Source organism: Aegilops tauschii, chromosome 2 (genome assembly GCF_002575655.3).
Source record: "Aegilops tauschii subsp. strangulata cultivar AL8/78 chromosome 2, Aet v6.0, whole genome shotgun sequence".
NCBI lineage: Eukaryota > Viridiplantae > Streptophyta > Magnoliopsida > Poales > Poaceae > Aegilops > Aegilops tauschii.
Window position 1 is genome coordinate 141,851,732 of NC_053036.3, and position 72,089 is coordinate 141,923,820.

Here is a 72,089-nt window from a genome sequence, read left to right on the forward strand (position 1 = left end):
CATAATTGTGGAAATCCATCTTTTGGAAATCTCAATGGAATGTCGCTGACTCCATCAGCCACCTCCTAACCCTCTCCTTGGTTTAATGATGAACTCTTGTTTCGGAACTTGCTTTCATAGTTCATTTCCCGAGAATCTTACAATGTCATCCCATCAATTTGTGTTGCACCTTTCTTCTCAGACATCCTGAGTCTGAGGTATCCTGACACCAATCAGATCTGAATCTCGGTCAGATATGATGGTTGGAACATATTTACAAGAGTTATAACGTTGGTCTTTATATGACCCGGTAAGGTGGTGTCATACCTAGCCCTCCGGCCCTATTGTTATAGTTTTCATTTTTAGCAAGGTTATCCATTCTTTCCATGAGGAAATTGTAAGACTTACTCTATAAGTTGTTCCTGATGGATCCTTTGTGTATCCATAGCCTGATCTTACCTAATGACCATGTCAATGCTATCTCGAAGCATGTCTATGGTACTCCGATTTTCAACAAGAACATTTGAACCCCAATGCTAAATGTTTCTTGCTCAATTATCCAAACACCGTTGTATGGGTAATGTCATGAAATTTCTCTCCCCTACCTAAAGAGTTTTCTACATTATATCCTAAGATGGATATCATGCTATGTTTGTCCTTGGGAAGGATATACCCCTGAATAATGTGTTTAAACACATTTTTCCTTTCCATTGTTCTGTTTAACCTGATGATCACATTTTCCTTCCCATTGGTTTGTTTGACCTTTCTTGTGATCTATATAATCTAAGCAGAAATAATTCACTGCTTATGTAAGCACCTCGGTGTACAACTCTGTCAGTAAGACCCTGTTACTATTGTTGGTGACATTCCGGTAACCACCGATGGACGAGAACTTTGCCTATTGGTCCGCCTCGTTTCAACGAGCAGGGAAATGGTTCTCTTCGTCCCTCGCCCTTGGTACCGACGATGTTGCTGACATATAACTGACAGGCTACCCTCTGACATGCCTTGCTATCATGATCATGCAAGATGTCACCGCCCTTCCTACTTTAACCACATGGTGGGCCCATAACCCACAGTTCCACAGGATCAAAACCTGACTCTCCTGTGCACCCCCTGTTCCCAAATTTATTCATCGTGCGTGGCCTCGTATGTGATTCACGGACCACCGTCCTACTGATCTATACTGGCATCAGACATAATACTTATTCCGATTGCTTTGAACCCCTTTCAAACTTTGTTTCAGGCTTCGAACGATTGCCTACCCGTTTGAAACTTCTCATGGTACTTTCTTACTTGCTCTCGGCTTTTTCTTAAGATTTAGTTCGAGAGTTACTTTCCGCCCCCTTCCCCGATGATATTGACCAGATAGTCAACCTTGCAGAGGTCCATTCTTCCAGAATACCCCCTTACTCTGTCGTCAGTACGATGGAGATCCCGAAGAAAGGATGACGACTTGATCATGGTGACTTGAAGCAGAGTAATGAAGACATCAACGAAAGGGCAGCCAAGACCGACAAGACTCGTTAGGTTTTCGCTACCAGCATTTTCCCCCCTTACTCCACCGCTTAAATCTCGGGACGAGATTTCTTGTAGTGGAGGAGATTTGTAACACCCCCGGTGTCATGCTACAGTAACCCTATGTGATTAAGCTAATCACTTGGCTAAGCAGTGCTTGATCACCTTTGATTCACATATCATTTGAAATCCCACTTTGGAATCAAATCCAATTTGCAAGTGAAATATGAAGTTGCACAAAAGTTGCTGCAAAATAGTTCATCATTTAGCCAAAATTCCATACCAAATGATTGTTAAGGAAAACAACATCACTTCCAAGCCAAGATGGACTATAGCAATTAAGACAGTGCCATTCCAGCATTTTAAAATGCTATTCCAATTATGAAAAGTCCAAATGGATTCAAATAAATCCCAAGCTTATGGTGGCAGTGCACCACTGACCCTAGTATTTGTTTTCACCAGTGGCACATTTTTGCGAAAGATGATTAGTGCAAAAGAAAATGCAAAAGGCTATTGTTAAAAGAAAACAGAAAATAAATAAATAAATAAAAAGCAAAGGAAAGGCCAAACTGCTACTGTGCTTATGGCCCAGCCGCGTGCAGTAGGCAGCCCAGCCCACTAGGGGGCCTTTCCCCTACCTCCTACTGCTCACCGCACGCGGTGGCCGCCGGGCGTGCGTCCGTGGCCGCGGATGACCACGCGGCAGCCATCCGACCTCTCCCTGCCGTCTACAAGGTCGTCGTCGACCCCCCCCCCCCCCCCGCTAACCCTAGCTCGAACGGCCCCTCTCGCTCATTCTCTCGCCCGTTCTCCTGCACCACCGAATGCGACTGTCGCTGCTCGCCGTCGCAGTCGTGGCTACCGACCTCGCCTTGCCTCGCCGACCTCTCCAGCAGCTCCGCCGTCGTCGACTGCCTCGTCCCCGTCCACAAGCGCAAGCCGGGGAGCACCGCAGGCCGTGGATCGAGCCGCCCCCTTCTGCCTCGGTCGCCGGCGATCTTCCTCCTCTCCGGCGACTCCTGCTGCTACTAAGCCTATCACCGGCCTCCGTGTGCCGCTCGGTGAGATTCTCCGTCTCCTGCTCCCCTCCGTCAGCCTCTACGCGTGCCGTAGCTAGCTGCCGCCGCGTCCGTGCTCTGCTCGCCGCCGACGAGCTTGTGGCCGTCGCTGTGGTCGACGTCACCGCCGCCTGAGGCCACGGTCGAACTCCTGGTGCTCCCAGGAGCCCAACGAGCACGAGCCCGTGCTTCCCCATGCCCCCTAGCTCTGGATCCGTCGACGCCCAAACTCCGGTGTCCGCTCCGCCGCTCGCCACCGCCATCTTCGGCCGTTTTCGGCCAAGCCACCCCCATAGTTCGACGCGCAAGCGTGCGCCCGCTCGAACGCGGGTAGCCGCGCGCGAAACAACCCCATGTGGCGATTTTCTGAACGACTCCGGCGACGCGCCACCGCGGATTTGGTCGCTGAAGCTCTCTCCGGCGCCGACGCCGACGTGGCTCGATGGGCCCCGCCCCTGGGTCGCTGACCAGTGGGTCCTGGGGGCCCCGTTGACTGGGTTGACCCAGTCAACGTGCTGACTGGGCAGCCCCAGCCACTGACATGCGGGCCCGCGTTGTTTAAAACATTTTTGTAAATAGATAAATTGCTAATTAATTAAATTAGTTAATTAAATCCCAAATCTCCCACTGACTACTAGGCCCCACCCGCTAATTAACCCATTTAGTTAGTCTAAACCCCCTATTAGTGCACCTGTCAATGACATGTGGGTCCCACTGGACCCACAAGTCAGTGTTGACTCTAGTCAACCGCACTGTTGACTGCTGACATCACACATACGTCATGATGACGTCATCCCATACTGTTCTGGATAATGTTGGATTTAAATAAATAATTAAAATCAGAAAATGATTAAAACTTTAGAAAATCATATAAAATAATCCGTAACTCGGATGAAAATACTTTCTACATGAAAGTTGCTCAGAACGACGAGACGAATCCCGATACGCAAACCTGTTCGTCCGCCACACATCCCTAGCATAGCGAACATGCAACAATCCACCTCTGTTCCATCTCTCCGAAAACGTCAAACACCGGGAATACTTTCCCGGATGTTTCCCCCATTGCCGATATCACCTACTACCGCGTTAGGGCACATCTAACACCGCGTTTGTCATGTTATGCTTTTGTGATGCTTTGATTGCTCTGTTATTTATTGTGTTCCCCCTCCGTTACTTCTTTCCGGTAGACCCTGAGATCGATGCCGGTACCCCTGTGATCGACTACATCGACGACGAACCCTTCTTGCCAGAGCAACCAGGCAAGCCCCCCCCCCTGATCACCAAATATCGCCTATTATTCTCTATACTGCTTGCATTAGAGTAGTATAGCATGTTACTGCTTTCGGTTAGTCCTATTCTGTTGCATAGCCTCTCATTGTTGCTACAGTTGTTACCCTTACCTGCTATCGTACTGCTTAGTATAGGATGCTAGTGTTCCATCAGTGGCCCTACACTCTTGTCCGTCTGCCATGCTATACTACTGGGCCGTGATCACTTCGGGAGGTGAACACGGGTATATACTATATACTTTATATACATGACACATGTGGTGACTAAAGTCGGGTCGGCTCGTTGAGTACCCGCAAGTGATTCTGATGAGGGGGCTGAAAGGATAGGTGGCTCCATACCGGTAGAGGTGGGCCTGGGTTCCTGACGGCCCCCGACTGTTACTTTGTGGCGGAGCGACAGGGCAGGTTGAGACCACCTAGGAGAGAGGTGGGCCTGGCCCTGGTCGGCGTTCGCGGATACTTAACACGCTTAACGAGATCTTGGTATTTGATCTGAGTCTGGCCATTTGGTCTATACGCACTAACCAACTACGCGGGAACAGTTATGGGCACCCGACGTCGTGGTATCAGCCGAAGCCTTCGTGACGTCAGCGACTGAGTGGCGCGCGCCGGATTGGACTGGAACGCCTGCTAGGCTAGGTCTGCTTCCGGCCGCGTTCGCAACGTGCAGGTGTGCAATGGGCGATGGGTCCAGACCCCTGCGCCATAGGATTTAGACCGGCGTGCTGACCGCTCTGTTGTGCCTAGGTGGGGCTGCGACGTTTTGATCTTCCGAGGCCGGGCATGACCCAGGAAAGTGTGTCCGACCAAATGGGATCAAGCGTGTTGGGTTATGTGGTGCACCCCTGCAGGGAAGTTTATCTATTCGAATAGCCGTGTCCCTCGGTAAAAGGACGACCCTGAGTTGTACCTTGACCTTATGACAACTAGAACTGGATACTTAATAAAACACACCCTTCCAAGTGCCAGCTATAACCCGGTGATCGCTCTCTAACAGGGCGACGAGGAGGGGATCGCCAAGTAGGATTATGCTATACGATGCTACTTGGTGAACTTACCATCTACTCTCTCCTACATGCTGCAAGATGGAGGCTGCCAGAAGCGTAGTCTTCGACAGGATTAGCTATCCCCCTCTTATTCTGGCATTCTGCAGTTCAGTCCACCGATATGGCCCTTTACACATATACCCATGCATATGTAGTGTAGATCCTTGCTTGCGAGTACTTTGGATGAGTACTCACGGTTGCTTTTTCCTTCTTTTCCCCCTTTCCATTCTACCTGGTTGTCGCAACCAGATGCTTGAGCCCAGGAGCTTGACGCCATCGTCGACGACGACTCCTACTACACCGGAGGTGCCTACTACTACGTGCAGGCCGCTGACGACGACCATGAGTAGTTTAGGAGGATCCCAGGCAGGAGGCCTGCGCCTCTTTCGATCTGTATCCCAGTTTGTGCTAGCCTTCTTAAGGAAAACTTGTTTAACTAATGTCTGTACTCAGATATTGTTGCTTCCGCTGACTCGTCTATGATCGAGCACGTGTATTCAAGCCCTCGAGGCCCCTGGCTTGTATTATGATGCTTGTATGACTTATTTATGTTGTAGAGTTGTGTTATGATATCTTCCCGTGAGTCCCTGATCTTGATCGTACGCATTTGCGTGCATGATTAGTGTACGATTGATTCGGGGGCGTCACAGGTTCCATGGTGTGGGTACAGTGTCCTAACCTCTGCAAAGTGTGTTTAATCTATCGATAGCCGCATCCTCGCTCATGGACACAAGTTCATATTAGGTCACACCGTGGATCAACATAAATATTAAACTTTCACACTAAATGTATACGTGTGGCACTGGTTATGTTGGTGAAGTTGTTGAGACCATCGAGATGGTTTTGTTTGTGATCCGGAGGTGATCACCTTGGTATGATGACGTTCAGGGTTATGAGGTAACCGAGATGGTAAGCGGGTCTGAAAGGCCCTGTTATGAGCACTTTCACTTCATGCGAGCATGCTAGTTCTTGAATTTAACTTGCTTAAACATCATGTTGTTGTTTGCCATTGTTGCTCTATTTGTTTGAGCTTGCGAGTACATTCAAAGTACTTACCTAGCATGTCATGCCAGTTTCAGGAGAAGTTCTACCGGGGTTGGAGTTGCATCATTGCATCGCAGTCTAGATCGTGTCCACATCAGTGTCCCTGTGAGATGGAGTCCTTCTACGGCGTCTTTCCGCTACCGTGTAGTTTTGTCCTGATGTCGAGGCCCCTGTTCATGTCTACCAAATAATGTACATATGTTCAGCAGCACCTGGTGTGCCTCTTGGCGTCGCTACTTGATGTAATATCGATTCTACGCTTCAATAAAGCTGTTGTCTTTCTGGACCAAGTTGTTATGTGTTGTCAGAAGACTTGATCTCTGGGCTGGCAATGCAAGGTAAACCGGTCACTCTGAGCCGGGGTGCCACACTCGATTCTTTCTATTTGTTCATAAATTTTACAATGATCACTATTTACTTAAAAAATATTAGCAGTGTACTTTTTTTATTTAATTGTTTAAATGCGCATCGAATTTGTATTGTGTACACATTGAAATTTGTTGTATACAGGTTGAACTTACTAAAAATACATGTTAAACATTTTACTTGGATATGTGTTGAACTTCTTTAAATACATAGTGAACATTTTTCTAACAAACGTTGAACATTTTCAAAATAATTCGTGAACACCATGAACATTTTTTGGAAACATGTGATAATTGTGAGAATATATTTTCAAACTGCACAATTCTTTTTCGTATGATATGAACATTTTTCTAAAATTGTGTGTACGATTTGTTACAATTCATGAACATTTAGGAAAATTGTGATGGTTAAATTTCTAAATGTGTGAATATTTTGTAATGCCACGAGCAACTTTCTAAATAGTAAGAACATTTTTTCAGAAATTTCAAACAAATTACATGAACATTTTTCAAATCTCATGAACATTTTTTACAAATTATATTAAGAATTTTGTGCATTTTATCAAACACTTTTTGAAAATTTGTTATTGGGACTCTTGAAATGTGTGAACAACTTTATAAATGGTATGTTTTAATAGAAATTTCCAGTACAAATTTTCACATTTCATGAATATTTTTTAATAAGCGCTAAATGTTTTTTAGTAAGCACTGAATATATGGAAGAAAGAATTGCTGAAACTACGAGTTCATTAGATAAGAAAAGATGAGAGGAAGAGCAAAGAACAAAAGAAGTTTTAGAGACTCATTTTCTTCTTTTGTGTGCTTATAAATTTTTAAATAAAAAATAAAGTGGAGAACTTAAAACTTTTCTAAAAGAAAAGTGAAAGTGAGAAAGATGAGCATCTAGGAAGTGGGGGCTAGCCTTGAACTTTGTTCATGCCCATGAAAACTTTGTGAACCTTGAAACACAAAAACTTCTCAAAAAAATAATTATCCCCTTGTAAAAATCACTGTACGGTAAAAATAATGTTCCAAGATTTGCCTTTAGGATGTTTAAATTGCATGTTTGATATGTTTTGTGCAGAAACAGAAACTTTTGTTATAGTATTTGAATTTTCATATTTTACCGGAACGTGCAAATTTCCTGAACTTTTTACACAATACTTCTATACAATTTTTATTACATCCTAATTTTCAGAATTATTGAGTTACTTTATTGTATGTTACATATGCATCTTTACAAACTGTCATGTTTTCATAGATTATTGTTATAGTCTGTTTAACTGCTTATGTTTGCAATTTTGTTGAAGCCCCATTGATGTGGTAGTGTTAGAATTGTGTTAGCATACAATAGGTAATGTTGGTTTATAATTATGCAATAATGTTACAACGCATGATGAGATTTGATGTTATTTGTACTAACCACTCTAATAAAAGTTCTGTTGAGTTTTGTGTGGACGAAGTTTTTAAGAGCGAGGGGAGACATCGATATGAGAGGAATAAGAAGAGGCAAGAGTTTAAGCTTGGGGATGCCCAAGGCACCCCAAGTAAATATGTAAGGAGACTCAAGCGTCCAAGCTTAGGGATGCCCCGGAAGGCATCCCCTCTTTGTTCCTCGACAATTATCGATATCTCTGGTTGGGCCTATATTTTTATTTGTTCACATAATATGCGTAAATTCTTGGAGAGTCGTATCTTTTTCTTTTTCTTTTTATTTTAGTTATTCCCCATGCCAGTGTGGGATAGTCCTTGGTTGATTTATAGAATAATCTTTACACTTCATGTATATCTTTTGGATATGCTTTTATAGAATGCTTTGTGTGCTTCACTTATATCTTTTAAAGTTTGGATGTTTGTTTCTCTACACTTGAAGTACTATTATTTGTAGAATGCTCTTGTGCTTCACTTATATTCGCCAGAGCTTGGCTGAGTCTTTTGTAGGAAGGATTAGAACACTCTTGCTTCACTTATATCTTCTTGGGGAGTTGAATAGGGTTTGGTCATCCGCATGGTTAGTCATATGTATATATTGGTGCTATATGTAAAAACTTGCATAAAACTTGTAAATGATTGAACATGATAAGTTTGATTCTTTGCAATAGTTTTGCCATATTGAGGTACTAATATATGATTATGTGGGTAAATGGTTAACCTTTAGTATGAATATCGGTGTTAAGGTTCGTGAGGTCGTATTCATGAAAGGGTAGCCGCTGGTATTAGTGAAGAAGTCCGAGTGTGCGATGTCTTAAAGTGGCACTCATGTGTGTATTGACCGGTGGCGCGCGATAGTTAACTCGTACCAACCTACCCCTAGGGGCACGAGGGTTGTGCTTGCTTAGAGATGGGCTACTAGACTTTCGCAGTGAGCTATTTTATGACTAATGTGAGTTTTCCGGTCTTTTGTGCACTTCCACCTATCCATATTTTGCTAGCCTCTTCGGTACCGTGCATTGGAAACTCTCACCTCAAGACATCACTAGTACAACAAGGTGCTATACAAATGGTTTTTAACCCCTTTCCGCGATGGCGTTCTGAACCATCACCTAGTGAGTGACTACGATATGGGGTCCTTCCCACACGACCCAGAAACTGTCGGGGATATGCCCTCCTGGCACACACGCTCGGCAAAATGAGGTCGTGTGCGACCAGCGAGCGATCAAATACGGTTATACGTACAGTAGTACTAAAAAAATACAATTATATAGGCGAAATCGTTTCCAGTCGTACGTACATCCCACACAGCCAGTCCCCGCTAAACGTTTCCATTCATATATACATCACACACAGTCGCTCTAAGGAAAATGTTTCCGTTCGTAGGTATATCACACACAATTTCCCCGTTAAATCGTTTGTGATAGCGTTGCCATTGCACACGATATTAACAATTTTATCATTTGCATTATTGAATGCATCACACACGGTGCGTAGAAGAAACTGTGTGGCAAAGACTGTCCATCACACATAGTTCTTATGTGGTAAACGTTTGCGCAAGGTGGCCTAATGCAATCAGTTTTTAAGAGAATGCCGTGTGTGATTGTTCATTGATCCATCACGGTTTATTCCTAGAAACTGTGTGCATTGCTTGAGGTCATCGCCATGGTGTTTTCTCAATAACCGTTTGCAATAGAAAAACTCAATTAGTAGGCTAATTGTCCTATTATTAATAATCCATTTATTAATCTAATTGACATTCATATTAAGCACATAATATATTTCATTTCCTTATTAAGGAAGCAGGATTTCATAATTGAAATACATCAGAGTACAACATGATATACCTTCAACACTCAGCTACCCCACTACACAACTGCACCAGCACCATGTTTCACATGCAACATCTAGAACCTTTTGAAATTAGCATCATAGACGGTACATAGACAGATGCATCTTATCTGGAAAACTGCTGAAGCAGAAGGCGAATATTGAGACTTCATTCATGTTGAAGGTCTTTGCAACTTTAGGCCAGTGCCTGTCGATGATTGACCATCCATCCTTCGTCCTCTTCAGGAACACTTCAATATTGAACCGTGGGTGTTGTATGAAAACCTTCCTCGCCTCCTGACCATAGAGGTGGTTTGAGAGGTAATCATTAGTGAACTATTTTGGAAAGGCTTGAAAAGAAGGATGTGCATAAATATCTTCTCTATATTGGAAATGGGGCAAAGGAATAAAAAAAGGAAAGGTATAATAGTTAGTGCCATCTGGTAGTGAACTGATGTCTTCTTCATTGTGCAGACAAAGATCTTGTTGTTTTTTATCGCTAATTTTTTTATCCTAACAATCTTTCTGAGTTTCTTGACTTGATTGATATTCATGGACAACTCATTTCCCCATATGCAAAAAGGGTCGAACAGTGGGTCAAAACCTCTGACAGCAGGACCTACATGTGCAAGACCAAATTGTTGAAAACCTAAATATTAGAATGGTTCTTGCAATTGCACAATAATGTGCTATTAGACAACGGACCATGCACGTGCTAACCTCGATTGTAAACCTCAGTGCTTCCCATTGTTTCTCCGCAACACATATAAGGTAGTTAGTCATCAGGTTAAGTAAGGGTTCGCATCCTATCAGTAAAATATGTTGATGAAAAATAAGCACATTGCAGATTCATCAGATTAATTCAAGCCACATGGAAAACCCATTTATCCAAACCAAGCATGATTAAGAACTAGGAAATATAGCACTTGTATATGTTTCTCATGTATTAAGTGCAGCCAAATTTGATTTATTCCTCACATGCACAACAATATAAAATTCTACCCACGACAATTGGACATCGCATTACAGAATTGAACCAAGCAGTTAACTAAAGACCACAACAAATGAACCAAACATTAACTAAGCACCACATTGCACAATATAACATACTCCTAATAGAAGATCAGACAGTTAACCAAACCAAGCATGCTTAACAACTTGGAAATATAACAATTGTATTTGTTTCTCATGTATTCAGTACAACCAAATTCAATTTATTCCTCAAATGGTATACAATAACAGAATGCACCCACAACAATTGAACATTGCATTGCAGAATTGAACCAAACAGTTAACTAAACACCACAACAAATGAACCAAACGTTAACTGAGCACCACATTGCACAATATAACATACTCATAATAGAAGATCAGACAGTTAACAAAACCAAGCATGCTTAACAACTTGGAAATATAGCAATTGTATTTGTTTCTCATGTATTTAGTACAGCCAAATTCGATTTACTTCTCACATGGTATACAATAACAGAATGCACCCACAGCTATTGAACATCGCATTGCAGAATTGAACCAAACTGTTAACTAAACACCACAACAAATGAACCAAACGTTAACTGAGCACCACATTGCACAATATATAACAAAACCAAGCATGCTTGACAACTTGGAAATATAGCAATTGTATTCGTTTCTCATGTATTTTGTAAAGATAATTTCGATTTATTTCTCACATGGAAGACAATACAAAATTGTAGCCTGAAGAATTGAACATCACACTTGCATAACTGAAACAAATAGTTAACTAAAGACGACAACTAATTAACCAAACAGTTAATAAGTGAGCACCACACTGCACGACATATAGAACATATACACTAAAGCAACAGATTGCATGGTAAAATTAGATAGCACAATTCACTAGAATTTGTTAAGGAAAGGTAGGAGCAGCACACGCAATGGGTAAACTGAGCATGCTTAACCGGCGTAGCTAGCAAATGGCAAGGTGCTCCTCCAAGATCTGGGGTCGGCACGAATGGCATCCATCACGATCTCATCCGCGCGTGCATTCACGATTTGCTTCTCCGCTCCCAAATGCTCCTTGATCTCCTGGCTATACTACATGCACCATGGCTTAGGGCGGCGCTTATTTGGTGGAGGGGTCGGTGATTTTGGTGGAAGGTGTCGCGCCGGCGGACGGGGCATGTGGGATGTGGAAGGAGGAGGAGGATGGGGGTCGGGTGTGGATTACCTGCCTGGATAGACGAGGCCGAGCAGCGTGAAGGAGGGTCGCCGGCGAGGAGGCGGCGCTGCAAGCAAGGAGTGAAGGTTTCAACTTGGAAAGGAAGGCGGAAACAGGGAAAATGCGGCTTTTGGTAAGGGGGAGGGGGCAGGGAGGTAGAAATTTCCGCGGAAGCCAAAAATTTTGAATCGGTTCAGCAAAAAAACTGGCGCGCAAAGTGTCATCAAACACGGTCCCTTATTCAAAACTGTGTATGATATGTGAACATCACAAACGATTCAGATAGCTTAACCCGTGTGTGATGAGTTTGAACGTCAAAAATTTTGGTTCAAATTTCCCTGGTTATAGTTGTCATCCACGTCATTGCATAATTTGGGTACACAAAGGAGCCTACAGCACACCCACACTTCTTAATCGAGCAAGTTCAACAATTGAACAGAGCTAGTTTACCTAAACATTACTCTAACAAATTAAAGACCGGCGCTCTTAATTAAACTGTGTGGGATCTACTTGATTTTTCATCTTGATTTGAATTACATAATGGGGTCACAGCGGCAATGGACAATGTTTGAATTGTTAGCACTTTTATCTGCAGTGAACATGCAACTATATGTGTGTCGTAAAAGAATTGGAATTATTCAGGGTTCGTTTGGACATTTTATACATTAAATTGGTTTTCTAGCCATTTTAGGTGCACAATTCAAAATTAAACTACATGCACATGCTTCGGTGCACCAACATGGGTTGTAAAATCATATATATGTCCATGGGTTTATGCTTATGTCCCATGCAAGAAATGGGGATGAATTTCAAACACCACGGCACCGTGGCTCTCTGGCAAACATTGAGGTACTTGCTTTTGTAATTCTAGTAAATCCAAAACCCGTCTGAAATTCATGACCCTTGGCATGCTATCATGGAATGGATGGCATCAACATTGCTGGGGTAGAAAATATTGTCCCATTTGGGGCAGGTTATGGTATAAGCTTCTCACAAACCAAAGCTTCTCAGAAGAAGGCTCATGGTTCTGTTAGGGAAACGTGTCACATTTGTGGACAAAACAATATTCGTCGCCTCTTCTTCCTTTCAAATTTTTTCCTGTTGTCAACATAGAACAACAAGAGTGTCGTGTTAAATTTTGGATTTTTTCGGGGATCGTTTGGACATTTTTATACGTTAATTGAGTTTTGTAGGCATTTATGTGCATAATTCAAAATTGAACTACATGCACATGCTCCAGTCCATAAAAACGGCTTGCAAAATCAAATGTTTGTCCTTGGTTGCAAGCTTAGGTCACATGCAAGAAATGAGAATGAATGTCAAACACCTTGACACTGTCGCTCGGCCGCTAACATATGGTTTTAAAATTCTAGTAAATCGAAAACTCATCTGAAATTCATGAAACTTGACATGATATCATGGAACGGCATCGACATGATGTGGTAAAAATATTGTCCCATTTGGGATAGGTTTGGGTATAAGCTTCTCGCAAACCAGAGCTTCTCTCACAACAAGCCTAATGGTTTCGGTAGGGAACGTGCCACCTTGGGGGACGAAACGATATCAGTTGCCTCTTCTTACTTTCAATTTTTTTCGTGCCAACATAGAACAACACGAGTGTTGTGTCAATTTTTGGGACTTTTCAGGGTTCGCTTGGACATTTTTATACATTAACTGAGTTTTCTATGCATTCATGTGCATAATTCAAATTTGAACTACATGCACATGATCCAGTGCATATAAATTGGTTCAAAATTGGAATGTGTGGCCTTGGTTACATGCTTAAGTCCCATGCAAGAAATGAGAATGAATGTCAAACACCTTGCCACCGTCGCTCAGCCGCTAACATTGAGATACATGGTTTTTAAATTATAGTAAAGCAAAAACGCGTCTGAAATTTATAAAACTTGACATGCTTGCATGGAACGGCATCAACATGCAGTGGTAAAAATATTGTCCCATTTGGGGCAGGTTGGGGTATATAAGTTTCTCACAAACCAGAGCTTCTCACAACAAGCCTCATGGTTATGGTAGGGAACGTTTCACCTTTCTGGACGAAACGATATCCGTTGCCTCTTCTTGATTTCAATTTTTTTCTAGTGTCAACATAGAACAACATGAGTGTTGTGTTAATTTTAGGAAAATTTCGGGGTTCGTTTGGACATTTTTATATATTAACTGAGTTTTCTATGCATTTATGTACATAATTCAAATTTGAACTACAGGCATAGGCTCTGATGCATATAAATTGGTTGAAAATTCAAATATGTGACCTTTGTTTCATGCTTAGGTCCCATGCAAGAAATGGGAATGAATGTCAAACACCCTCCCACCGTCACTCGGCCGTAAACATTGAGATACTTGGTTTTTAAATTCTAGTAAATCCAAAACTCGTCTGAAATTCATGAAACTGGGCATGCTATCATGGAGCAGCATTAACATGCCGTGGTAATTGTTTTGTCCCATTTGGGGCAGGTTTGGGTATAAGCTTCTCACAAACCGGAGCTTCTCACAACAAGCTTGATGATTTTGGTAGGGAACGTCCCACCTTTGGGGACGAAACAATATCCGTTGCCTCTTATTGCTTTCAAAAAAATTCTAGTGTCAACATAGAACAACATGAGTGTTGTGTTAAATTTTGGAATTTTTCGGGGTTCGTTTGGACATTTTTATACATTAACTGGGTTTTCTAGGCATTTTATGTGCATAATTCACATTTGAACTACATGCACATGCTTCAGTGCATATAAATTGGTTGAAAAATCAAATCTGTGTCCTTGGGTGCATGCTCAGGTCCCATGCAAGAAATAGGAATGAATTTCAAACACCAGGGCACTGTTGATTGACGGCAAAACGTTGATATACTTTGTTTTTAAATTCTAGTAAACCCAAAACTCGTGTGAAATTCATGAAACTTGGCATGCTATCATGGAACATCACCCAACATGCTGTGGTATTTTTTGTGTCCATTTTGAGAGAAGGCGCACTCGAATAACAGCCAACAAAGGCATTTTGAAAAATAGCTGCCACTTTAATATCTCAAACTTTTGTATAATTCAAATCGTGTGCGTTCTGTTAACCATTCACGTGACGCCATGTGTCTTGATTTTAATGGCTATAGGAGGTGCCGTGCGGAATCTACTTGACTGAACGGGAAGCGTGCGAGCGCAGTCCGATGCGCAGGCTAACCGAGAGGCGTGCAAGTTGTCCTCCAATGCGCAGGCTCACCGGGAAGCGTGCGAGCTATACGCTGCGCATGCTCATTGGGAAGCGAGCCCTTTGACTTCCATGGCCGCCCGCCTTCCTCTCCATTAATGGCGCCCGAGCCGCTGTTTAATATGGGTGGCTGATGTCTACTACACAACTTGTTCTTGTAGACTTGTGTTGGGCCTCCAAGCGCAGAGTTTTGTAGGACAATAGAAATTTTCCCTCAAGTGGATGACCTAAGGTTTATCAATCCGTGGGAGGTCTAGGATGAAGATGGTCTCTCTCAAACAACCCTCAACCAAATAATAAAAAGTCTCCTGTGTCCCAACACACCAAATACAATGGTAATTTGTATAGGTGCACTAGTTCGGCGAAGAGATGGTGATACAAGTGTAGTAATGGTAGTAGATATTGATTTTTGTAATCGTAACAATAAAAACCAGCAAGGTAGCAAGTAACAAAAGTGAGCACAAACGGCAATGCAATGCTTGAAAATGAGGCCTAGGGTCCATACTTTCGCTAGTGCAATCTCTCAACAATGCTAATATAATTGGATCATAACCATCCCTCAAAGTGCGATGAAGAATCACTCCAAAGTTCCTATCTAGCGGAGAACATAAGACGAAATTGTTTGTAAGGTACGAAACCACCTCAAAGCTATTCTTTCCGTTCGTTCTATTCAAGAGTTCGTACTAAAATAACACAAAGCTATTCTTTCCATTTGATCTATCCTAGAGTTCGTACTAAAATAATATACTCAGTCCAACACAAAGAACCTCAAAGAGTGCCCCAAGATTTGCACTGGATAAACAAAGACGAGAATGTGCATCAACCCCTATGCATAGATTACCCCAATGTCACCTCGGGAATCCGCGAGTTGAGTGCCAAAACACATATCAAGTGAATCAATATGATACCCCATTGTCACCACGAGTATTCATATGCAAGACATATATCAAGTGCTCTCAAATCCATAAAAATATTCAATCAGATAAAACGAAATCTCAAAGGAAAAACTCAATTCATCACAACAAGATAGAGAGGGGGAAACACCATATGATCCGACTATATTAACAAAGCCCGCGATACATCAGGATCGTGACCTCTCAAGAACACGAGAGAGACATTAAACACATAGCTACTAGTACAAGCCCTCAGCCCCGAAGGTGGACTACTCCCTCCTCATCATGATGGCCGCCGGGATGATGAATATGGCCACCGGTGATGATTTCCCCCTCCAGCAGAGTGCCGAAATGGGGTCTATATTGGTTTCACGTGGCTACAGAGGCTTGTGATGGCGGAACTTTTGATCTAGGGTCTCCGCGAGGGTTTTTGGAGTATTTGACAATTTATAGGACAAAGAGGGGGTGCCGGAGGCCATCGAGGTGGGCACGACCCACCTGGGCGTGCCTGGGCCCCCAGGCATGCCCTGGTGGGTTGTGCCCCCCTCGGGGCACCCCCAGGTGCTTCTCTGGCCCACTAGATGTCTTCTGGTTCATAAAAAATCCACAAAGAGTTTCACGGTGTTTGGACTCCGTTTGATATTGATTTCCTGCGATGTAAAAAAAAGCAAAAAACAGCAACTGGCACTTGGCACTGGGTTAATAGGTTAGTCCCAAAAACTGATATAAAGTTGCTATAAAATGATTGTAAAACATCCAAGAATGATAATATAACAACATGAATACTTCATAAATTATAGATACGTTGAAGACATATCAGCATCCTCAAGTTTAATTCCTACTCGTCCCCAAGTAGGTAAATAATAAAAGAAATAATTTATGAAGTGTGAATGCTAGAAAAGTGCACAAGTTTGATCAATGATAATTTCAATCACTTTTCTTAGCATCATAATAGCAATTCTTTCTCATAAAACTTCTCATAATAAAGTAGCAACCAATTCACATGTTAAGGTTCAAACAATGAATTCTCTTAAAACTCAACAAACTATGTTCTCAGTCACCAAGCAGTTGCAATTCAACTTATTCAAGAGAGTCTAAGTAAGAGCTCCACATACTCAACCATCATATAGTCTTCTATGATTGCTAACACTCACTGCATGCACATGAGCAAAACGTTTCAACCGAACACATAAAAAGATAGGGGCTTATAATTTCGCTTCCCAACGTATTCACCTCAAGGGTCATGACAACAATAATAACTCATGCTACCCATATCCAACTGGATATATGTGCCTAGATCTTTCCTCACCACATGATGCTTGCCAAAAGAGAAAAATAAAAAGGAATAGAGAGAAAAACTTTGACTCTTGCGTAAAAGTAAATGCTGAAAAGTAAAAGATAGGCCCTTCGCACAGGAAAGCAGAGGTTACCATGCGCTTTTTGTTTGTATGCTCAGTCCCTTTGGTGCAAAAGAATGTCACATTATATTGCAACTTATGATGGAAGCGCACTTTTGGCTCCGGGCGGCGCGCGCCCGTTGTATCTGGACGGCGGCTGTTAGCTTTAAGATCTGTTGCTAGTGTAGTGAATTTTTTTTTAAAAGCGGGGAAAACTACAGTCTGGCCAATACAAGTTGTATACGATGTTGGGTGCAGGAACGATGACATTTCAGTGCAGGTAAGAACAACACTTTCGGCCGATCGAAATAAATTGTGTTGGCAGGGATAATCAATACGGGTGGTGAATGCATCGCGTCCTGTTTTTGTACGAGGATAGCGAACTCCTTTGAGTAGACGGTGCTGCTGTTCTTACCCAAAACAAACGAACCACTACTCTCCGGCGAGAAGACGGTGGCGGAGTTCTTCCACCACCAACCACCACCGCGCGATGTCGTCCTGGAATCGAGCTCAACAACAGAATGGAATTTAGAGCGGAATGATTGCATCTCTAATGAGCAGGTATGTTGTTCATCCCAACTGAAAATACATCGATCTGGATCTGGGGGCTGTCAGATCTCTGGTTACCTTGCTGACTGTACAATTTCTGTATTGTAGCGAACTGGTTAACAGTTCAGAACGGCCGATTCAGCTGCCAGCACTTGACGAAGTCGTAGAGAGCCAGGAGCTTGATGACTCTCCAAGCGAAGAGACCCAGATCGATCTTGTGCGTGATGTTTCCGAAGAAGACAACTCTGTTTCAACTAGATCTGTAGGAGGGTGGATCAGAAGGTATGTCATTCTAGCACAACAAGGATCGATTTCAAAAAAATTACACCGCAGACTATACTGAAAAATCTTGGCTATAGCAATGCATAGGACTGTTCGATTTGTAATAATTATGACAAAAGAAACGGAAAATTTTGAAAGTAGACAACGTTTATTCAGCTCTCAAACGTTGTATACAGTTTTGAAGCGGAATGCCATGTTTATTTTCCTGATGTTTTTTCAAACTGCATATTATGTTTAAATGTAAATACTAACATTAAGTCTGCATGTTGTTATTGTCCAAGTGAAACAATTAATTTATTAAACTATTTTTTTCATTTAGACCGAGGCATGGGGTCATGCCAGATGAAAGGAAGACTAAACCAGATAGAGTTGCACCTCTGGAGCAGGCTTTGAGAGGGTTTGCTACCAGGAAAACAGATGCAGTGGTTTCACCTTCGGTTGGTCTGGTTTTCGATTCTTTGGGTGAAGCTTATGATTTCTACAACCTATATTCTTGGGAGCTAGGATTTGGCATCAGATGCGGCAAAAGCAGAACCAACGTTAGGGGCACAAAATGCATGCAAGAACTTCTCTGTGGTTGTTCTGTAAGTTTTTTCTGACAATAATTTATATTCATTTACCGAAGAGTTATAGTGCAGCTAACTTTGAATTTTATAAATAGGGGAAACCAAAGAAAACTAATACCACTTCCTGCCGTTCTGAATGCCCCGCCATGTTACGCCTTCTAAGAACAGAAGATCAAGGATGGTTTATCTGTGAGTATAGGAATGTGCACAATCACGCTATGCTAGCAAATTGTGCAGCGAAGTTGCATTTCCCGTCACATCGTCATATTGAAAAATACACTAGAGAGCTTGTGTCTCAGCTTCGTGAGAATAACATAAATCTAAGCAAAGTTTACAGTATAATTGGCACGTTTTTTGGTAGAATAGAGAATGTACCTTTCACTAAAAGGTGCCTTAGGATGCTATGTGGAAAAATAAGCAAGGAACAGGCGGATGACGATGTTAGGAAAACTATGGATTTGTTTTCAGATTTGAAAGAAAGAGACAGTGAGTTCCAGTATACAGTTCAAGTAGACACCGAGAGTAGGATAAGAAAAATTTTGTGGACTAATGGACGTAGCAAGCTCCAGTACCATCATTTTGGCGATGTGGTTACATTCGATACAACATATAAGACCAACCTGTACGATATGCCTTTCGGATTGTTTGTTGGAGTAAACAATCACTTCCAGAGTGTGCTTTATGCCGGCGTCTTGATGCGTGATGAGAAAGTAGAGAGTTTTGAATGGGTTTTTAGCGAATTTGTAAAGATGATGGGAGGGAAGAAACCAGTTACAATTTTAATAGGTAACACTACAGCAGCACTAATGATTCTGTTTCAAATTTTTAACTAACAAAAAATCAATGATGATCTAAAATGAATCTTATTGATATAACAGATCAAGCTAGGGCTATGGAGGTTGCGATTATGAATGTATTCCCTGGGACGACTCACCAATGGTGCAAGTGGCATGTGTTAAAAAAGCTAAGGAGTCACTAGGGAGCAATTATACAAACAAGTCAGACTTCAGGACAGAGTTTCACCGTCTTTGTGACGAAATGCTGACTATAGAAGAATTTGAAAACGGGTGGTCCAATTTAACTGTGAAGTACGGGTTGGCGAGTAACACATTCCTAGCTCAAGTTTACGAGGTTAGGGAGAAATGGGCCAAACCATATTTCAGTGGTAAATTCTGTGCAAAAATGACAAGAACACAACGGAGTGAGAGTGCGAACCACATGCTTAAAAATTATGTGCCACCAGCATGTCCAATGAACGTTTTCGTTAAGCAGTATGGCAAGCTACAATATGACAGAGAGCAGGAGGAAGGATTTCAAGACAAAAGGACAAGGCTGGTATGTTTGATAGAATTATACTTACATATTTAGTATGTAACTTGAACTGACACTTTTCACTTTAAACTGCAGGGGGGGCTGTTATAAAATCTAATCTCCCAATTGAGCGTCACGCAAGCAAGATATATACCAGAACAATGTTTGAGATGTTTGGAAGGGTTCTTTATGTAGCTAGTTACTATGATGTTGAAGAGATAGAACCAAGAAGGAAATATGCAGCCATACACGGTAACCCTGAGCAGAGAGATCCCTGGTTCAAGACTAGGTATGAGGTTGTTATATCTGAAGATCAAACAAAGTACACTTGTGAGTGTGGAAGATATGAACACATGGGAATGATTTGCTGTCATATACTTAAGGTATTTTCTGACTTTTTTTAAATCAGACTAATGATTATGTATACATTTTAACTGATGGTCTTTTCGTCTCTAGGTAATGATCATACTAGACGTTAAGAAAATCCCGAAAGCACACATAATGAAGAGATGGACAGTAGATGCTCGTGATGTTTTGCCTGATCATATAAAGCATTACCAGAGAGACATGGGTCCACCAGATGCAATGACATTCAGGCATTCTGCGATGTACATAACTGCATTGGAGATTGTTCATCTTGGGGACAATAATCCAAAGGCTTTCGAGTCTGTTATGAGTGGGCTGTGTGATTTGAAGCAGAGAGCAATGGCATTGAGCCTGGAAAAAGATGGACTAAGCGTGGCTGAGAGGTCTAAGGCATCTAGCATGACCAACTCGGTTGGTTCTAGGGCTTCTTGCAAAACACTAAAAACAAAGCGACCAAGTGTTTCTAAAGAAACAATTTCTAAATCGTCTCATATCAATCCTGTGGAACAGAGCTGCAATGTTAATGTTGAGGTCTCTTCAAGAGAGGTCATGTTAGCACCGGAAAGGCGTCTGTCAACGCTGCTATCCCAATGGCTGCACTTGTGCCTGTTGATGTTGAGAGTATGAACTGTGATGCAGAGTTGGCACTAGCACCAAACGGTCCTACTGAACCTGATATTCCTGAATTTGTTCTTCATCCTAGTGTTGGTAGAATCCCTAAAACAGGTCACAGTGTTCTAAAAAGTTCATTTGCACCTAAGGATATTGCTATAGCTGTAGCAAAGTGGGGTGAGAGTCCAAAAAAACAGACCAGAGAGATGGGCCTGGGTGGGTTGCTACATGTAGATCATTTTACTCACTTTAGCAGGAACCATTCTCTTTTCTGTCTGCAGTCTATAGACACTAGGAGGAAAAGGCTTGTTCTAGGGAAAAATAAATTTGCTCAGATCAGTGAGAGATCGATGTCTGCCATATTAGGTACAAGAGAAGGTGGTGGTGTAGAGATTCAGAGAGTCAGAGAAGGTCCTACGACAAAAGAAATTTTTATGGTCAGAAAAATGCTAGACCTTGATCTAAACCATCAAGAAGTGAAAACACCGGATCTTTTGAAAGTTTTGTGTGAAGACCATCCTGAGGAGTTCACCAAAACAAGGGCGATAAGATTGAAACTTGCCTTGGCAATGTTAGTTCTGTCAGTTTTCTACAGCCCCAGAGACAAGAGAGGATATGTCCCAAAGGATGCATATCTACTGGCATATGCTCCTGAAAATTTGGACAAGTTAAACTGGACCAAATACGGAGTTGCTGAGCTTCTTGATGCTGCTGCTAGAGTTCAGCAGTATGTCAATGCAAACCCAGGACCTGGACTCACTATCTTTGGTTGCCACTACTATCTTCAGGTATTAGTTTTCCTTTTTTTGGTTCTGTTGTTGCTATTTCGGTCTGCATTTTACTCACATAAGCCATTGTGTTGATTTTTATAGGTGTTGTATTTCGATTCTGTGGATGCTGGAGATCAGAATGTCGATCCTACTGTTTGGCCTAGGATATGTGTCTACAATGCTCCAAAACTTTTTGCTCTTATTGAGAGGGACACCATGAATTATATATCAATGAGGGTTTACGGCATGCTGAGAGTGAGTGAGATAAACCTGGTCTAATAATATTATTGTTGTAAGTCAGTGGTAGTGCTAACATTTAAATTTGTCCAGCCTGATGTGAAGGAACAGGTGGCCAATCTGAAGAGGCAGAAGCGAACGGCAAGCGGGTCACAACTTAGAACCGTTCTCAATGAGCAGGCGGCTGTCATTCTAACTCATGTTGATGAAGTAATGTTAGCGCTTCCAGACAACAATGTTGCATCCAAAAATGCGGGGAGGTGCATGCCTGAACAATTTGGGGAATGTAGCGGTGGATTTCATGGCTCAAGATTTGGTGACATGCCAAAAACAAGACTCTCTGGGATGGAAAGCTAGAGGAGATTAAGAATATAGTTAATCAAGTGAGTGGTAAATCTTTGCACATTATGGTCTTACTACTTGCCCCCTATATATAAACTTATAGAAAAGTATTTGATCATATTTTTTAATAGGCGGAGGTTTGGCTCCGAAACGCAATTGCAAGTATGGAGCTAAATTGTAAGCTAGCTGATGACAAGTTCTCAGAAGAAGTAAAGAGGCGAACAACCATGTTTGATGGTTCAATAAACACAATGGTTGCAAACCATAGAGAAATTCAGAAGACAACAAAACTTCTTACCTTGCAATACTTACACAACCGCCTCATTGATCATGGTGTTGGAAAGCACATGCCAGGCTTAGAAAAACACCTCAACATGATAAATGTCCTACTTTCAGGTTTGCATCATCATCTTTATATTAGAAGAAGTTATGCACTAAAATTCTGAACTAAGAAAAGAATGTATTCTGAAATGCAGGTGGCACTGTAGGTGGAGCGCAAGGGGCTAGTTCAAGTTCAGCGCCGTTGATTCCAAGAGTGCTTGATGGTAAGTCGAGCATCAAACCTAGTTTAGTTTAATAAGCCATGGAACAATTGTAAATCAAATGGTTTGCTTTTTTAATAGGATTACTTGGAACTAAATCATCATTTGGTGGCCCTAACTGGAATGGTGTCGAGCATAATATTAGAGCACACCATTAAAGCACACTGGTGCTCAATCCAGTGCCTTTACGGTCAGCACCAGTTAACTTGAATGGAGCACGAGTAGAACCAATAGAAGTGCAAGTTTGCGGATCAACTATACGGCAAAGCAATGGAAGTGCTTTCTCAAATTATGGAGGTAAGATCATATGTTAATAGTGTACTTAGAACCAAATGGTATAGACTAATGAAGGGTTGTCTTAGTTGTTAGATGGGCATGAAAATCCTAAGAGGGCGACACTGCAAGTCTAAGCGCTGTTGTGGCCCAGGAAAAGAGACCTCGAGATGATTCTGCGGAACATGTTTATGGGAAAGACATTACTGGAGATGATGGTCAAAACAATGTCTCTGTGGTGCGAAAAAATGGAGGTAAACCAAAAAAGGAACATACATTACTTAAATGGTAACATCGGGTAGTCCTCGATACTAATCTTTTGCTCCCCTTATTAATTGGTGTTATTCAATATGCAGATGTCAGTGCTGGTTGCAGTGTTAGCGGGGTGAGTGCTTCTCCGAAGCGAGCACGAGGTGATTTAGGACATGAGTCTCGAGGCAAAGAGCCCCGTGTTCATATTGGCGTCAGTGCTTCTCCAACGCAAAAATGAACCGATATTGCACATGAATCTGGAGGCAAAGAGCTAATCGAGTACACAGCAATGCGTAGTGAGTTGCTTTTTTGCTCTTTACCATAATTTATGATGCATTTCAAATTGCTCTCTTACATCCAGTAACAAAAAATTCAGGTAGAAGGGCTAGATTAGAACCAAACTACTTGATGATGGAGAAACATGTGTACTCAGATCTACCTCCAGCAGAAAACCCTTTCCACTACAACAAGAGGATAGTGTTTCCTACGCGTGATACAGCTAAAGATTTATATGATAGACTGTTATTCTCTGACTATGCCACAACAAAGAAGTAAGCACGAAAATATATTCTGTTAGTGGCATTGCTGCTATGGAAAAGTTTCATCTCTATTGTCATTGTCCAGGTTATGGTATGTTCATATGGATCCAACTCTACTTAAAATAAGTGGATCTGAGCTCATTGAGGTCTTCCAAGAATTTGGGATTTTTACCAGGAAGACCTACGAGCGTATCAGAAGGATGCTTGATGAAAATGAACACGGATGGTATGGAGAACAAGAGAGAAGAAGGTGGCGCAAAATCTTACCAAAGGAATGGGTGGTGAGTTTGCAAATTTACCAATTTTTTGGTACAGAGTTGCTTCTAATAGCTGATATATAGGAAATGGTGCTGGAGGGGGGGGGGGGGGGGGGGGGGGGGGGGGGAAGATTACATCAATAGTAAAAAGATGAGACAAATGTTTGCTGGTGGTCAGTGTGATTATGCCTTGGATACATGTCAGCTGGTATGGAAACAGAATTACTTTTTATTCAAAAATTCCATTGATAGTTGTTGAGATGCTAATTAGTATTAATATACTTGCAGATTTGGGCCATTCATGAAACAACAGAAGGATACTGCATCATGTATGCCTTTGATATGGACCTTGAAATTCTACATGTCTTTGACCCGAAGCGCACATGTGCTGGAATAAGGATTCTGGAGAGGCTTCATCATGATACTTGTGAGATACTACTGGATGGACTTCTACGGTGTGTCGATGCTTACTTTGAAGGATGGGAACATGACAGATCAAGATGGAAGTTCAAATACCATGATTATGTTAATACTCCTTGCCGCACGTAAGAAATCAGTCACAAAAGCAGCATTCTAGACTATAGAAAAAAGATAAGTTAAGCTAATTCAGTTATATTGTTGACAATGCAGAGAGGACACACAAGTCTATGGATTTCACTACATCTTGTCTTTTGATGGCATGCATGTCCACGGCAACATTGACAAGGTATGTAAAAAAAGAAAATTATTATATGCTAGAACTGCAGATTTGCATATTTCTGAGAATGTCTACTTCTTGTGATATTGACTTACAGGATAGCGTGGATCATCTGAGAAAAAAACTGATGTACCTTGTGCTTCAGATGGAAAGCAATTTGGGTTATGACGATCCTGTAAGCGACGACGAATGATGAAGACAAACAAGCACTGCAATCTTGGTGGGTAGTGTTCCTGCATGCAGGGGGAATGCCAGGCAACAAGTGTTGAGGAAATTAAGGCTTATATATAGCCATGTAATGCCAAACTCTGGTCTGTAACATATCTAGAATGATTACTATCTAGCAGAACTTATGAAGAACATGACCACTAATCAGGAGTTTATGTAGTATATTCCTATTTATAATTCTACTAATTTGGTTGTGTTAGAAGAAATTCGGTCATGTCATGCAATTGAATTCAGCATCAACATATGAAAAATGCTTAATTTAAAAAACAAGGCGGTTAAAAAAGATACATTTCTCAATTACCAACTGCTGGAAATATGCTTTTATGTATTTGATGTGACTAGTTCACGCTTTAAAGAATTATAAAACATAACTAGGTTTAATTGTGATGATACAATTTAAACAATCATGGCATCATAAACAAGTTTGCAACGAAAGAAAAGTGTGGGTTCATGTTGCAGAATTTGATTGTGTAATAGTGCAATGAACTTGTTAACGCAAACATTATTCCAGGTTGCGTTGTGTTCATAATCGATTAATTCAAAATGGACAGAGGTATGCAATGAGGGATTGTGAAAATGAAATTGTAGTATGACAAATGTGCGTTACAATCTTTATTAAAATTCACAGTACGTGATGTCCTTAAACATAAAAGAAACAAGCGAAATCAGGTGATATGCATTTGAAGTGCTTCAGTTGCTGCCTAGTGCATCCTGCTGAGTTTGTGGCAGGTTTGAAATGTTGCCCTTGATGACTAGGATTTGGTGAAGAAGGAATCCTCTCTCTCTAGTTATTCCATCCTGGATAATTAATTTTAATCATATGAGGAGTTGTTGTGTGGATAATGATTATCTGTAGCAAGGTAAACAAAACATGATACATACATGTGTCAAAATTTCTTCCAGAGATGTCCCATTAAAATGTCTTGCAACGTGAAGAGCGCAGACGCCAGATTGATTCCTGAATGACATAATTTCATCAGAATAATTTTATATGACAAACTTATGTGCAGATAAGTGGGAAAACCTGAAAAACAGAGAAAAACTTACTTTGGAAAAATAGATGTCATCAAGAAAGGGAATTTCTTTCTCCAGTTGGAACAATCAACATGCCATTTTTGAAAGAAATTTAAGATGCAAGCAAAAAGTGCAACATGTAATTTGTCAGCAACCATTTCATGCCTTTTCTTAAGTTGGCTGGACAACCCTGAGGTAGCATCAAGGATGTAAATTGTTTTTGATAGCATGTCCCATGTGAAAATCACCCAACCTGATTCGAGTATAGCAGGCACGTGCCACTGAAACAATAAAGTAATATGAAATCAAATTTGGGTAATGGGTGCCTAACATAGTGAGGTTGTATGAATTTCATTACTAGTCTGCATTGGGATATGTTGTAAGGAACAAGTTTCCCAAAGAATTGATCATGTACAGATTTCATCAACCGGACCTTTATCACTGGATAAAACACTACTCTGCATGTGGATAAAAAAACATTAGTACAAATGAGATAAAAAGAAAGTAAAACAATTAATTGGGGAAGTGGTGTCTTGCTTACGGCAAAATCTGGTTCGAGGTAGTGGCGGCATGGTGAAGAATCGTGTGGGTAAAGTATTTCTTGATCAATTTGCCTAATACGACGAATTAGCAAGGAGAATAATTCATGGTCTATTATATCAGAACCAACGAGTTGGTCTGCAATCGCCTCGGATGACAAAGTGATGAACCTAGGGCAGGTGTGTGTGATACTGAATCTGTGAAGAAAACGATAAATGACTTAATTAATAACTATTAATTGGAAAAGCATAAAAATGTTTAGACTTTACTAAGCAACGCACCGTTCTTTGTCAGCAATTGGTAGGCGATAAATGATAGTGGCCAAACGGTCCTGGAGGGCTATTGAGGGGAAGTCGATGGTACTACCGGATGACCAATGACTAATGGCGTAATGAGAATGGTTGACAACAACTTTTTCTTGAGGGCGTGCGGATTCTTGACCAAGAATGACCGATCCATCAGGGACAGCTATGTCGTCATTGTACATGATAATTCCGCCAACAATAGTTTTTGCCCATGATTTGATTGTATCATGCTTCGATTTGCCATGAACAGCGGTGGAAGATTCAGGTTTGTGCAATGACAAAGAGCCTGAGGTCAATTTTGAATGTGTAAGACATTAAAGATATATGATGAATTTATTATGAATATAGGTGTACCTGTTTGCCTGTGGTGTGAGGTATGTAATCCTTTCCTTTTGTTGGTTGAAGATGATGTTGGACTAAAAGCTGATACATTCATGGATATCCAAATTATTAGCAGTGGGTAGATAAAAAGCAGGCAAATCAAAATTTAGTACGTACAAAACAAAGCATTTTTTACCTTCAGAATCATGTGTGTAGAGACATCGATATTTCAATCCAGAATTGTTATCCGGTGTGGTAAATGTGCTATCATTGGGTGGGGGTGCCTGATTGTCGGGTTGAAGCAGGCAGGGGATTGATCTTTTTAAACAGCCTGTGCATCTATTCTCCAACTTTGGAGCTATTTTGTCTAGGAATCGGGTATTCTCTTTCAATATGGAGTCTTTCACATCGGCAATCATCTTGAATGGTATGGCGTTGTGCTCTTTTAGCATTATACCAACCTCAGTGTATACCTGAATACATGATATGTGAGATTACTGCGGCAGGATGGAAATAAATTCACTAAAAAATCTACAGAATAGTGTATCTCACCAGATTAGGGTATTTGTCCTTCATGTGAATCGAAAAGTCATTGGCAGTGGATAATCGAGGAGTGCGATAGTGTTGCGAAGAAACATTGGTTTGCGGTGTGGTATGCCAAGATGAACCAGTGCCTATGGAAGGACTGGATTGTCGGTGACACTGTGTGTGAGGCTGCGGGCTTGGATTGTTGCTGTTAGAAGGTTTATTGCGTAATCCAGGAGTTTGGATGTCAGGTGTAGAATCCCAAACAACTCGTTTGTAGCAAATTTCAGCAGCTGGGCGGATCTGTCCCAATGGTTAAGTTGTGCATAAGATAAACATCTCAGACATGGTATTGGGAAAATGAGTGATAGATAACTTACTCGGACATTAGAATAATCTTCAATATATTTCGAGGGGTTGCTGCACTGGAGGATCATCCCGCTGAAAGTTGATAGTTTAAATTCAGATATCATTGGGAGAGTATTGTGTGACATATTGTAAATTCCTAAGTCAACGTTATCAAGGTAGAAAACCTGGCAAAAATTGCTAAATGTTATATATATGTACACAATTATTGATGGGTGATGGTGATTGAAATTTAGGAAGCTGACCTGAAGGAAAAGATGGCAACCTTCTAAGTGTTTAATGGTTCGGTTGTTCAGAATGTCAATTTTTAACTTGGATACAACTTTCAACAAATCTTTTAAAACATACTCGCACCAATTGTAATCAGAAATTCTCTCTGGGTTAACTATTGCAGCCCAGTAATCAATCGGAGCAGCATCATGCTTGGAAGTTGGTGCAAGCAAGTGTCCCATAAAAAAATAACAAGTGCCATTTTAAAACTCTCTTTCTCGATAGTTGATGAGAACTTTTCAGAGAGTGGACGGCTTAAAACTTTCTATGCTGATTTCAGAATCTGATTTCCCTTTTCAGGCATTCTGAGAGCGGCACGTATGATGTTTACGATTGTTTCTTTAGGTTGCTCCTGTAGTGAAATGTCAAGTTTCCCACATGGTATACCAAAAACCTTATGAACATCAGCATCAGAAAACCTCAGGCTCCTGAGATTATCAAGAATTATAGATCTGGCAATGGTGTCCACTCTATTCATGACCCATTTGCTAAATTTAAGGTTAATCCTGGGAAGTGGTCTGAGCTTCAGGACACCTCCCCAGCCCATATCTTGAACAAGGAAATCTTTGTATTCGTCAAACTTTGAGGTGACTGAATATACCTTCTGCAAAGACGTTCGGGATGTTGAAGTTGGTGCAGTTGGATGGATAAGCCAGAATTTGGGGTCTTCAAGAGGGTCTGGGTCTTCGTTTGGGCATGGCTGTGGTGCAGACATGTTGATGAATCTGAAAATGATAAACCATACATGGTGTAAGATGACTGTTGCCGTGGATGTGGTGCATGAAGTGAAGCAAAAATTAGAAAATGTACCTGGGTTGGACGAATCTGCAAGGGAAACTGGTTTGTAGAGAAGAGGAGATGGGATCTGGAGCAGGGGAGGAGGGCAGAGGAAGATGACAATGGAAGAGAGAGGTGCCAGCATTGTACACCGGGCGCTATAAGGCCAAAAATACGTATGCAGGGAACTTATTGCCAAAAAGTTATGACATCAACTTTAATGCCTGGCAGCATGATCAGAAGCAATGAATTATTATTCTCAAATAAGATGGTCCCAAAAAAATGCATATTCGTACTATGTGCAGGATCATACAAAAATAAAATGTGAAAATTTTAAATGTGTCCAGATATATAATGGCTACAAACAAAATCATATTAAAGTGTATGCCTTGGGGGGCAATGAAAGTCACTGAGCAATGATGAATCAATTTAGATTTGACAGAAAAATTAAGATCGAACAACATCTCCAAATTTAGAATAATACTAATTATAGCACCAAAATTTACATCTGAGCCTCTGTATGCCTTGATTGAAAATTTACACAGGGAACTTCGGAGTTAGCTTAGTGGGGAATGAGTTCATAAGTAAAAATTACATGAAGAGTACCAAGGGAGACTGAGTAAGCAAACTTCCTGGCATTCTAAAAACGGTAATTAGATATTAGATCTAAACCTATTACATCATTGGAACTACATTTTGGAGACAAGGATCATCATCACAGCAGCAAGAGTACCAAGGGAGACGGCAAGTGCAATCTTCATGTCCGACTAAATCTCACGGAGGATCATGGTGGGGGCTTGAACGGCAGGAGGAGGTGCAGGAAGAAACACATGCGACCAACGAGCGCGCAGGTAGTCGATGTACTTGTTCTCCCATTTCCAAAAGTTGCAACGCCCGATCTAAAAAAAAACAAATTAACTATCAGCCAAAAAAGGTGAAGAAAAAATACAGATTCTTGGACAGATTCTTACATCACGGAACTGGCACTTGTAGAAATGACGACCGGGATTCATGGGGGTCTCAGAGATGAACCACTGGATCACACCGAGGTTGCATCTAGGGCACCGGATGAGTGGGAGAGGAGCGATGTCTTCGGCTGCGGCTGGCAACGCAGCAGGAACGAAGGAAGACGAAGACACCATAGACGTATCTGGAAGGGAGAGATAGCTCGAAGCAGTGGAGATCCAGAAGAACAACAAGAGAAAGGGAAAATGATTGGCTATAGTGGAGTAGATGCGGCGGTAGTGGTGGAGGTGGAGGAGGAAAATGGGGGAACGAGTGCAGGAGTAAAGGCGAGAGGAAGTGGGTAGGTGGAAGATAACATTGACTGGCGATGAATGACGCGGGTGCATGTATTATACGAGGCGGTGTGGGTGCTAAATACATAAAACAAAATTTTTGTATACGCCTGTACTACGTAGGGGGGTACAAGTATTGGACAGTAGCTGATGCTTAGCCGATGGTGGGATAAGAGGGGGTGGGGCGTAAGCGGGTTCTCCATCGTATTTTCGCACTTACGATAGCAACCTTTATTATGCTGTCTATCGCATTTATTTTTTGCCATCACAAGTTCGTACAACGCTCAATTTTCTCTTACACTAAATAATCTAACACTTTTAGAAGCAATTTTTATTTTCTTTATTGCACCGATGACAACTTACTTGAAGGATCTTACTCAAACCTTTGGTAGGTATGGTGGACTCTTGAAAATAAGATTTGGGTTTAAGGGTTTTTGGATGCACAAGTAGTATCTCTACTTGGTGCGGAATTTTTGGCTAACAAAGATGGGGGGCAAGCACCACATGTTGAAGGATCTATGACAATATAATTTCTATGTGAATATGAACAAACATAAATCATTACATTGTCTTCCTTGTCCAACATCAACAATTTTGGCATATAATATTTTGATGGGGGTTCACAATCACAAAAGATTTCCAAGATAGTGTATTTTTGCATGTGAAAGTTCTCTTCCTTCTATTAATCATTCATGAATTGCTCGTATGACCAATATTATGGTTGTCAAGCTTCAAAAGATTTCACTTTCTAAACCCAATGTGAAGCTACCACTAGGCATGATATGAACATATAATTTCAACTTCATGATATTCAATTTATTCAATAGTTTACTCATAGGATATAAGTGAAGCACGAGAGTAGATGATAAACTACTCCAAAGATATAAGTGAAGATCATACGATTAGTTAAGTAAATAAGTACTAATTGTGGACTCTCTTTTATTTAAAAACTTTCAGATCTAAGTATCTTATTAAAACAACAAGCAAAACAAAATAAAATGACATTCTAAGAATAGCACACATCACGTGAAGAAGCAAAAACTTAGGCTCAACCGATACTAACCGATAATTGTTGATAAAGAAAGGTGGGATGCCTACCGGGGCATCCCCAAGCTTGAGCTCTTGTGTCTTCTTCATTCCTTTTATATGACGGTTTCCCGATAATGTTGGAGACGAAAGAGGGGATGCCTTCCGGGGCATCCCCAAGCTTAGTTGCTTGGATCTTCCTTCAATATTACCTTGGGGTGCCTTGGGCATCCCCAAGCTTAGGGTCTTGTCACTCCTTATTCTCCTCATATCAACATCTCACCCAAAACTTGAAAATTTCAATCAGACAAAACTTAACGGAACTTCGTGAGATAGGTTAGTATGATAAAGAGCAAACCATTTCACTTTGGTACTGTCAAAGACAAGATTCATATTTTTTCACACAATTCCTACTATAGCATATCAATTCCACAATTTATATTGAGCAATATAAGCCATAGAAACTAGATAACAAGCAAACTATGCATTGAAAATAGAATTTGTCAAAAACAGAACAGTCTGTAGTAATCTGTACTCCAACCATACTTCTGCTACTCCAAAAATTCTGAAAAATTAGGACAACGTAGGGAATTTGTATATCTATCACCTTAAAAAATTCAGCTCAAAATCTCGTTCCAGTGAATTTTAAAAATTCCTGGAATGTGCGCAAAAGTTTCTGTTTTTGCACAGATTCAAGTCAACTATCATCCACACTATTCCAAAGGTTTTACTTGGCACTTTATTGAAACAAAAGCAATAAAACCTGATTACTACAGTAGCATAATCATGTGAACACACAAAAACAGTAGGTAAAAGAGTTGGGTTATCTCCCAACAAGTTCTTCTTTTTAATGCCTCTTAGCTAGGGATGATGAGTTCAATGATGATCACATAAAAGATAAGGATTGAAACATAACAAGAGCATCATGAATCATAAGTTCCTCTCTCATAATAATTTTCAGTAGCATTATGAATAGATTCATCAATATAACCATCACATAAAGCATTCTTTTCATGATCCAAAAGCATAGAAAATTTATTACTCTCCATGTAAGCAATTTTATTCTCATTCACAATAGTGGGAGTATCATATGAAACTCGAATACTAAAATTTGTTTCCACATTAAAAGAGTAATGTTCAGTAAAAGGATATTCAAAATTATGACAATAATTATCGCTACTTTTTATAACATAAGTATCATCACAATAATCATCATAAGTAGCAACTTTGTTCTCATCATAGATAGGAGGCATGCAATTATCATAGCAAATTTGATCACTCGAAGTAGGGGGACTAAAAAGATCATCTTCATTAAGCATATCATCCCCAAGCTTGGGACAAACATTAATTACAGCAAATAAATTCTCAAACATGTCATTCTCATCAAACGTAGCATCCCCAAGCTTGTGGCTTGGCATATCATAAGCATAATCACTCTCATCCTTAATAGTACGAATAGCACCAACGGTATAACAATTGCTATCATCATAATTTCCCAAGTTGGTGCCAAAAAGATTTCCAAGATTATAAGAAGTATCATTATATTGCCAATCATAATCATCACAACAAGCAATAGACATAACAAAATCATCATCAATAGTGCTCTCGGACATTGTGCCATAAGTCATAGAAGCAATAGCATCATCAAGTGCATCATCTTCCACAATTATTTTGATTCATTTTCATGAGGCATAACAATAATGGGAGCAACATTATTTGGGAGAGATACCTTTTTACCTCTATTCTGTCTTCTTTTCTTCTTCTTCACCACATCATGTGTGGGTTTAACAAAAAAATTCGAGCTTCTTGTTGAAGAGATTGATTGGATAGGAAGCTCCTCCTTGTTACTTGATTCATCATAATAAACACTAGGAGGGTATTGGGAAATATTTTTCCTTTCATTAGTACTCTCTTCATATTCTGTTTGTTTTCTTGTCTTTAGATAGTTGGCAATATAAGGATTCACAATGAATTTACTGCACAAAACATATAAATTTCCTCTAGATCAAAATCAAGAAATCTCTTGAGATTAAATTTTGGAATACCCTTAGTTATACATTTCATTTCTTCATACCCCAAGAGAAGACTAAGCTCTTTATGATGCTCAAGGGTAATCAAGTTATCACAAATTGTGGACACGATTTGATCATGAAACAATTTGCATTGGAGATTTAAATGACCACGTTCATTGCAAAGTTCACAAGGATAGCAAAAAAATTCTTTCAGCACAATCATCTAGCCTCTCTTGCAACTTCATCGTTTCTAAATATTTATGCCTCTTACAAAATCTATCTTCCCTTTTTGGCGTGCATTTGCACTCCCAATTCACTCCGCAAAAATTGAAATTCTTATAGGAGACATCATTATCATGACTAATGCAATAATCATTAACATCATGGATATTCAAAGAATTCATACTAGCAATATTGCAATCATGCCCATCATCCAACGTTTTTTTGCCAAAAATTTTGTTGAATTCTTTTTCTAGCAATTGAGCACAATTATCAGAATCCTTATTCTCAAGATAGACATTATAAAGATAAAGAACAACATGAGGTAACCCAATCTCCATTTTTTTTTGTAGTTTTCTTATATAACCAAACTAGTGATCAAACAAGAAACTAAAAGATTCAGTTGCAAGATCTAAAGATATACCTTCATGCACTCACCTCCCCGGCAACGGCGCCAGAAAAGAGCTTGATGTCTACTACACAACTTGTTCTTGTAGACTAGTGTTGGGCCTCCAAGCGCAGAGTTTTGTAGGACAGTAGCAATTTTCCCTCAAGTGGATGACCTAAGGTTTATCAATCCGTGGGAGGTGTAGGATGAAGATGGTCTCTCTCAAACAACCCTGCAACCAAATAATAAAAAGTCTCTTGTGTCCCCAACACACCAAATACAATGGTAATTTGTATAGGCGCACTAGTTCGGTGAAGAGATGGTGATACAAATGTAGTAATGATAGTAGATATTGGTTTTTGTAATAGTAACAATAAAAACCAGCAAGGTAGCAAGTAACAAAAGTGAGCACAAACGGTAATGCAATGCTTGAAAATGAGGCCGAGGGTCCGTACTTTCGCTAGTGCAATCCCTCAAAAATTCTAATATAATTGGAGCATATAACCATCCCTCAAAGTGCGATGAAGAATCACTCCAAAGTTCCTATCTAGCGGAGAACATAAGACGAAATTGTTTGTAGGGTACGAAACCACCTCAAAGCTATTCTTTCCGTTCGATCTACTCAAGAGTTCGTACTAAAATAACACAAAGCTATTCTTTCCGTTCGATCTATCCTAGAGTTCGTACTAAAATAACACCAAAGAAAATTCAGATTCATAATACTCAATCCAACACAAAGAACCTCAAAGAGTGGCCCAAGATTTCTACCGGAGAAACAAAGACGAGAATGTGCATCAACCCCTATCCATAGATTACCCCAATGTCACCTCGGGAATCCACGAGTTGAGTGCCAAAAGACATATCAAGTGAATCAATATGATACCCCATTATCACCACGAGCATTCATATGCAAGACATATATAAAGTGCTCTCAAATCCATAAAAGTATTCAATCTGATAAAACAAAATCTCAAAGGGAAAACTCAATTCATCACAACAAGATAGAGAGGGGAAAACACCATATGATCTGGCTATATTAACAAAGCCCGCGATACATCAAGATCGTGACATCTCAAGAACACAAGAGAGAGAGATTAAACACATAGCTACTGGTACAAACCCTCAGCCCCGAGGGTGGACTACTCCCTCCTGATCATGGTGGCCGCCGGGATGATGAAGATGGCCACCGGTGATGATTCCCCCTCCGGCTGAGTGCCGAAACAGGGTCTAGATTGGTTTCACATGGCTACAGAGGCTTGCGGCGGCGGCACTTCTGATCTAGGGTCTCCGCGAGGGTTTTTGGAATATTTGACGATTTATAGGGCGAAGAGGGGGTGCGGGAGGCCACCGAGGTGGGCAGGGTTGTGCCCCCCTCGGGGCACCCCCCAGGTGCTTCTCTAGCCCACTGGATGTCTTCTGGTCCATAGAAAATCCACAAAAAGTTCTGCGGTGTTTGGAATCCGTTTAATATTGATTTCCTGTGATGTAAAAAACAAGCAAAAAACAGCAACTGGCACTGGGCACTAGGTCAATAGGTTAGTCCCGAAAAATGATATAAAGTTGCTATAAAATGATTGTAAAACATCCAAGAATGATAATATAACAGCATGAATACTTCATAAATTATAGATACGTTGGAGACGTTGAAAGGACATGCGGTGCCCCCATGTGTGGTTTTGGTAATTGATGACATTCTCTATGGACTAATGGTTGCATTGAGTTATATTTGAAGGATTTTTCCATAGGCGTTTCTTGAAGTCCATGTGTTGGTTTCAAGGAGTTTATGGGTTGACCAAGGTGCTATTAAGGAATTATCCAAAGATTGGTCATGTGGTGTTGAGCTTATTGCAAGCATGTCTTGAAGAAGAAGATTGTGTGATCATGCATGTTTACCTTTAAGACATCATCCAAATGAAGAGAGTTGGAAAGATTCAAGGTTGATCAAGACTAAGTCAAGAGTGAATCAAGTTGATCAACACACAAAGCGCACAAGTTGTACCGAGAGGGACCAAGTGATACCATGGTGTGGTAAGCATTGTCCATTACGCTTTGTGTACTAACCCATGGTCTACGTGAGAGTTCTTTGTGGAGTTAGGTATGTTTCCATGGTCTTGCGTCAAGAGGAAGATCTCATACAACCCATAGAGGATGACATCAAGTGGTGATCGTCATCAAGTTTGCAGTGTGCAAGTTCAAGTGGAGCAACACGAAGAGTGGCTCACCCATAATGGAGTATGGGGGAGCAATCAAGCTTGAAGCTTGCCGTCCATTTTGGTGTCAATGGAATTGTGAAGATGTGCCGAAGAGTGGCTCATCCATAGTGGAGTATGGGGGAGCAATCAACTAGTCTTCATCGAGCCAACACAATCAAGAAAGGTGGTCCAACTTGAGGAAGTCAAGATCGTCATCATCTAGCTCAAGTGGACTATGTGCAAGGCAAAGGTTTTCCCTTGATAGGTTTTCTATTTTACCGGTCTCATAGTGGTAGTTGGGAGACCGGGTTGTAGGATCGATTGCCGTACTATCAAGGGGGGCTCTCTAGTGAGTAGCTTGATCGTATCGTTCGTCGAGAGCTCAAACCATTGCATCCTTGCATCATCTCTCATGGTTCTTGTTTGGTTCTTCTCCTTGTGAGATTTGGATCTCATGGTCATCTTCTTGACAACCACGAGTTCATCGAAAACCGATTTCATATGCATCTTCTTTTGTGTTTTCGGTGTTGGAGGTTTTACCGGTCTTAATTGAGAAAGGGTTCTCACCATTTTATTTTGGGTATTTTCTCAATTGCTATTTCTTGATATTTCTATCAAGATTGTGTTTGCTCTTATCCTTAGCTTTCCAACAAACTTGATTTCGTCGAATTCGGAGCTCGTATACGAAAGTTGTGGCTGTTTTGATATTGCCTGTTTACATAGAGAGGTTGTACCACCCCATAGAGAGGTTGTACCGGTTGATCGGTACAACCGGTGTTTGGAGCGGTTGTACCGCTCCAGAATGTGTCCGGAGGTTGTACCGGCCAAGTACCGCTCTACCACCGGACTAGTTTCTGTTGTGGTGAGGTTATTGGGCGGTTGTGGGCCGGTTATACCGCTTATTGCGTGTTACCGGTTGTACCGGTGCTCATAGCGGTTGTACCGCTCCTATGTTTTTCTGCATATAACGGGCAGATTCGTGGGGACCTATTTAAGGGGGTATTTTCCCCCAATGGTTCCCCAACTCTTGAGCTCGTTTTTGCCCCCATTGTTGACCTTCTTCGAGCTTGCTAACTCTCAATCCCTCCATGGATTCTTACTAGTTTTTGAGGGAAAAGAGAGAGGAGATCTAGATCCACATTTCCACCAATCACTTTCTCCTCTATGTGAGGGGAACCCCTTGGATCTAGATCTTGGAGTTTTTGGTGTTCTCCTTCTTGTTATTCCTCTCATTTTCCTCCCTAGCATTAGTTGCTTCGGTGGGATTTGAGAGAGAAGGACTTGGGTACTCCGTGTGCCCTTGCCATTGCATTTGGTGCATCGGTTTGAGTTCTCCACGTGATACGTGGAAGTTACAAGTTGAGAACCTTATTACTCTTGGGTGCTTGGTACCCTTGAGCTTGTTCCTCTTGGGTGCTTGGGCGCCCTAGATAGTTGGTGGTGTTTGGAGCTCAATCATTGTGGTGTAAAGCTCCGGGCAAGCGTCGGGGTCTCCAATTAGGTTGTGGAGATCGCCCCGAGCAATTTGACGGGTTCTGGTGACCGCCCCCAAGGGTTGCCATTTGTACAGGTTCGATGACCGCCCTCAAGGGTCCCTTAGTGGAATCACGGCATCTTGCATTGTGCGAGGGCGTGAGGAGATTACGGTGGCCCCTAGTGGCTTCTTGGGGAGCATTGTGCCTCCACACCGCTCCAAACGGAGATTAGCATCCGCAAGGGTGTGAACTTCGGGATACATCGTCGTCTCCACGTGCCTCGGTTATCTCTTACCCGAGCCCTTTACTTATGCACTTTACTTTGTGATAGCCATATTGTTTCTTGTCATATATCTCGCTATCACTTAGTTGTTTATCTTGCTTAGCATAAGTTGTTGGTGCACATAGGTGAGCCTAGTTGTTGTAGGTTTTGTGCTTGACAAATTAACCGCTAGGTTTATTCCGCATTTGTTCAAGCCTAAACCATAATTATTTTAAAGCGCCTATTCACCCCCCCTCTAGGCGACATCCACGATCTTTCAATTGGTATCAGAGCCTCGTCTCTCTTTGTTAGGCTTAACTGCCTAGAGAGTAAAGATGTCGACTAGGGGATTAGGATTCTCTCACACTCTTAGTTTCGATGGCACAAATTTTGATGTTTGGGTAATTCGCATGCTTAATCTCTTTAGGGCCATGGACCCAAATTTAGAGCGAATTGTAGATATGGGTTTTTCTCCTCCAAAGGATCCCCAAAGATTATCTTTAGAGGATGAGAAAAACTCTTATCTCAATGCTCAAGCTTCTAATGTGCTTTTCGATGCTTTGAGCAATGTAGTTATATTTAAACTCATGCCTTTCCGGGATGCTCATGAGTTGTGGACAAAGCTTCAAGATAAATATGGCGTGTCCAAGTTTTGTGGGGATGATTGTTCTCCCTCCACCTCCGGCCGAGTTGTGTTCTCAACTTCTTCTACTTCACCTACATGTGGTTTGCCACAAGGTAATGACATGGTGAGTAGTGGTGTTCATTGCAATGATGATAGTGGGCTTAGTTTTGATAATCCTTCATCACTTTCTTGTTGCGATGCTTCATCTTTGGACTCTAGCACTTCGAGCACTCCAAATGTTTCACATGCTTGTGTTGATAGTCCTTGCATATCATGTACAAATTTCTTGACTAAATCTCATGATGATATGCTTGCTATGTCTTGTTGCCATGATAAAAATGCATGTATTTCCTCGAGTTGTTGTGCTAACAATGTAGAGGAAACCCAACACTCCATGGAACAAGATGTGGTCTTGAATGGTGCTTCAAGGGATCCCACATCATCATCTATTGCTTTTTGCCTTATGGCCAAGGCTTCAAAGGTATCTCCCACTTTGAATCCCAATATATCTTGTGATAATATTGATGATGGCAAGAGTGATGATGATGTCGATTATGATGAAGAGAATGATGATGTTGCCTCCTTAAAAGTTAAGGGGGAAATAATTTTTAAAGCTCTTCTTAAGAATAAAATTGCTCGTTCCAACTTCATGGAAATCATGTCTATTGCTATTGAGGGCAAGAAATATATGATGAGTTGGAATCTCGTCTTGAGGAGCATGAGGTCACCATTGATAAAATGGAAGGTCATGAGCGTGATTACGCTAATGAGATTGCTGACCTCTCTCAAGCTCTTGAACTTGAACAAACCACCAAGGAATCTCTTGAGGAGACTTTTTCTCTAGAGTTATCTAGAGTGAAGGAATCTCATGATAGAGCTCTTGAGGTGGCCAATGTTTTTGGAACTAAAAATGCTAAGCTTGAAGTTGCTCATGCTAGACTCCTTGAGGATTTTGAGCACCTCGAAAATGGCTCAAGGGTCATCAAGGGTGAGCTCATCAAACTCACCGAGTCTCATGCTCAACTTGAAGCTTCTTATTTAAAAGAGCTTGCCAAGTTGCCTTCTCCTCTTGTTGTTAATGATGATGATTGTGCTACTAACTCTATTTCTTGTGAAGCATCCATTTTAAAGGAGAACGTTGAGCTACGGGCTCAACTTGAGTTGCTATCTAGCAATTATGGGAAATTGGAAGAAAGCCATGAAAAGCTCTCAAGCTCTCATGATGATCTTCTAGTATCCCATAATGTGCTAAAGATAGCTCATGAGGCCATGATTGCTAAGGTAACATCTAGTGAGCCTTATGTGGACACTAGCACTACTTTTAGTCAAAATGCTATATTGCCTTGTGCTAGTCCTCGCGATTCATCCATGCATAACGTTGGTACATCTTGTGATGAATTGCTTTCCTTGCCTTGTTGCTCTAATGATGAAGCTTATACTTACTCTAGTGCTTGTGTTGAGACTAACCATGTAGAGGAAATCAAAGAGCTCAAGGCCCAAGTCACTTCTTTGAAGAAAGATTTGGAAAAGTGTCATGAAGGGAAGGCCACACTCAACAATATCTTGAGTGTACAAAAGTCCCCCAATGACAAAGGTGGACTTGGATTCAACTCCAATAAGAAGAAGTCCAAGAGCAACAACAAGAAGGGCCAAAAACAAGTCAAGAGTTCGGCCAAGATTATTTGCTTCAAGTGCAGAATTGAAGGGCATCATGTTAGATCTTGCCCATTGAAGAAGAAGGCCATTAGTGACAAGCAACAAGGGAAGCGGCTATAAGTGCATTCTCATGCTCAACCTCAAGTTGAAGAAAGACCTCTTCCCAATAAGACTCAAGCTAATGCTTCTCAAGTTGAGAAATCAAGTGAGAAGAAAGTGAAGAGTAGACGTTGCTACCTATGTCGTGAAAAAGGTCACGTCGCTTCTTCATGCACGAATGGTACCTTATCCAACCCTATTCTAATTGATGATATCTATTCTCTTGGGAAGGATAAGGTTGGCAATGTGTTTGCCAAATTTGTTGGTACTCAAAGTGGTGTCAAGAAAAGAACCATTTGGGTAGCCAAGCCTATTGTGACTAACCTCTTAGGACCCAACTTGGTTGGGGACCAACTAGCTCATACTTGATCAATAGGTGTTGTTGGAGGACATTGGAGACTTGGCTACATTATGAAGAATTAAGGGGACTTCATCACTCTTATTGTCTCAAGCCAAGTCAATTGAATCATCAAGCTTATATCTTATATCCAATGTGCCTCCTTGCAGTAACTTGTACTTAAATTGCTTACATTGAAAGTTACTTGCCCCCTTGCATGTTTGGTTTCGTTCCTTGCATGGGTTTGTATATGTTGTGCTTCCAACTTGATTATCTTGAGCAATCAAGTATGTGTGTGTTGGTTTGCACATCATGTACGTGTGTGTCATGCGTTGAACCTTTTGCATCTTGTTTATTTCTTAGTTGGCTCTTGTGAGAGATTAATGGAATATCCCATTATGGGGAAGTGATGTGCTTTGATTACCCCACAATCCTATAAATGTGTGTACATGAGTAATACCATCTAGTATTGATATTTCAAGATTATCTAGTCGCTATGTGGTATGTCTTCTCATGAGAAATTCAAATTCTAAATAGTCCATTAATTATCTCTTGTTGGATCCTTTTATTTGCCTCTTGTTTATCCTTATTTGGTATCAAATTATGGGGGAGTAATATGCTATGTGTATATTACTAGCCTAGAAAATGTGTACATTTGAGATATTGTCACCTAGAGTTGATATTGTAAATTATCTTGTTCCTAGGTGGCATGTTAGCTCTACAAGTTGCAATTTGCTTTTTGTTTGGTGTGAAGATGATGTCGGATATCCTTGCTATCTACCACCGGGAATTATTTCCATTTATTTCTTGTCTTTTGACAATTGTTACTCACTTGTGTGGTACAATTTATTGATCATCTTTACATTGGCTTTTGCTTTTATTTGCCTTTTCTCTTGCCTAGGAATGTATCAACTCCCTTTGTCTTCCATACCACTTGTGGATCTTGTTAATTTCTTGATCTTGTCTAGTGTTTTCTAGATATAGTGAAAGTGGTGATCCCACCTTGTGCATTTTGTATTCAAATGCAAATTCTCTAAAATGCACTAGTCTTGGGGGAGCTATCCTATTTTCTATAAAACACTCATCTTGCGCTCCTTATCAAGTGTGTGTTGGTGGAAGGCAAGCCGTTTTCTTTTTGGTACTTTGTGCCATCGTGAAACTTTGTAGAGAGCTTGGTTTGTTTGGAACCATCCTTTCTTTTGGGAGTTTGATATCTTTTATTTAGTGTGTATCAACCGATATCTCATTCCTTGATGTATCTATTATGGATATCCTCCAAGTGATGATTTATTCATTTGGTATCTTTTCTTCACTTGGTTTTTCTTTGTCATTTGGTTTCGGTTTTTGAAAGTCTTGAGCATGCATATTAATTTGATGTAGTATTTTTAGCATGCTTTCTTTCTTGGACCCAATATATAGGGGAAACTCCACCAAGTCTCAAATTGGATGAGATGTGCATGAAATTCATTTTCATATCTATATGCACATATTTATGTGGAGGTTGTCCTATGTATTGTTGGTTCTCTAACTCTTTGGTCCCAATGAGTTTGGGTACCATTTTGTTTGTGTTGTTGTTCTAGGAGCAATTGGAGATGCATTGGATGCTCGGCTCACTCACAAGGAAGGTGGTGTCATCATGTGCTAATTGGAGTCAAGCTAGGATGATCAATGAACTACTACCTACCTTTAATTGGTATCTACTACATCCTTCCAATGATATCTCGGTAACAAGTATCTCTTGATGCATTCTTTTCTTGCATTCAACCTTGTGTAGGTTGCATCTTAGCATGATTTTCATTCCATCTTGTGATACTTGTTTCCTTTCTCAAAGCATCTCAACGATGATCTCATGTTGCTAGTTGTGATGTCTTTGATGGGTGTGTGGTAGGAATTCATTTATATACTGTAAGACCATATCTAGCCATGTGCTATGCTTCCACGCAAATATCTTATTGGTATATGTATGACTTCCTTTTGGATATCTTGTTCCTTCGTGTTGTAACTTTTCGGGTGTACATCCTTCTTTATAGATATATATATCATCATGATTTCGTCTACCTAGAATCTTATACACTTGAGAGAAGTTGCATATCTAGATGATATCCTTTCTTTCACGTCCACCTTGTCTTTCTTATGTTATTTCTTTGGTGGCTCCGTGAAAGCTTTTGCCTTGAGTGCGTGTCTTCTATCGTCGCATCTTGATGCGCTCTTGTGTGGTGAAGATTATTTTCCTCATGCTTATATTTACGAGGTTTTTGCCATCTTAATTGGTATCCCTCGTCTTGATGAGCCTTTCATCTTCTATCTTCACCGCGGGTTATCACAAGCATAGGTTCTCTATATGCTTATTAGTAAGCTTGTGAACCCATTTGCTAGTTGTGTGTGGGAATGATAGGCCTTGCACCGTGTGCCTCATTCTTTCAAGACTTTATTGATGCTTAATGCTCTTCTGTACATTAGTCTTCTCAAGTGCATTGCCTTGACTCACACACATCTTTTTGGTTGAGCCCACTCTTAAGTTGCCTCTCTTACTTGTTGCTCAACCATGTGTTTGTTGCAAGTACTAGGCTTAGTTTCCTATATGCTCTCTTGCACTTGTTGTAAGTTTCTATTGATTTTGGGGGAGCTATGATCCTACTTTGTGCACTTCGTATCCAAATACAAAAATTCTTGATGTGCACAAATCATGGGGAGCTTCTCTAGTTTCTTTAGAACACTGCTCTGCTCTTAACATAATATCCTTTATTCATGTGGCTCGTAGGATCATTGGCCTAGTTGGTTCAATTGGTATCTTTTGATAGCTTGCTTCAATTGGTATCTTTTGATTGCTTGATTGCTTGTTTCTCTCTTTGTTATGTCTTTGTGGCATACCTTCCTTTTGCAATCTTTGGGCCTCAATATAGTTTGTCTTCCTCCAAGTATTTACCGTTGGATATGTGTATTGCATTCCACTCTCTTGTTGAGAAATACACAATTCATGGAGGAACACATTTTATATTGTCCTTCTAAGCTTTTAGCCCATTTTGACAATGGATGCCAATGGGTGAGAAGTTTCAGAGAGTTTTGTGGAGAAGTTTAGAGAGTTGTCTCTTCTGGCTTTGGTTTGTTCCTAAGCATACGCATCTCCTACGCATGCATGATTGGTTGTTGCATTGCATGGTGATGCATAGTTCCTTATATAAACTCTCTTGAAAGTGATTGTCATCAATTACCAAAATGGGGGAGATTGAAAGGACATGCGGTGCCCCCATGTGTGGTTTTGGTAATTGATGACATTCTCTATGGACTAATGGTTGCATTGAGTTATATTTGAAGGATTTTTCCATAGTCATTTCTTGAAGTCCATGTGTTGGTTTCAAGGAGTTTATGGGTTGACCAAGGTGCTATTAAGGAATTATCCAAAGATTGGTCATGTGAGTGTTAAGCTTATTGCAAGCATGTCTTGAAGAAAAAGATTGTGTGATCATGCATGTTTACCTTTAAGACATCATCCAAATGAAGAGAGTTGGAAAGATTCAAGGTTGATCAATACTAAGTCAAGAGTGAATCAAGTTGATCAACACACAAAGCGCACAAGTTGTACCGAGAGGGACCAAGTGATCCCATGGTATGGTAAGCATTGTCCATTACGCTTTGTGTACTAACCCATGGTCTACGTGAGAGTTCTTTCTGGAGTTAGGTATGTTTCCATGGTCTTGCGTAAGAGGAAGATCTCATACAACCCATGGAGGATGACATCAAGTGGTGATCGTCATCAAGTTTGCAGTGTGCAAGTTCAAGTGGAGCAACACGAAGAGTGGCTCACCCATAATGGAGTATGGGGAGCAATCAAGCTTGAAGCTTGCCGTCCACTATGGTGTCAATGGAATTGTGAAGATGTGCCGAAGAGTGGCTCATCCATAGTGGAGTATGGGGGAGCAATCAACTAGTCTTCATCGAGCCAACACAATCAAGAAAGGTGGTCCAACTTGAGGAAGTCAAGATCGTCATCATCTAGCTCAAGTGGACTATGTGCAAGGCAAAGGTTTGCCCTTGATAGGTTTTCTATTTTACCGGTCTCATAGTGGTAGTTGGGAGACCGAGTTGTAGGATCGATTGCCGTACTATCAAGGGGGGCTCTCTAGTGAGTAGCTTGATCGTATCGTTCGTCGAGAGCTCAAACCATTGCATCCTTGCATCATCTCTCCTGGTTCTTGTTTGGTTCTTCTCCTTGTGAGATTTGGATCTCATGGTCATCTTCTTGACAAGCTCGAGTTCATCGAAAACCGATTTCATATGCATCTTCTTTTGTGTTTTCGGTGTTGGAGGTTTTACCGGTCTTAATTGAGAAAGGGTTCTCACCATTTTATTTTGGGTATTTTCTCAATTGCTATTTCTTGATATTTCTATCAAGATTGTGTTTGCTCTTGTCCTTAGCTTTCCAACAAAGTTGATTTCGTCGAATTCGGAGCTTGTATGTGAAAGTTGTGCCTGTTTTGATATTGCCTGTTTTACACAGAGAAGTTGTACCGCCCCATAGAGAGGTTGTACCGGTTGACCGGTACAACCGGTGTTTGGAGCGGTTGTACCGCTCCAGAATTGGTCCGGAGGTTGCACCGGCCATGTACTGCTCTACCACCGGATTAGTTTCTGTTGTGGTGCGGTTGTTGGGCGGTTGTGGGCCGGTTGTACCGCTTATTGCCTATTACCGGTTGTACCGGTGCTCATAGCGGTTGTACCGCTCCTATGTTTTTGTGCACATAACGGGCAGATTCGTGGGGACCTATTTAAGGGGGTCTTCTTCCCCAATGGTTCCCCAACTCTTGAGCTCATTTTTGCCCCCATTGTTGACCCTCTTTGAGCTTGCTAACTCTCAATCCCTCCATGGATTCTTGCTAGTTTTTGAAGGAAAAGAGAGAGGAGATCTAGATCCACATTTCCACCAATCACTTTCTCCTCTATGTGAGGGGAACCCCTTGGATCTAGATCTTGGAGTTTTTGGTGTTCTCCTTCTTGTTCTTCCTCTCATTTTCCTCCCTAGCATTAGTTGCTTCGGTGGGATTTGAGAGAGAAGGACTTGGGCACTCCGTGTGCCCTTGCCATTGCATTTGGTGCATCGGTTTGAGTTCTCCACGTGATATGTGGAAGTTACAAGTTGAGAAGCTTATTACTCTTGGGTGCTTGGTACCCTTGAGCTTGTTCCTCTTGGGTGCTTGGGCGCCCTAGACGGTTGGTGGTGTTCGGAGCTCAATCATTGTGGTGTAAAGCTCCGGGCAAGCGTCGGGGTCTCCAATTAGGTTGTGGAGATCGCCCCGAGCAATTTGACAGGTTCCAGTGACCGCCCCCAAGGGTTGCCAAAGTGTACGGGTTCGGTGACCGCCCCCAAGGGTTGCCATTTGTACGGGTTCGATGACCGCCCATAAGGGTCCCTTAGTGGAATCACGACATCTTGCATTGTGCGAGGGCGTGAGGAGATTACGGTGGCCCTAGTGGCTTCTTGGGGAGTATTGTGCCTCCACACCGCTCCAAACGGAGATTAGCATCCAATTAGGTTGTGGAGATCGCCCCGAGCAATTTGACAGGTTCCAGTGACCGCCCCCAAGGGTTGCCAAAGTGTACGGGTTCGGTGACCGCCCCCAAGGGTTGCCATTTGTACGGGTTCGATGACCGCCCATAAGGGTCCCTTAGTGGAATCACGACATCTTGCATTGTGCGAGGGCGTGAGGAGATTACGGTGGCCCTAGTGGCTTCTTGGGGAGTATTGTGCCTCCACACCGCTCCAAACGGAGATTAGCATCCGCAAGGGTGTGAACTTCGGGATACATCGTCGTCTCCATGTGCCTCGGTTATCTCTTACCCGAGCCCTTTACTTATGCACTTTACTTTGTGATAGCCATATTGTTTCTTGTCATATATCTCGCTATCACTTAGTTGTTTATCTTGCTTAGCATAAGTTGTTGGTGCACATAGGTGAGCCTAGTTGTTGTAGGTTTTGTGCTTGACAAATTAACCGCTAGGTTTATTCCGCATTTGTTCAAGCCTAAACCATAATTATTTTAAAGCGCCTATTCACCCCCCCTCTAGGCGACATCCACTATCTTTCGGACGTATAAACAACCTTACTGTTCGCCTCCCATTCCCCTCCCTCCTGCAAACCTCCACCAATGCCATGGCGCAGAAGGATCATCTGCCACTAGTCTTCAAGTTCGGTGAAGTCGACTCCGTGCTGGAGGAGATAGAAAATAAGGAAGAATGGTGCCTCATGGACATGGCCCTGAAAGAGCTGGTCGCGACGGTTGCTGCCCCCGCTCCCATCCCAGCGCCCGCACCAGCGTCCATCCCCGTAGCATTGACGGGCTGGTCGCCGAGCACTATCGCAGAGCTGGAATCCGCGGGCGTCAATGAGGTCTCCGCGAACCCGCGTGAGCTCATGTACATGCCAGCGCTAGCGCCCGTGCACGTGCGCACCCCTCCACCCACTGCGGCACCGGTCCCCGTGCGTTTGGCTGCACCCGCCGTGCCCGTGCACGCGCCCCCCTCAGCGGCATGGGACGCCGCCATCGACCGCTACCTCTCAGCGCTGCTAGTTGCCGTCCTCCCGCGCCCCGCCCGTCGATCGCGCGACGGCATGATGTTTGATTTACAAGTGAAGAACATTCTGTGCTGCCTTGAGGTTCAACAACGGCGTCCCGTAGGATGAGAACGACAACGACGGCGCGGCACGCCGCCTCCACCGCCTCCGGAAATAGTTTTTTGGGGGTTTAATACTGTATCTCGATCATATAAATATAAATTCGCACTGTGAATGAATGAAAGATATGGTTTGAACGAACTTGTGTTTTTCTCTCTTAATGTACAGACTTATCAAACGATTTTCTTTTGGAAAAAACATCAATGGTTTTTAAATGTAAAACACTCAACGCAAACGTTTTAGTTAGAACACCCGTATGCAAACCGACAGCTTCCCCAGGAAGCCAAGGGAAAATGTGCCGAGCAGTATTTGTGCAGCTCTTGATCGCAAATGTTTTAGATAGAACACCCGTATGCAAAGTGAGAGTTATGATCTTCCCCCTTAAGTGAAGGGAAAATTCGCAGCGCAGGATTTGTGCATCTCTTCAACGCAAACGGTTCAGATTGAATACGATATGCAAATCCAGACTTCGGCGCTAAGCCAAGAGAAAATGTGCCGAGCAGGATTTGTGCAGCCCTTCAACGCAAACGGTTGTTTTGGATGACCCGTGTGCAACCACGTACAAACAATTTCGTAAGATTTGCATCTATCATATTGGGTATGTTGCCATTTGTCAAACTGGAAAGATTGACATTTGTTGATCTAGTAACATTGCCATTTGTCAACCTTGTAACACTGCGATTTGTCAAAATATGCAGCTTAAAATCACAAGCACTATCTAATTTTTGCAACTAAAATTCAGTAATTAAGCATTGATTTCATTCATAGATTAAGCGGTCGTTCTTTATACAAACAACTCAACTCGACAGCTAAACCGACCAAATTTTTCCCCAATTGTTGCCAACCACGCACTGAAATAGCTAGTTCAACTATATATACTAGCTAATTTTAACTTTTTGAGTACGTTGTACAGTTCCACCACATCTATAGTCAGATGAACTGAACAAAATATCCCCTAAATACTACTACTACTACTACAGAGGGGCTTTGTACTACTTCCGGCAGCCTCTCCTCTGCCGAGCGCACTCAGTAAGAGGCAGAGGAGGAGGAGCCTACCGACGAGCTGGACAACAGCAATACGGTGCCTGCCGCTGCTGCACCTTTAGCGACGCTCACCTCGAACACCCTCTGTCGCTCCAGACGACCCCTCTCGAAGCGGTGGTTCTCCTTGTAGGTCTCCTGATTCCTCGCATCTGAGGTGGCGTGTGCCGCGGCCACGGTGGCGGTCAGGCTCTTTGCGTACTCGACGAGGCGCTCCTCCTCCTCCCGCAGGAACTCGGTGTAGCGCGCAACGTCGCTGACGCACGTGCGGGCCTCCGCCTCCGCCTCCCGCCTTAGGGCGGCGGTGGCGGAGCGGGTGATGACCCCGACGGTCGACGGTGGGCTGGCGGCCACGGCGGCCGACGATGGGGTGGCGGCCACGACCACCACCTCCCGCATCCGGGCCGTGGTGGCGGAGCGGGTGATGCCCACGGTGGCCGGCAGTGGGGTGGCGTCCACGACGGCCACCTCCCGCCTTCGGGCCGCGGCGGCGGAGCGGGCGATGGCCCTGGCTTTCACGATGGTATGGCGGCAATGGCGGCAGGCAACAATTGCCGACGAGTATCGACGGCGGAGCGTGTGGTGGGTGTTCTGTGACACCCAATAGGGACGCCACACGCACTACACTACGCCGGGGACTGTGCCGCCGCCGCGGTGTAGCCTCCTAGCTGGAGCTGTCCTCTGATGACGACGGAGCGGCTGAGCGACGATGACGGACCGGTGCCATTGGCGATTGTGGGAGAAGCAGACGAGATAAGCTATAGGGAGGGAGGGGAAAATGCGACGCAGGACTCGCCGACCGTGAGGGTTTATATAGCAGGCCGGTAAGCATTGGAATTTTGGGGGATTTCACCGAGTCGGGCGGGAAGCTTGCGCGGAAGCCTGCGAAGTTGCGTGGGAACGGGCTCACCGACGATTCATTGGCGCCACTTCGAGCCACCGTTTGGCCAAAAGAACGCCCCCGCGCGCTGCGCAAGCTTGCGCTGTTAGCTGTCTGCGGTAGCGGGGTGACAAGACGTGCGAGAGGAGGACGAAAGGCCACGTACACACATGGTTAATAAAAAAATGTTTTGTGATTTAATTACCTACTATACCCCGTCCTGGTTTATAAGTAGGATTTAACTAATAAAATACGAATGCATGTCGCCAAAGATTATATAGTTGGATTCGTATTTGAACATAGTTTCCAATTATATAATTTTTATAATATGCATTAACATTTTGTTGGTTAAATTTAAGGGCAAAGTATGCCACAGAATATAAAGGGGACTATAGACCAAGACGGAGGTAGTAGCACACGACCGCTCTGTACGCAACAACGCAACTGTCGGCCGGCTTGTAGGCGACCATTTCCTGCGTGTGCAACTGCTCTATGTGTGTGGTTGCTTGCGGTTGAGGCGGCCGCGGCATGCTCTGCTCGTGTCCCGTCGCGCACGCTCTGCTCTCGCGTCCCTCCGGGTGCTCTGCCCTCGTCCCTCCACGTGCGCTGCCAGTGTTTGGGGTCGGCGCACGATCACACACGTTTGTGTGCATGCGGTTGCACTGGGCGCGGCGCGAGGATGCAGTTACCCGCTGCAAAAACTGCCATGCGGACGTGCCGAGAATCCAGGCCGCCCGACCCCCATTTATTCCTGCGGCCATTTACCTTCATCTGTCGCGTCACACGACACAATAAGCACACCCACAACGACACATATAGAGAGGACATCTAGCGGTTCCAATGGCATTCCCCGTGGCTCCAATGGCGCTCCCAGCGGCCGACGATGACAACGACGGGCAGTTCACCACGCATCACGTAGTGGACACCCACGTGAGGGGGAAGGCCCTCTCAGTGGTGTACATGAATGATCCGGTCTCGGTGGAGAGCTCCATCCAAACTATGGAGCAGTTCCTTGCCGAGGACAAGCACCAAGTGGTCGGCTTCGACCTCGAGTACACCATCGGTCGTGCCGGGCACGATCAGAAGGTTGCTGTCGCCCAGTTGTGCGTGCGACATGACATCCACGTCTACCACTACCAACTGGCCACAAGGCCTTGCGAGTGTTTCTCCAGGTTTATTAACAGCTCCGACTACAGTTTCGCTACGGTGGACACCACCAACGATCTAAAAGCGCTCAAGGTTTCGGGCTTGAAATGCTAAATTCTTGTTAACATCCAGGACCATTACAACGTTTGGGGTAGCGACAACAACAAACTAAACTCCCTGGTTGACGCCGCCTCGGCCATCATCGACCCCTACTACATGAAGATGAAGGATGATAGCAAGACAGACAAGAACGTCTGGCACAGTGTTTGGCATGAGAGACTGGATGAACAACACGTCAAGTACGCGGCCAAGGACACGCACACAAGCTACGAGATGTACAGGAGGATCGTTGACATGAGGAAGTGTCTTCTTCCTGCCCCAGACAAGGGATCCAGCCACAGAGCAGTGGTGGGAGCGTCACAAGAAGTAGATGACTAGACGATCATTTCTCCTACTTTAGAATGCATGCAATTGTTTATTGAGGTGTGTGTGCGAATGATCTGTATAGTCACTTATGTAATTGGATGTTTATTTCAGTTATATATATACATGTTATTCTTCTGTAGACAGAGCAAATCACACGGCTTATTAACAGCAATCGTCTATGTTATTATTGGTCTTCGCACACATTTCTGATTTCGAACCTGTTTGCCGCGTATCACACACATCTTGTTCAGTTGAACCGTTTCCATTGTGTTGCCTAATCACACACAGTTCATCCTAGTGAACTATATGCCGTATATCGCACACACCCTCATCTGGGTGCCCATTTATGTTGTTCTGCATCATCGCAAAAAGTTCTTCTGGATTAACCGTTTGCCACTCATCGCACACGCAAATCTAATATGAACCATGTTTGATGTCGCCGCCATCGCAAATGTTTTGCATCTTTTTTGATGGTTTTATTACATCACCGTTTGTGATTGATGCATCGCACACAGTTTCGTCAAAGGGTCTCTGATTCGACTGTCGCGTTTGGACTATCCTGCAGTAGTGCATGGGTGCATATTTCGTCGGTGCATCCAAAACCCGTGGGATGATATGCTCTCACACACATAAGCCTCATTTTATCTTTTCAAAATAGCCACCATACCTACCTATTACGGCATTTCCATAACCATTCTGAGATATATTATCATGCAACTTCCATTGTTACTATTCATGACTTATGTTTTCATTGTCATTCTACTTTGCTTGATCATAGAGCTGACATGATATTTGTGTATAGACCACTGTTCATCATTATTATACATATTACTCTAGATTATTGCACATCCCGATACACTAATAGAGGCATTCATATGTAGTCATCATTTATATTCTGAGTTATGAGTGAATAAAAGTGTGATGCATTCTAGAGTGTTACCCTACCTGCGAGTAATAAAAAAAGCCAAAGAGCCCATCAAAAATAAATGAGAGAAAAAGAGAGAGGGGGCACACTCCTATCCTTTGTACACACTTGTGGTTCAAAGTAGCACCATGATTTTCATATAGAGAGTTTTATACTTCATGATTATGCTAATGGGATTTTCACATTATAAAATTTGACTTGCATATTTCTATGATGAGCTTGCTCAAATGCTCGAGGATGTGAGCAAGCAAGTTGGATGCACAACCACTTAGTTGCATTAGGAGAGCTTTCATACATTCATAGCTCTAGTGCATCTGTTGCATGGCAAATCCCTATTCCTCGCATTAATATTGATTGTAAGGCTTCTCCATCGCATAATGATAATGCTGCATTGATGCTAGACTTCTTTTTTTGTCTTCTCTTAGAACCTCCATCATCATTCTATTTGACACCCAAAGTGCCAAGACCATAGCTCACGCTCAAGTAGTGTGGGAGTTGAATAGCTGAAGCAAGAAAAGCGTGATTTGATTGCTTGGTTGAGCATCGGGGTAGTTCATGATTAGATGTCTTTATGCCAGGAAGACTGAGCGTGCTATGTTACTATGATTGTGTGTGTGAAATCGCTTTCTTTAGCATCCTTGTTCTGGAAAGGCAGTGATTGATTATTTGCATGCTCATGTATTATTATTTTAATGTCAAATTGATAGACTATTACCATGAATCACTCTTATCCTAACTTCATGCCACAATTAATTATCTGATCAAGATTATGCTAGGTAGCATGCAACATAAAAAATATCTTTGTTTTATCATTTACCTACTCCAGGACAAGCCAGAATTAAGATTGGGGATGCTGATACGTCTTCTACGCATATATAATTTTTTTATTGTTTCATGCCATTATCATACCACTTTTACATACCACTACAAAAAAACACTTCCGTGATGATACATGTTTGTCACAGTAGGTCACGTTTTCTGTCATGCATGTACATCCATGACGATTTTATGACAAAATCAAGATAGTCATACATGTGTTGTCATAGAAGTGTTCCATGACAATAATAAAATTATCGCCACAGAAGTGGACATTATCATCACGAAAGTGTCCACTTCCGTGACGATAAATGGCGTGTCATGGAAGTGCTTTCGTCAAGGGTAACCGCCATGTCGTATCCACCGTAACGGGTTACCGTTAAGCTATCGGGTCCGGTTTTGGATCCGATAACCCATTATCAGCCACGACCAATGGCGATTTTCTACGTGTAAAATTCTCACTGTCGAAGGATCCACGTGTCAGCTCCGCGTTGGGACAAATGTCAACCGTCCAATGGACAGGAGTCATCAATGAAACATTGACACGTGGGACGGCCCAATAGAGGCCCATATAGGTTAAAAAGCCGGCCCAGGAAAAGGCCCACAAGAATTTGTCAGATCTAATGGGTCGGCCCATTAACAATCTACCATTTTCTGGGCCAAATTATGGCAGACATCAGATACGAACCGTTAAAAGCCTGCAATATTTTGGGCTAGTTTACGGACCATATCAGATCTGACCTGTTAACACCCTGCAATAGTTTGGGACTCCCTGTAAACCCATGTGTGCAGAGGATATTCTAATATAACAGGGGCTCCCTCTAAACCCTTGTGTGCTATCACTGGATTTTGATGAGAGAGCCCATGTGTGATGTAATATGGTGCGTACATTACTATAATCTGGCACAACTACACACAAAAATAGGCTTCCTGTTGGGAGCTCCAGATGTAAAGATAGTTGGCAGATGACAGGTTCATAATATACCGTATAGAAAGTTTATTGCCAAACCATGATAACGAGAGCGCACAACCACTAGGAAGATCGTGGTGTATATAAAAGGGGTACACCATAACCATGATAAACTAAATCGGGAAAGCGGAACTGGCTAGAAAATACGGGGTTGTATTGCTGGTACTAATTAAAAGCCTTTCGATCACCTAAGGCCAGCTCTATTCATCTAAAGGCGCACTGTTGTTACTATCAGTCTAGTCTATCAAAGAACGCACAACTCCCACCATTTCCTGGATATTAAGGCAGACCAACTCGAAGTGCTGAAATCATCTAGCAGAAGCGGCCCAATAGAGCTATTGATTGCAGATGTCCCTGCTCCCCTTCCTGACAAGGAACATACTGTACTTACTAAACAAGAACAGAAGAGGAACATGTTAAAGAATAGAAGGGGAAGCATACTATTGAGATTCCGCTTCTTTCTATACAATGTTGGTTGCCCACCCATGATGAATCAGAGCGCGCAAAGAAATGCCATTCCATGACGTCTCTCTATATGTGGCCACATGCATTTGGAAACTCAAGTGGGAGCATTAGCTGACCAATTAAATGCGTGTCTGTTAACTAATGTCAGTATCATATCACATTCGTATTTGAAGAAGTAAGCTTTGGACGTATGATTGGTTTATTGTTTAGCTTCAAGAGTGGACCGCTGCTAGTACGACACAAAGCACCTATAGAGATCATAGTGTAGATATAATGGGAAAACCCTAAGCATCACGAGTAAAATTAGGAAAGTGGAACTTGCTCGAAAATATGGGCTAGTATTGCCGGTACGGCTAGAAAGGCTTCGGATACCAGCCCTCTTCAACTGAAGGCGCGGTACTGTTACTATCAGTCTAACTCTCAAAGGCGACACAGCTCCCAGCATTTCCTGGATATTATGAGAGACCAACACGAAGAGTTGAAAGCATCCATGACAAGCGACCGAATAGACCTGTACACTCCAAATGTCCCTGCTCCTCTTCACTACAAGGGACATACTGTACTACTATTATACTCCCTCCATTCCTACATATAAGTCTTTGTAGAGATACCACTATGGATCACACATGGATGTATATAGATACATTTTAGAGTGTAGATTCACTCATTTTGCTCAGTATGTAGTCCATGAAGGAGTCTCTAGAAAGACTTATATTTAGGAACAAAGAGAGTACTTATTAAAAAAGAACAAAAGAGGAACATGCTAAAGAAGAGCAAGAAGATCTTGGATAATAATATGTTCGTTGCCCACACATGATGAATCAGAGAGCAAAAAGAATGCAACTCCTTGATGTCTCTCTATATGTGGCGCACGTGATTTTCTAAAGTAAACTAGGAACATTAGCTGACCAATTAAACATTCCCTGTTATAGTAATATCAGCATCATATCAGATACGTATTTGAGCAACTAAGTTTGGAATTATGAGTGGCATGTTGTTTAGCTTGATGGGTTGATGAGCAGTGTGATACGTCTCCAACGTATCTATAATTTTTGATTGTTCCATGCTGTTATATTATCATTCTTGGATGTTTTACAATCATTTTATAGCAACTTTATATCATTTTTTGGACTAACCTATTGACATAGTGCCTAGTGACAGTTGCTATTTTTTGCTTGTTTTTTACTTCACAGAAAATCGATACCAAATAGAGTCCAAACGCAACAAAACTTTTTGGAGAATTTTTCTGGACCAGAAGACACAAGATGGGCCGAAGAAGTACCAGATGGGTGCCCCGAGGGGAGCACAACCCACCTGGGCGCGCCTGCGGGCCCAGGCGCGCCCTGGTGGGTTGTGTCCACCTCGGTGGCCTCCCGCACTGCCTCTTTGCTCTATAAATACCCCATATTCCAGAAACCCTAGGGGAGTCGACGAAAATCAATTCCAACCGCCGCAAGTTCCAGAACCACCAGATCCAATCTAGACACCATCACGGAGGGGTTCATCATCCTCATTGGTGCCTCTCCGATGATGCGCGAGTAGTTAATTGTAGAGCTACGTGTCCGTAGTTAGTAGCTAGATGGCTTCCCAGCTCTCTTTTGATTGTCAATACAATGGTCTCTTGGAGATCTATTCGATGTAACTCTTTTTGCGGTGTGTTTGTTGGGATCCGATGAACTTTGAGTTTATGATCAGATCTATGTTTTTATCCATGAAAGTTATTTGAGTTTCTTTGATCTCTTATATGCATGATTACTTATAGCCTCATATTTCTTCTTCGAATCTTTGGTTTAGTTAGGCCAACTAGATCGATTTTTCTTGCCATGGGAAGAGGTGATTTATGATGGGTTCGATCTTACGGTGCTTGATCCCAGTGACAGAAGGGGAACCGACACGTATGTATCGTTGCTATTAAGGATAACAAGATGGGGTCTATTTCTACATAAACAGATCTTGTCTACATCATGTCATCATTCTTATTGCATTACTCCATTTCTCCATGAACTTAATACACTAGATGCATGCTGGATAGCGGTCGATGTGTGGAGTAATAGTAGTAGATGCAGGCAGGAGTCGGTCTACTAATCTTCGACGTGATGCCTATATAATGATCATTGCCTGGATATCATCATGATTATTTGAAGTTTTATCAATTGCCCAACAGTAATTTGTTTACCCGCCGTGTGCTATTTTTCTCGAGAGAAGCCACTAGTGAAATCTACCCCCCCAGGGTAATCTTCTTTATTATATTTGCCTTCGCGATCTATTTTTATTTGCTTTTATTTTCAGATATATTAAACCAAAACTACAAAAATATTTTGCTGCAATTTATTATTATTTATTTTATCTCGCGTTCCCGCGAGATATATTTATCCAATCTACTATAACTTTACCTATCTTTTTACCCGTGAGGGATTGACAACTCCTCTCTTACGTCGGGTTTACGTGATGTTGCGTGGTTCACCTACTGGTTTGATAACCTTGGTCTCATCACTGAGGGAAATACCTACCGTAGCTGTGCTGCATCATCCCTTTCTCTTTGGGTAAATACCGACATAGTTCAAGCCGCATCAAAAGGAATTTCCGGCGCCGTTGCCGGGGAAACATCATCAACATCCACCAGGTTTCTAATCACAAATATCATCTCCTTGCAATTTACATTATTTGCCATTTGCCTCTCGTTTTTCTCTCCCCCACTTCACAAAAATTTGCTGTTTTATTCGCCCTCTTTTTCGTTTGCCATTTTCTTGTCAGATCTGTTTTTAGTGCAATCTTGTTGTGTAGTCACAATGACTCAAGAGAACACCAAGTTGTGTGATTTCTCAAATACCAACAACAATGATTTTATTAGCACTCCGATTGCTCCTCCCGCCACTAGTGCGGAGTCTTGTGTCATTAATGCCGCTTTGTTGAATCTTGTTATGAAAGATCAAATTTTTGGTACTCCTAATGAGGATGCCGCGTCCCATCTTAACACATTCGTAGAATTGTGTGATATGCAAAAGAAAAAAGATGTGGACAATGATATTTTGAAGTTGAAATTATTTCCGTTTTCTTTGCGGGATTGTGCAAAAAATTTGGTTTTCTTCTTTGCCTCGCAATAGTATTGATTCTTGGGATAAGTGCAAAGATGCTTTTATTACTAAGTATTTTCTACCCGCAAAAAATATTTCCCTTAGGACACAAATCATGAATTTTAAGCAACTTGAGCATGAACATATGGCGCAATCTTGGGAAAGAATGAAATTGATGCTTAGAAATTGTCCTACTCATGGTTTAAATCTTTGGATGATCATACAATTTTTTTATACGGGATTAAATTTTGTTTCTAGAAATCTTTTAGATTCCGCCGTGGGTGGTACTTTTATGGGAATTACTTTGGGTGAAGCTACTAAGTTGCTAGACAATATTATGGCAAATTATTCACAATGGCATACCGAAAGAGCTCCTACTAGTAAAAAAGTTAACTCGGTTGAAGAAATCTCTTCTTTGAGTGAAAAAGTTGATGCTCTTATGAAGTTGGTTGCTAATAAAAGTGCTCCTGTTGATTTAATTGATGTGCCTTTGTCTACTTTGATTGAGCAAAATAGTGATGTCGTAGATGTGAATTTTATCTCGCGAAACAATTTCAATAACAATGCTTATAGAGGTAATTTTAATCCTAGACCTTTTCCTGGAAATTCCTCTAATAATTATGGTAATTCCTATGGTAATCCATCTTATAATAATAATATGAACACCTTGATCTTGAGAATAATATTAAAGAATTTATCAATACTCAAAAAGTTTTCAATGTTACAATAGAAGAAAAGCTGAATAAGATTGATGATATGTCTAGAAGTATTGATAGAATTTCTCATGATGTAGAAAATCTCAAGATGAAAATTTTTGTGCCTAAGGTTGAGGAATCAATTAAAGCTTTATATGTTTCTATGGATGAAAGTAAGAAAAGAACCGCTATGCTTAGAGCTAGAAGAGAATTTTTAGAAAAAGCGTTTTCTAGTGATTGTTTTCATAAAAGTGACGAAGATCTTAAAATGATTTGTGTTTCTTCAATTGATTCCTTGTTTAGTAAAATTAAGATTGAAAATAAAGGGACTGGAGAAGAGTCAACTTTAGCTAGAAGGCGTCCCGATAATTCGGAGGGTGAAAATCTTGTTGAATTTTTTGATAAAAGTGGGTTTGGTGAGGCCAAAACTTTAACTAGTGATGTGCCCACTCTTTTGGATTACAAAGACTTTAATTATGATAATTGCTCTTTGATTGATTGTATTTATTTGTTGCAATCCATGATAAATTCACCCCATGCTTATGAACAAAATAAAGCTTTTACTAAACATATTGTTGATGCCATGATGAAAGCTTTGGAAGAAAAGTTGGAATTAGAGATTTCAATTCCTAGAAAATTACATGATGAATAGGAACCTACTATCAAAGTCAAGATTGAAAATTATGAGTGTTTTGCTTTATGTGACTTGGGTGCTAGTGTTTCTACAATTCTGAAATCTTTATGTGATTTGCTTGGTCTTACCGATATTGAAGAATGTTCTTTAAATTTGTACTTGGCGGATTCTACTATTAAAAAGCCTATGGGAAGAATTAATGATGTTCTTATTCTTGCAAATAGGAATTATGTCCCCATAGATTTTATTGTTCTTGATATTGATTGCAATCTGTCTTGTCCAATTATTCTTGGTAGACCGTTTTTACGCACTATTGGTGCCACGATTGATATGAAGGAAGGCAATATTAAATTTCAATTTGCACTAAGGAATGGTATGGAACACTTCCCTAGAACAAGAATTATGCCACCATATGAATCAATCATGAGGGCATCTTATGGATCTAGAAATAAAGATGACAATACTTGAATCCTTGCTTTATGCCTAGATAGGGCGTAAAACGATATCGTTTGTTGGGAGGCAACCCAATGAATAAAATTTATTTTTGCCTTTTTCTTTCTGTTTTTGAGTGTTCGCACAATTACGCTAACGCTATGATTGTTTTTTTGTGTTTTAATTATTGTTTGTGCCAAGTAAAGCCTTTGGGATTATGTTGAGTGATAGTTGATTTGATCTTGTTGGAAAACAGAAACTTTTGCATCCAAAAAAACAATTTTAAAAAATCACAGAATTGACGAATGCTTCTGAATTTTTGACACAAGATTTATATACAAATTTCCAACATCTTCCTAATTTTCCAGAATTGTTGGAGTTAAAAAAGTATTCAAAGTTTTCAGATTGCTACAAACTGTTATGTTTTTCACAGATTCTGTTTTCTTTGCATTGTGTGCTTGTTTTGATGATTCTATGGTTTCCTTTGAAGAGTTTTTGCCATATAAAGTTGTAATATAGTAGATATAATGCAAAAATAAAATATGAATGGGTTTGCAATAGTACTTATAGTAGTGATTTGTTTTCTTATACTAACGGATCTCACGAAGGTTTTGTTGAGTTTTGTGTGATTGAAGTTTTCAAGTTTTGGGTGAGATTACGATGAATGAAGGAATAGGGAGTAAGAAGAGACTAAGCTTGGGGATGCCCATGGCACTCCAAGTTATTATACAAAGAGAAGCAAGCAACTAAGCTTGGGGATACCCAAGTGGCATCCCCTGTTTCTTCTAACAACCATCGGTGTTTTACTTGAAGCTATATTTTTATTCGTCACATATCATGAGTTTTGCTTGGAGCGTCTTGTATGATATGAGCCTTTGCTTGTTTTGCTTTTTATTTTGTGTCATGAATCCTTGCTGGACACACCAATTTGAGAGAGCCAAAATTCTGCTATGACTTGTTAGAATTGCTCTCTATGCTTCACTTAAATCTTTATGTGCTATGGAATTGCTCTAGTGCTTCACCTATATCTTTTTGAGCACGGTGTGCTTTATTATTTTTGAAGAAATGCTCTAATGCTTCACTTAGATTTATTGGAGAGTTAGTAAAAAATTTAAGAAATTCTCTCTTGCTTCACTTAAATTATTTTGAGAGAAAGAAAATTTTTATGCTCATGTTCTTCACTTAGATTTGTTTGAGCTATCAAAAGCAGCATATGAAATTAGTCCCAAAGTGATAGATATTCAAGAGGGATATAATAAAAACTTTCATGAAGATCATTGGACAAAATAAACTTGATTCCTTGTAATAGTTTTGCGATATGATGATATAATATGTGAGTTATGTTGATGAGTAATTATGCTTTAGTAAGAATACTGGTGTTAAGGTTTGTGATTCCCTATGCAAGAACAAAAGTCAATAGTTATGCAATGAAATTACATCGTACTTGTGGTGCATTATTCAGTGTTAGTTATGCTTAATGCTCGCTTATGAGATTTTTCGTTTCTTGGTTGGATGCTTCTCAATCTTTTGCTAGCCTTCATTTGCACTAAGTAAGATCACTACTTGTGCATCCAAAATCCTTAAAACCAGTTTTACCATATGAGTCCACTATACCTACCTATATGTGGTATTCTTTTGCCGTTCTAAGCAAATTTGTATCTTCCATCTCTAATTTTCAAAATAAATTTCTCTTTGGTGTGCTCGTACCGCTCATAAATGGTAGGGGGTGGCTGATATATTTCCATGCTAGATGTGTTATTCCCAAGATGAGTGTTTATTCACTTGTCATTGGACGAGAGTACGACAAAGGTATTAGGGATGCCCAGTCCTGAAAAGAAAAATGAACTTTATGTTGTCAGATAATAAATTCCTTGAAAAGTGTTGGTATGGAAGGCACCCGTGGATACGGCTAGCCATGGAAAGTAAAAATATGGTTGAAAAAGGAATAAACTTTATTTTCTGTTTGGGAACCGCCTATGATATATGTAGCATGGAAAGTACTGGGAACTACTCGATCGTTTTCGTTGACAGGAAAGGCATGCCACCCAAAATGTTTTATCTCTACTTTTTTCGCTTTGAGCTCTGGCACCTCTACAAATCCCTACTTCCCTCCGCGAAGGGCCTTTCTATTTATCTTATGCAATTTTTATTTTTTATTTGAGTCTCCATCATCTCTTATAAAGCACCAACTAAGGGGCACTATGATCGTACTTGAGCTCTGGTGTAGCTAATATGCGAGTGTGTTTTATGAATGGATCAATGATTGAGCATGATGGGCTAGGGATAACTTGCTTTAGTGTTGATATTTTGAAAGACTTGGTTGCTTGTTGATATGCTTGAGTATTGAAGTCTTCATGTGAAAACTAGACTATTGCTTTGAATCATATAAAAGTCCAAATGTCCATGCTACAAAGAAAAGAATATGTGTTGAACATGTTAGGCAGCATTCCACATCAAAAATTCTGTTTTTATCATTTACCAACTCGAGGACGAGCAGGAATTAAGCTTGGGGATGCTGATACGTCTCCAACGTATCTATAATTTTTGATTGTTCCATGCTGTTATATTATCATTCTTGGATGTTTTACAATCATTTTGTAGCAACTTTATATCATTTTTTGGGACTAACCTATTGACATAGTGCCCAGTGCCAGTTGCTGTTTTTTGCTTGTTTTTTACTTCGCATAAAATCAATACCAAACGGAGTCCAAATGTCGCGAAACTTTTTTGAGAATTTTTATGGACCAGAAGACACAAGATGGGCTGAAGAACTACCAGAGGGGTGCCCCGAGGTGAGCCCATGCGTGCCCTGGTGGGTTGAGCCCACCTCGGTGGCCTCCTGCACCGCCTCTTTGCTCTATAAAACCCCAATATTCCAGAAACCCTAGAGGACTCGACGAAAATCAATTCCAGCAGCCGCAAGTTCCATAACCACCAGATCCAATCTAGACACCATCACGGAGGGGTTCATCATCCTCATTGGTGCCTCTCCGATGATGCGTGAGTAGTTAATTGTAGACCTGTGGGTCCGTAGTTAGTAGCTAGATGGCTTCCTCTCTCTCTCTATCTCTCTCTTTTGATTCTCAATACAATGGTCTCTTGGAGATCTATTTGATGTTACTCTTTTTGCGGTGTCTTTATTGGGATCCGATGAACTTTGAGTTTATGATCAGATCTATGTTTTTATCCATGAAAGTTATTTGAGTTTCTTTGATCTCTTATATGCATGATTACTTATAGCCTTGTATTTCTTCTTCGAATCTTTGGTTTAGTTAGGCCAACTAGATCGATTTTTCTTGCCATGGGAAGAGGTGCTTTGTGATGGGTTCGATCTTACGGTGCTTGATCCTACTGACAGAAGGGGAACCGACACGTATGTATTGTTGCTATTAAGGATAACAAAATGGGGCCTATTTCTACATAAATAGATCTTTTCTACATCATGTCATCGTTCTTATTGCATTACTCCATTTCTCCATGAACTTAATACACTAGATGCATGCTGGATAGCGGTCGATGTGTGGAGTAATAGTAGTAGATGCAGGCAGGAGTCGGTCTACTAATCTTGGACGTGATGCCTATATAATGATGATTTCCTGGATATCGTCATGATTATTTGAAGTTCTATCAATTGCCCAACAGTAATTTGTTTACCTGCCGTATGCTACTTTTCTCGAGAGAAGCCACTAGTGAAATCTACGGCCCCGGGTCTCTTCTTTATTATATTTGCCTCCGCAATCTATTTTTATTTGCTTTTATTTTCAGATCTATTAAACCAAAAATACAAAAATACCTTTTTGCAATTTATTATTATTTATTTTATCTCGCGTTCCCGCGAGATCTATTTATCTAATATACTACAATTTTACCTATCTTTTTACCCGTGAGGGATTGACAACCCCTCTCTTACGTCGGGTTGCAAGTATTTGTTCTTTGTGTGCAGGAGCTGTTTACGTGGTGTTGCGTGGTTCTCCTACTAGTTCGATAACCTTGATCTCATCACTGTGGGAAATACCTACCGTAGCTGTGCTGCACCATCCCTTCCTCTTTGGGGAAATATCATCGTAGTTCAAGCCGCATCACAGTGCTAGCACATCTCGAAGCACCTAAGATGATTGTACTGAATATAAAGGTAATGTCTATATGCAAGTCGTCTGACTTTCGTCATTTGGGTCAGTCAACCATTTCGGGCGGTTGGATGAAGATCCTATGCCTCCTAACCCTTCTTCTTCCTCGCCTATTATTCTTCCCCTACAAACCACCGCACGGGTAGCCGGCTGAACCACCGTCCCCCGCCCTCCCCTGAACTGCCCACCACCTCTGGTCTTCCGCCGTCCCTAGCCATCCCTCTAGCCAACCCCCTCCCACCACCCGCGTCGAGTTTTGCCTCTGGCGAGGACCCACCACAGCCTGACGACTGCGCCCCACAACCACTGTCCCCACCTGAAACCCTAAGATAGATAATGGGGCAGCCTCCGACGAGCCCCTTCCTTACTAATACGTCTCCAACGTATCTATAATTTTTGATTGTTCCATGCTGTTCTATTATCATTCTTGGATGTTTTACAACCATTTTATAGCCATTTTATACCATTTTTTGGTACTAACCTATTGACACAGTGCCCAGTGCCAGTTGCTGTTTTCTACATGTTTTTTACATCACAGGAAATCAATATCAAACGGAGTCCAAACGTAGCGAAACTTTTTGTGGATTTTTTTGGACCAGAAGACATCCAGTGGGCCAAGAAAGTACCTGAGGGATGCTCCGAGGGGAGCACAACCCACTAGGGTGCGCCTGGGGACCCAGGTGCGCCCAGGTGGGTTGTGCCCACCTCGGTGGCCTCCCGCACCGCCTCTTTGCTCTATAAATACCCCAATATTCCAGAGACCCTAGGGGTGTCACCGAAAATCAATTCTATCCACCGCAAGTTCCAGAAACCACACATCCAATCTAGACACCATGATGGAGGGGTTCATCATGTCCATTGGTGCCTCTCCGATGATGCATGAGTAGTCTTTTGTAGACCTACGAGTCCGTAGTTAGTAGCTAGATGGCTTCCTCTCACCCGTTTGATTCTCAATACAATGGTCCCTTGGAGATCCATATGATGTAACTCTTTTTGCGGTGTGTTTGTTGGGATCTGATGAACTCTGAGTTTATGATCAGATCTATCTTTTTATCCATGAAAGTTATTTGAGTCTTCTTTGAATCTCTTATAGGCATGATTGCTTATAGCCTCATATTTCTTCTCCTATATTTGGGTTTTGTTTGGCCAACTTGATATATTTATCTTTCAATTGGAAGAGGTGCTTTGTAATGGGTTCGATCTTACGGTGCTTGATCCCAGTGACAGAAGGGGAACCGACACGTATGTATCGTTGCCATTAAGGGTAACAAGATGGGGTCTATTTCTACATAAATAAATCTAGTCTACATCATGTCATCGTTCTTATTGCATTACTCCATTTTTCCATGAACTTAAATACACTAGATGCATGCTGGATAGCGGTCGATGGGTGGAGTAATAGTAGTATATGCAGGCAGGAGTCGGTCTACTAATCTTGGACGTGATGCTTGTATAATGATCATTGCCTGGATATCGTCATGATTATTTCAAGTTCTTTCAATTGCCCAACAGTAATTTGTGCACCCACCGTTTGCTATTTTTCTCGAGAGAAGCCACTAGTGAAATCTACGGCCCCCAGGTCTCTTCTTCATTATATTTGCCTTTGCGATCTATTTGACTTTGCTTTTATTTTCAGATCTATTAGACCAAAAATACTAAATACCTAGCTGCACTTTATTTTATCTGGCGTTCGATTTATCAAATTATTAGAACTTTCTCACGTCCTTTTTCCAATTTCTGGCACCGTTGCCCAAAAAGGATTGACAGCCCCTTTAATACGTCGGGTTGCGAGTATTTGTTATTTGTGTGCAGGTGCTGTTTACGTGGTGTTGCATGGTTCTCCTACTGGTTCGATAACCTTGGTCTCATCAATGAGGGAAATACCTACCGTTGTTGTACTGCATCATCCCTTCCTCTTTGGGGAAATACCGACGTAGTTCTAGCAGACATCAAAAGGAATTTCTGGCGCCGTTGCCGGGGAGGATCACGTCAAGATAGTCTCCCGACAACTCGCCAATTTCTGACACCGTTGCCGGGGAGACATCATCAACATCTACCAGGTTCCTAATCACAAATCTTGTCTCCTTGCAATTTACATTATTTGCCATTTGCCTCTTGTTTTCCTCTCCCCCACTTCACAAAATTTGTCGTTTTATTCGCCCTCTTTTTCGTTCGCCATTTTCTCGTCAGATTTGTTTTTGTGTGCAACTTTGCTCATCATTTTTGTCACTATGGATAGTTCTCCATCTATTGCGTGCATCCCCGATGTCAGTGTACAAAAGTAGGGGCTCTCCTTTTTACCCCTTTACTTGTGCACGGGCAGTCGGAGCCGCGCCCAGGGCCACACCAAGCAGGGCAGAGGAGGGAAGCCGGAGCACAAGGCAACCAAAGCAACGCCAAGACCAAGAGACACGAAGAGCAAGGGGGCGAGGTGGACTCCCCCGGCAAGACCCTTGCCGGGGCAACTTGCCCGACGCCAGCAGAGTGTGCCACCCTTGAGCCCACGGGTTCCAACACCACCAACAAACCACATTGGAACCAAGGCTCGGGATGCACCTCTGTGGTGGCATGCAGATCTTCGTCAAGATCATAAACACACAAGATCAGATGAGGACCAGAAGACGGCGACCCTCGGCGAGATCCTTGCCGAGGAGATCCACGAGACCCCCGGCAAGACCCTTGCCGGAGACGACCATGGTGCCGCGGCAAGACCCTTGCCGGGGCCGCGGCAAGGCCCTTGTCGAGGACACTTACGGGGCCGCGGCCAGGCCCACGTCTGCCAAGACTACACCACCACTCCCATGCAGCTGCTAGCGCAACCAGCTGGGCAGGCACTTGCGTGGCAGCGTGCGGCCTATACGCCGACTCAGCTAGCACCTGCGTGGTGGCATGGAGATCTTCGTGAAGACCGCACCCCCACGCCAGCCCAGCAGCCAGCCAACGTGGCACTACAACACCTCGTCAGCTCGGACGCGCGTCGCAGCCAGGCGATGCGGCGACAGCTGGGACGAGCTTCCTTGCCGTCCCCGATAAAGCAAGGGGGCAAGTTGGCAGCGCATTAAATGCATTTGTCCGACAGTGCCAGAGGATAGACTCATCCACTGTACACCTCTCCACCTCCTGTGTGCCACTGTGGCAACCCCTTTTTGTCTATAAAAGGAGGCCCGAGGCGACCAGGAGGAGGATTCGGATCTTTTGGGCAAGTTACACCCCGTAGCTAGCTCAGGAACACTCAAATACATCCACCAAAGCAGGACTAGGGTATTACGCGTCCTCGCGGCCCGAACCTGGGTAAACGATCTATGTGCTTCCTGTCAGACCCGCTCTTTGCACAACCCCGCGCCCGCCGACCGTAGAAGGGATCCCAGTGATCCCATAGGTGTCGTTTCCACTGACACCCGAGAACTAGGTTCTTAATTTCAAACAGAGGGGAGGGGAGGGTTTAAAATATGCTTGGTATAGGATTTGCAACGATCATAATAGATCTATCCGTAAGCAATCTACCGTTGTTCTTCTTTGCTGTTTTTATGTGGGCATCACCACTTGGTATAGATTCATCCTTGATAGGATTACTGGTGGGAATTTCTTGATGTGTCCCTCTCTTGATGCTTTTAATGCTATGGGAAATTTAGTGGGCTCGCCACCGCTTATGATTAATGAAACAACTCTTACCCTTGAGCATGTTATGGAAAGATTAGACGCCATTGAAAAGAAAATGCTAACCGAGGAACATATTGAAAATTTAGATATAAAGATGCTTAATTTTGCTACTAAGATTGGGTCAAAAGCGGGAGAAGTTTTGATGTTATTAAAAGAAAAGGGGACCGTAATGCATGAAAGAATTGAAGAAAGCCCTTCTCGGATCGATAAATTGGAAGAGATCTTTAGTAATCTAAGCACGACTTTTGCTTCCGCTAAAACTATTGAAAAAACTCCCATAAAAATTGGCAAGATTACTCAAGTTACTAAGAACAAGGGTGCAACTTCTAGTCATAACAATAAGGAAGATCTTAAGAGGATTAGTATTCACCCGGACTTTGTTGAAGTTATATATAAGAGATCCTTTATGCAAAAATGAATTCCTTAAACTCGTTCCCAGGAGTATTGTCATTGAATTTTTTTATGCTAAATCTTTGAAGAATTCTAAGTGTTTGATTGAAGAGTTGGAAAACAAAGATGACCGTACTTAAATCCTTGCTTTATGCCTAGCTAAGGGCGTAAAACGATAGCGCTTGTTGGGAGGCAACCCAATGAATAAAATTTATTTTTGTCTTTTTATTTTTGTTCTAGAGTGTTTGCACAATTATGCTACTGTTATGATTGTGTTTTTCATGTTTTAATTAGTTGTTTGTGCCAAGCTAAGGCTTTAGGATCATGTTGGGTGATAGTTGATTTGATCTTGATGAAAATAGAAACGTTTGCGCCCGGAACAATAATTTTCAAAACTCAGAGAAACATGCTTTTACTCTGATTTTTTTACACAAGATTGATATACAAATTGCCGACGTTGTCCTAATTTTTCAGAATTTTTGGAGTTACAGAAGTATTCGAAATATTCAGATTGCTACAGACTGTTCTGTTTTTGACAGGTTCTGTTTTCTTTGCGTTGTGTGCTGGTTTTAATGATTATATGGTTTTCTTTGAAGAGTTTTTTCCATATAAAAGTTGGAATATAGTAGATATAATGCAAGAATAAAATATGAATTGGTTTGCTACAATACTTATAGTAGTTATTTGCTTTCTTATACTAACGGATCTCACGAAGCTTTTGCTGACTTTTGTGTGATTGAAGTTTTCAAGTTTTGGGTGATGTTACGATGGATGAAGGAATAAGGAGTAAGAAGAGCCTAAGCTTGGGGATGCCCATGGCATCCCAAGCTATTATCCAAAGAGAAGCAAGCAACTAAGCTTGGGGATGCCCGAGTGGCATCCCCTCTTTCTTTTAACAACCATCGGTATTTTACTCGGAACTATATTTTTATTCGTCACACACTATGAGTTTTGCTTGGAGTGTCTTGTATGATATGAGTCTTTGCTTTTTTGCTTTTTTTAGAGTCATGAATCCTTGCTGGACACACCTATTTGAGAGAGCCAAAATTATGCCATGACTTGTTAGAATTGCTCTCTATGCTTCACTTAAATCTTTATGAGCTATGGAATTGCTCTAGTGCTTCACTTATATCTTTTTGAGCATGGTGTGGTTTGTTATTTTTGAAGAAATGCTCTCATGCTTCACTTAGATTTATTTGAGAGTTAGTAATTTTTTTAGGAAATTCTCTCCTGCTTCACTTAAATTATTTTGAGAGAAAGAAATATTATGCTCATGATCTTCACTTATATTTGTTTGAGCTTATCAAAAGCAACACATGAAAATTAGTTCCAAAGTGATAAATATCCAAGAAGGATATAATAAAAACTTTCATGAAGATCATTGGACAAAATAAATTTGATTCCTTGTAATAGTTTTGAGATATGATTATGTGATATGTGAGTCATGTTGTTGAGTAATTATACTTTAGTAAGAATATTGGTGTTAAGGTTTGTGATTCCCTATGCAAGCACGAAAGTCAATAGTTATGCAATGAAATTACATCCTACTTGTGGTGCATTATTCGGTGTTAATTATGCTCAATGCTTGCTTATGAGATTTTTCGTTTCTTGGTTGGTCGCTTCTTAATCTTTTGCTAGCCTTCATTTTGCACTAAGTATGATCACTACTTGTGCATCCAAAATCCTTTAAACCAGTTTTGCCACATGAGTCCATCACACCTACCTATATGCGGTATTTCCGTGCCGTTCTGCGCAAATTTGTATGTGCCATCTCTAATTTCAAAATAAACTTCTCTTTTGTGCTCGTACCGCTCATGAAATGGTAGGGGGTGGCTAATATATTTCCATGCTAGATATGTTATTCTCACGATGAGTGTTTAGTCCCTTGTCATTGCACGAGAGTAAGGCAAAGGTATTAGGGATGCCCAGTCCCGAAATGAAAAATGAATTGACTTTATGTCGTCAAATAATAAATTCCTTGGAAAGTGTTGGTATGGAGGGCAACCATGGATTCGGCTAGCCATGGAATGTGAAAGTATGGTGGAAAAAGGAATAAACTTTAAATTTCTGTTTGGTAACCGCCTATGATATATCTAGCATGGAAAGTATTGGGAACTAATCGATCATTCTCGTTGACAGGAAAAGCATGCCTCCCAAAATGTTTTTATCTCTATCTTTTTCGCTTTGAACTCTGGCACCTCTACAAATCCCTACTTCCCTCTGTGAAGGGCCTTTCTTTTACTTTATGCAATTTTTATTTTTATTTTGAGTCTCCATCTTCTCTTATAAAGCACCAACTAAGGGGCACTATGATCGTACTTGAGCATTGGGTGTAGCTAATATGCGAGTGTGTTTCATGAATGGTTCAATGATTGAGCATAATGGGCTAGGAATAACTTATTTTACCATTGATATTTTGAAAGACATGGTTGCTTGTTGATATGTCTGAGTACTGAAATTCTCATGTCAATACTAGACTACTGCTTTGAACCATATAAAAGTCCAAAAGTCCATGCTATAAAGAAAAGAATATGTGATGAACATGTTAGGCAGCATTCCACATCAAAAATTCTGTTTTTATCATTTACCTACTCGAGGACGAGCAGGAATTAAGCTTGGGGATGCTGATACGTCTCCAACGTATTTATAACTTTTGATTGTTCCATGTTGTTATATTATCATTCTTGGATGTTTTACAATCATTTTATATCATTTTTGGTACTAACCTATTGACATAGTGCCCAGTGCCAGTTGCTGTTTTCTGCATGTTTTTTACATCGCAGGAAATCAATAGCAAATGGAGTCCAAACGCAGTGAAACTTTTTGTGGATTTTTTGGACCAAAAGACATCCAGTGGGCGAAGAAAGTACCTGAGGGGTGCTCTGAGGGGAGCACAACCCACCAGGGCATGCCTGGGGGCCCAGGCGTGCCCAGGTGGGTTGTGCCCACCTCGGTGGCCTCCCGCACCACCTCTTTGCTCTATAAATACCCCAATATTCCAGAAACCCTAGGGGAGTCGATGAAAATCAATTCCAGCCGCCGCAAGTTCAAGAAACCACAAATCCAATCTAGACACCATCACAGAGGGGTTCATCATGTCCATTGGTGCCTCTCCAATGATGCGTGAGTAGTCTTTTGTAGACCTACGGGTCCGTAGTTAGTAGCAAGATGGCTTCCTCTGCCTCGTTTGATTCTCAATACAATGGTCTCTTGGAGATCCATATGATGTAACTCTTTTTGCAGTGTGTTTGTTGGGATCCGATGAACTTTGAGTTTATGAACATATCTATCTTTTTATCCATGAAACTTATTTGAGTCTTATTTGAATCTCTTATATGCATGATTGCTTATAGCCTCATATTTCTTCTCCGATATTTGGGTTTTATTTGGTGATACCCCACAAGTATAGGGGATCACAACAGTTTTCGAGGGTAGAGTATTCAACCCAAATTTATTGATTCGACACAAGGGGAGCCAAAGAATATTCTCAAGTATTAGCAGTTGAGTTGTCAATTCAACCACACCTGGATAACTTAATTTCTGCAGCAAAGTATTTAGTAGCAAAGTAGTATGGAAGTAACGGTAACGGTAGCAAAAGTAATATTTTTGGGTTTTGTAGTGATTGTAACAGTAGCAACGGAAAAGTAAATAAGCGAAGAACAATATATGAAAAGCTCGTAGGCATTGGATCGGTGATGGAGAATTATGCCGGATGCGGTTCATCATGTAACAGTCATAACATAGGGTGACACAGAACTAGCTCCAATTCATCAATGTAATGTAGGCATGTATTCTGAATATAGTCATACGTGCTTATGGAAAAGAACTTGCATGACATCTTTTGTCCTACCCTCCCGTGGCAGCGGGGTCCTAGCGGAAACTAAGGGATATTAAGGCATCCTTTTAATAGAGTACCGGACCAAAGCATTAACACATAGTGAATACATGAACTCCTCAAACTACGGTCATCATCGGGAGTGGTCTCGATTATCGTCACTTCGGGGTTGCCAGATCATAACACATAGTAGGTGACTATAGACTTGCAAGATAGGATCAAGAACTCACATATATTCATGAAAAATAATAGGTTCAGATCTGAAATCATGGCACTCGGGCCCTAGTGACAAGCATTAAGCATAGCAAAGTCATAGCAACATCAATCTCAGAACATAATGGATACTAGGGATCAAACCCTAACAAATCTAACTCGATTACATGATAAATCTCATCCAACCCATCACCGTCCAGCAAGCCTATGATGGAATTACACATGCACGACGGTGAGTATCATGAAATTGGTGATGGAGGATGGTTGATGATGACGATGGCGACGGATTCCCCTCTCCGGAGCCCCGAACGGACTCCAGATCAGCCCTCCCAAGAGAGTTTAGGGCTTGGCGGCGGCTCTGTATCGTAAAACGCGATGAATCTTTCTCTCTGATTTTTTTCTCCCCGAACGTGAATATATAGAGTTGGAGTTGAGGTCGATGGAGCTCCAGGGGGCCCACGAGGCAGGGGCGTGCCCAGGGGGGCAGGCACGCCTCCCACCCTCGTGGACAGGGTGTGGGCCCCCTGGTGTTGATTCTTTTGCCAATATTTTTTTTTATTTCCAAAAATAATCTCCGTGAAGTTTCAGGTCATTCCGAGAACTTTTGTTTCTGCACAAAGATAACACCATGGCAATTCTGTTGAAAACAACGTCAGTCCGGGTTAGTTCCATTCAAATCATGAAAGTTAGAGTCCAAAACAAGGGAAAAAGTGTTTGGAAAATTAGATACGTTGGAGACGTATCATTTGGCCAACTTGATATTTTTATCTTGCAATGGGACGAGGTGCTTTGTAATGGGTTCGATCTTGCGGTGCTTGATCCCTGTGATAGAAGGGGAACCGACACGTATGTATCGTTGCCATTAAGGGTAACAGGATGGGGTCTATTTCTACA

General features: G+C 41.7%; 3 protein-coding genes and 1 long non-coding RNA gene across 10 annotated transcripts; 3 read left to right on the forward strand and 1 right to left on the reverse strand.

Moving 5' to 3' along the window:
- Positions 1-15,863: 15,863 nt before the first annotated feature.
- LOC109771339 (uncharacterized) lies at positions 15,864-30,557 on the reverse strand. 7 transcript variants are annotated; one of them, XM_073508241.1, is made up of 15 exons: positions 30,179-30,557; positions 29,241-30,106; positions 29,032-29,155; positions 28,175-28,235; positions 27,822-28,097; positions 27,466-27,742; positions 27,303-27,371; positions 26,925-27,234; positions 26,645-26,840; positions 26,462-26,556; positions 26,137-26,384; positions 25,972-26,047; positions 24,995-25,887; positions 17,894-18,075; positions 15,864-17,764 (listed from the first exon to the last, which is right to left on the reverse strand). In XM_073508241.1, exons 2-10 carry the CDS (start codon positions 29,350-29,352, stop codon positions 26,542-26,544), a joined length of 1,440 nt encoding a protein of 479 aa, XP_073364342.1. In that variant the 5' UTR covers positions 29,353-30,106; positions 30,179-30,557; the 3' UTR covers positions 15,864-17,764; positions 17,894-18,075; positions 24,995-25,887; positions 25,972-26,047; positions 26,137-26,384; positions 26,462-26,541. The 7 variants fall into 7 exon arrangements, with proteins under 7 accessions (XP_073364342.1, XP_073364340.1, XP_073364341.1 ...); XM_073508239.1 differs by having other exon boundaries at positions 26,537-26,561; XM_073508240.1 differs by having other exon boundaries at positions 26,462-26,561.
- On the forward strand, positions 19,600-21,238 carry LOC141040829 (protein FAR1-RELATED SEQUENCE 3-like). The gene is made up of 4 exons (XM_073506947.1): positions 19,600-19,794; positions 19,936-19,998; positions 20,064-20,357; positions 20,431-21,238. The coding sequence occupies exons 1-4, from the start codon at positions 19,600-19,602 to the stop codon at positions 20,965-20,967; spliced, it is 1,089 nt and encodes a 362-aa protein (XP_073363048.1). The 3' UTR covers positions 20,968-21,238.
- LOC141041582 (uncharacterized) lies at positions 22,433-23,140 on the forward strand. Its single transcript, XR_012202126.1, has 3 exons — positions 22,433-22,697; positions 22,778-22,846; positions 22,925-23,140. It is a non-coding gene; the product is annotated as an uncharacterized lncRNA (long non-coding RNA).
- LOC109771342 (uncharacterized) lies at positions 23,213-25,222 on the forward strand. Its single transcript, XM_040398516.3, has 7 exons — positions 23,213-23,370; positions 23,473-23,664; positions 23,745-23,919; positions 23,993-24,188; positions 24,453-24,709; positions 24,795-24,870; positions 24,959-25,222. Exons 2-7 carry the CDS (start codon positions 23,658-23,660, stop codon positions 25,052-25,054), a joined length of 807 nt encoding a protein of 268 aa, XP_040254450.1. The 5' UTR covers positions 23,213-23,370; positions 23,473-23,657; the 3' UTR covers positions 25,055-25,222.
- Positions 30,558-72,089: the final 41,532 nt, after the last annotated feature.

What these genes read in the sequence shown, in the direction of transcription:
- LOC109771342 (XM_040398516.3), top strand. An exon ending in GACTATGCCACAACAAAGAA is followed by an intron (nt 23,920 to 23,992) that starts GTAAGCACGAAA and finishes GTCATTGTCCAG; the next exon opens with GTTATGGTATGTTCATATGG. An exon ending in GTTAATACTCCTTGCCGCAC is followed by an intron (nt 24,710 to 24,794) that starts GTAAGAAATCAG and finishes TTGACAATGCAG; the next exon opens with AGAGGACACACAAGTCTATG.
- LOC109771339 (XM_040398506.3), bottom strand. Translation starts at nt 28,612, where the DNA reads ATGGGACACTTGCTTGCACCAACTTCCAAGCATGATGCTGCTCCGATT. An exon ending in AAGATTATTCTAATGTCCGA is followed by an intron (nt 28,098 to 28,174) that starts GTAAGTTATCTA and finishes CCATTGGGACAG; the next exon opens with ATCCGCCCAGCTGCTGAAAT. An exon ending in CTCACACCACAGGCAAACAG is followed by an intron (nt 27,235 to 27,302) that starts GTACACCTATAT and finishes AATTGACCTCAG; the next exon opens with GCTCTTTGTCATTGCACAAA.
- LOC141040829 (XM_073506947.1), top strand. Translation starts at nt 19,600, where the DNA reads ATGGTGCAAGTGGCATGTGTTAAAAAAGCTAAGGAGTCACTAGGGAGC. An exon ending in TCCTAGCTCAAGTTTACGAG is followed by an intron (nt 19,795 to 19,935) that starts GTTAGGGAGAAA and finishes TTCGTTAAGCAG; the next exon opens with TATGGCAAGCTACAATATGA. An exon ending in AAGACAAAAGGACAAGGCTG is followed by an intron (nt 19,999 to 20,063) that starts GTATGTTTGATA and finishes TTTTCACTTTAA; the next exon opens with ACTGCAGGGGGGGCTGTTAT.